This window comes from Ranitomeya variabilis, chromosome 4, assembly GCF_051348905.1.
Source record: "Ranitomeya variabilis isolate aRanVar5 chromosome 4, aRanVar5.hap1, whole genome shotgun sequence".
NCBI classification, from domain to species: domain Eukaryota; kingdom Metazoa; phylum Chordata; class Amphibia; order Anura; family Dendrobatidae; genus Ranitomeya; species Ranitomeya variabilis.
In genome coordinates, this window is record NC_135235.1 from 699,519,399 (window position 1) to 699,581,380 (window position 61,982).

Sequence of the window (61,982 nt, forward strand, 5' to 3'; positions counted from 1 at the left end):
ACCGACATATACCATCACTTATGGAGCTGCCCGCAAATTCTGGGACTATGGAGCGAGGTACACAAAGAATTACAGAAAATTTGCAAAGTAAATTTTACGCTTACTCCACAATGGGCCATTTTTAATATCCTAGACGAGACATCTCACAAATTGCCCAAACACATTAAGGCAACACTTATGATTTGGGCTTCGGCGACTAGGAAGAGCATTTTGCACCAGTGGTTGAGCCCTTTAGTCCCTTCACTTCCTTTCATCCGCACTAAAATCCAGTTCATTTTCAGAATGGAGTGGTTGTACGCACTGACTAATAGAGAGAAGCAGGTGGGTAAATTCTTTTCCACGTGGGCTACTTTTATTCCATCGCTCCCTCTAGAGACTAGGGAGAAACTGAGAGCACATTTTGAAAACACCCAATGGTATTTACTACAGAGGATAGGTGGCAACTCACCAGTTTCATGAGACACTCCTTAGGTCAAGCGCAAGCAGAGTCTGGGGGTTTCTATTTTGGGTTATGTAGGGGGGGGGAGGGATTTGAGGTTACATTATTATTTAATATTGTCATATTTTTGTATTATCATTGGAATGGTATAATTTGTACTGTTTTAGAAAATTCGAATAAACAGATTTTCAAAAAAAAAAACCCATTCATTAGGCCGGTTTCACACGTCAGTGGCTCCGGTACGTGTAGTGACAGTTTTCTCATGTATCGGAGACACTGACACACGTAGACAAATTAAAATGAATGCGTCTCTGCAGATATCAGTGATTTTTCCCGGACCGTGTGTCCGTTTGCAAAACACGGAGACATGTCAGTGTTCGTGGGAGCGCATTAAAGTCAATGGGTCCGTGTAAACACGTACCACACACGGATGCTGTCCGTGTGCGTTTTTCCTGTCATAGGGTTAAAATTGTAAAAATTGTTGCAATACACGGACACTGACACACATGCAGCACACGGACCTTAAAAACGTACTCATGGACATCACACGGATAGTCTACATGAGCACACGGATAACTCCGGTACCGTTTTCTCCGGTACCGGAATTATCTGGATGTGTGAGACTGGCCTAAGTTTGTATTCCCAAAGTTTTCTTTCCCTGTGGTCCTTAAAATTATTCTATCCTCCGTAGTACACGCCTGCGTAAGGCAAGATTGCCTTGTGCAGGCATGTACTACGGAGGACAGAGAATGAACTTCAATCCAATATTGCAGCCAGCATGCAGCCAGCGGGTAAGGAAAGGGTGAATCAAACACCCGAAAACCCCGCCCCTATGGCTGAAAATTGTTCCCTCCAAATTCAGGTGACAGAGTCCCTTTAAGTCTGTCATACTGTTTCCAGGTCCAGAGAAATGTTTTCCCACAGGTGTGTCCATTCCATTCCTGATTGTGTGCCTGTGTAGATTCATCCTAGTTTGTAGTCTTTGCTTAGTTTCCCCAATAGAGATACTTCCAGGGCACCTCGTGCGTTGTATCATGTACACCATGTTGGAGGATGTACAAGAAAAGGAACCCTTGAACCCATGACCATGACCATCAGTGACTGGCACATTCCCCTGTAACAATAAAAAATGCAAAACGTGTACCCACATATTACCAACATATATAGTCCGTGTACCAAACACAAATCAGGACTATAAGGTCATGGGTTCCTTTTCTTACAAGTGACAGTAAAGTGATAAAGTGCAAAATTGTTCAAAATCTCAATAAATAAGATGAACAGTACAAATTTGCAATAATAAAAAATGTTGAAGAAGGGGACATCATAAAGCATCATCAGGACTAGATATCCTCTACGTCTGTGGGAGAAACTGGATGAACACGAATAGTCCAAGGCAACCAAAACTATTTCCATGAGACAGAGCCCAACAGTACAACTAACGGACTGTATATACTAAAAAGTAGAGACAAGCAGTAATTAGAATAAAAATACTAAAAACAAAAATGGGGAAGACTCTCTGGGGGAGGAGAGAGACCGAAAACAAGATTTTAATAGTACCGCACACATAGAAAATAAGTGTGTAGGCGAATATATCCAATTGGAAATTAAGAATTAGTATTATTATAGAGGACGAAGAAGTGGTGGAAAAGTACATATTATATCCTAAAGCCATTCTGCACACACAGGCAAGGAACAAAACATGCCATCTCACAGAAAGGGGACGAAGCTCAGTTTTTCGTTAAGTCCCATGGGAGCCACAGTGTCAAGGGTGACAATCCACCTGCACTCACATTGTGCCAATAGTTGGTTTAGATTGCCACCCCTGATGCCCCCATGGATTTTATTAATGCCCCTTACCTTCAGGCCGCTGGGATCAGATCCGTGACACATCCAAAAATGTCTTGGTAGAGTTTTCAACATAGATATGTCGGATGCCTCCCTTGCGGCTATAATATCTAGTACATGTTCACGTGTCCTTACCTTTAATTCCCTAGAGGTAAGACCAACAAATGAGGGAGCAGGGACAGGTAGCATAATATACCACATGTGTTGTATTACACGAGATATATTCTCAGATTTTATATTCCCTGCTCCTGGTTATAGAGTCCTCGTGTTTCTGGACCCAGATCCAGCTTCGGTTGCTTCATTCTTTGCAACTGGGTTTGGAAGAGGGAATAGCTATGCTCGGATTGGCCTAGTAATTTAGTATTTCTTCTGTTGGGAACAGAAATCCCAAGTGAGCACTGCCCTTGAGTGCTAAGGGCAAGTCTCTTTCATAGTTAGCATTCAAGGGAGACATACTGTATGTCTTTTGGGTTCATCCTATAAAAGGACATACTACTGTTCTGGGAGCAGGAAATCCTTGTCACGGTGCAGCATCTCTGTGTCATGTGGCAGATGATCCCATACTCACTGCTCTTACAGCAGTCAGGGCTCCTAAGATAAAGAATCTGTATCCAGGACTCTTACAGTTGAGAACCCATAGTCCCACTGCCTCACAGTAGATAATCACCCTCTGTGATAGGAAGAAACCTACTTTTCTCTAGCTATAAAGTTGTGTTCCTGGCTCCATGGCAAGCTGGGTGTAAAATATCACAGAGAAGATTGCATTTTAGGCCTTTATTTTTTACACCGACTGAGCCCAGATTGGATAGCCTTCCTGGCTGTGTAAAAACAAAAATATTTGACACATATATAAACATATATGTCTGGACTAATGACTCGTACAGAGGCAGTTTCAAATAATCTCTCGTCAAAAGATTTTTTACCAGCAACCCCACCCACTACCACCACCACTTTCTTCAATTCCAGACTCTCTGTGTCTAACATCAGTAAAACAGGAGTGATTATCCACATTTCCCTTTCAGTGGTTCTAATGAGAAGCCTGACGTTGGTAATGGCAGGGGATGTTACCTGCCAGACTGCGTATTTCCTTAGTTTCCCTAATATTTAGCCCTTACTTGAGGCCTAGACATCTAAGGATTCGAAATAGACGTGATCTCCTGGATGAGTAATGTACATGCATCCCAATGCTCTGACTATCATCCATGTACTAACTGTTATTGGTTTGATCTTCCAGCAGTCCAGGGTCTCTGTCCTGCAGGTTTCCTTGTAATATGGTAAGCTGGTCTGTAACCAAGGTTTAGAGGGAACCTGTCACCCCCAAAATTGAAGATGAGCTAAGCCCACAGCATCAGGGGCTTATCTACAGCATTCTGTAATGCTGTAGATAAGACCCCGATGTATCCTGAAAGACAAGAAAAAGAGGTTAGATTATACTCAACTGGGGAGGACGGTCCAGTCCGATGGGCGTCACAGTCTGGTCTGGGGCCTCCTATCTTCATAGGATGACGTCCTCTTCTTGTCTTCACGCTGTGGCTCAGGCGTACTTTGTGTGCCCTGTTGAGATGATTTTCTGGTAGTAGGAAACTCGACCTCCCAATGTAGTAACTGCCTTGCTGACACAATTTCGTCTCTACAGGCGTTGGGATAGATAATTAATTTCGAGAAGTCCAGGCTGGTGCTACAGACCCTTCAGACTTTCTTGGGTCTTCATCTGGATTCCACAATTCAAAAATGTCTGCTTCCAGAGGTAAAGAAGTCAGTCATAAAGGCGAAAGTTAGGACAGCAATGGACAAACCTCGGATGTCCTTTAAGAGAGGCTATGTCCCTTCTAGGATCCCTTTCCTCCTGCATTCCGGCGGTCCTCCGCAAGGAAGAAAGTTTGCAGGGTCATCTGGGGGGCGTAATAACCTTGTCTACAGAAGTGTTAACCTCCCTGGCCTGGCAGATGGATCATACCCATCTTTCTAGAGATGTCTCATGGGTAATAAAACCATCCAGTGTAATCACCAATGATGCTAGACCTGAAGGATGGGGCGCCCATATAGGGGACAGCCTAGCCCAGGGAGAGTGAAACATAGAGGAGATCCAGGACTCATCAAACTTGAAAGAGCTGAACGAGATAAGTCATGTATTACATCATTTTCTTCCACAGTTTCGAGGTTCGCATGTACGAGTCCTGTCAGATAACACCACGGCTGTTGCATATGTGAACCGACAAGGCGGAACACGATCAAAGAAGCTGATGTCTTCCGCTGTAAAAATTTTCATTTTAGCCAAGACCCATCTACTTACTTTCTCAGCTGTCCATATCAAGGGGAAGGACAACTCAAAAGCAGACTTCCTGAGCCGTCATGTGCTACGTCAAGGAGAATGGTGTCTCAACCGCCACATATTCAGAAAGATCATAGAATTATGGGGTATTCCTCAAATAGACCTTTTTGCCACGGATGAGAACAAGCCAGTGCGGAGATTTGCCTTCCTGCATGCAGTAGATCATTCGGAGATAGTGGATGCCCTTCAAGCTCCTAAGCTCCTTGGCAGTTCAAACTAGCATATGCCTTTCCACCAATAATGCTGCTAACTCTGGTCATCAGAAAGTTCTGGCCCAAGAGTCTTTGGTTCTCCTGGCTGCGGGCCATGTCCATGACTGACCCATGGGTCCTCCCATCAATCCCAGATCTACTCTTTCAGGGTCCATGCCTTCATCCTCAAGTGGAGGGCCTCCACTTGACGGCATGGAACTTGAGAGGCAGTTATTAAAATTAAGGGGATTTTTGGAGGGCTTGACACACTCTTACAGAGTAGGAAAGAATTTACAACAAAAATTTTTTGTAAAGTATGGGGGAAATTCCTAGAATTCCATTCAGTCACCCTCTCTAGGGAGGTTCTAATCACACCTATTTTAGAATTTCTGCAGAGAGGTAGAGAACTGGGTCTGTCCGTTAGTACGCTAAAGGTCCAGGTATCTACCTTAAGAGCCCTTTATGGTTATAATGTGGCAGGAGATAGGTGGGTATCTCGATTCATCGCAGCTTGTGAACGAAGTGACCTTGTTCACATTTCTAGATTTCCTTCCTGGGATCTAAATGTAGTTCTGGAGGTTCTGACATTTTCCCCATTTGTGCAATTAGAGTCCGTTCCCCTGAAATACATATCATTAAAACAGCCCTTTTGGTAGCATTGACTTCAGCCAGAAGTGTTAGCGATACCCAGGCTCTTTCCATAGATCCTCCCTTCCTGTTAGTATCTCAAGAAAATATTATACTGAAACCAGATCTATTGTACCTACCTAAGGTGGCAGGGTACAAGGTTTTTTTTTTTTTTTTCCTAACAGATAATAGATAAAACTACATATTTATTGTTCACTTTAAAAACATTGAACACACAATCACCATACAGACAGCCGTGCTTGACTAGAGCTGTCCCTCACACTGTTGATGCTCTAAGTTCTCCCTGCCTATGCAGCGGAGGTTGGCACCCTAAAATTGATTCGAGATAGGCGCCCCCGCTCGACGGCGGCTGTCCCTCTTTCTCCTGTTTAACGGCTATAAATGGCGTGATACAGTTGTACTCCAATCTAGCACGACAGGAAAATTAAAAGGACAGTGATTGCCTTGCAAATTAATCATCTATGGCAATCATTAGACAGTGTGAGGCAGAGTGAATAACAAAGTAACTTAAAGTGCAGAAAAAGTGCATAATACACTCAGAGTACCTCTCTATAACTGTTCCCTGCTATTTATAACAGCCTACCTAACTGTGGGGGTTGGCACCCTACTGTTCAGCTGATATGGCGCCCCCACTCCTCGGAGGCTCACCCTAACGGTGACCCTATAAATAAACTACTGACTCTTAAATATATAGCCTGGTGGGCCCAAACCAAACACAGTCATTGATTACAGGTAGGCTGAATTAGCTTAACCAAAGATGGGTGCAGTATAGATAACAAACTGCACAGCCATGCTGTGATATAGAAAGATGCCAGTTATAACAATGGGGTGCTCATCGTTTGCGATGTTTTGAGGACAAACACCTCATGCCTTAACGGGTTTCACCGATCTGGATCATCAGGAGGCTTGGATAGACAGATGCTGTATGGTGACCACCCACGTCGCTACTACTTATAGATTACAAAAATGGGCCCTGCACCAATCGGGAAAAAACCTCCTTAACCAATAGAGGTAGAAAAGGAGCCTCCACAATAAGAGTCCCATGTATATACACAGTGTTGTATTCCAATGCAGTCACTTAACCCCCCACACTTTATAATCATAGCCTCACCATGATAGTGGCACCTGGTAAATGTTTTATCACCAATAGGCAGATGTCTACAGGTACTGCTATGCCGGAAATTAATCCGGCGTCCATAGCGCGTGGTGTGCCGGCCTGTGTGTGAGCAGCATTGCGCATGTCCGGAAATACCTTGGGAGCCACTTTCTTAGAGCTCGATGTGCTCAAGCCATTGCGCATGTCTGCTTGTGTTCCCGTGGCCATATTGCTGGGGATTGCATATTGCGCATGTCCGGATGTGATTTAGAAACCACCTTGCCGAAGGACAATCTACTGGCCCGTGTTGCGCATGTCCAGATATATGCTGGCAGCCATTTTGCCTGGGATAAAATCAAGCCCCCATTCAGTGGAGCGTTGATGTATGCCCCCTCTATTTTACACCTAACTGTGCTATCCTGGACAAAATTAGCTATGCCAGCCATTGTCTGATCATCTACTTAGCACCTGAGCGCACCTTATGTGTACGAATTCCCATTTGAGTATTACTATGAGTAGAAGGGGTGGGGGGGGGGAGGGAAGAAAAAACTGCACGTATCAGTATGTGACCTGCAAATTAATGCCTTATCTAAACTCATATAGAGATCTCTTTAAAGATGCAAGCAAATTGGTTATATTTCATCACACAATTTGGGGAAGAAATTAGTCATTTCATCATATTATTGCTGCGTATACCGATCAGGGATTGAAATTGACAAATGGGTGTTTGAATAGCTCTACAACTACAATAATCAGTCATCTTTGATTATAAATGGTAAACTACAATAATTTATGGATCCCAAAAGTAATTAATGGGATAAAAAAGCTGTAACATGACAAGAACAATTACCGTATATATACTATACAGGAACCCTTCAATGATAAAATGCTGGTTATTCAGAGGCAAAAATCAGGTCTTAAGCACATAACCTTGTATAGTTCTCATATTGAAATTAGGCATCCTTGATTTAAAAGTTACAATAACAATGATGTTCCCTTTAACCCCTTCACCCCGAAGCCTGTTTTCACCTAAGTGACAGGGCCAATTTTTACAATTCTGACCACTGTCACTTTATGAGGTCATAACTCTGAAACGCTTCAACGGATCCTGGTGATTCTGACTTTGTTTTCTCGTGACATATTGTACTTCATGATAGTGGTAAAACTTCTTCGATATGACTTGCATTTATTTGTGAAAAAAACAAAAATTTGTCGAAAATTATGAAAATTTAGCAATTTTTAAACTTTTAGTTTTTATGCCCTTAAATTAGAGAGTTATATCACATAATTTAGTTAATAAACAACGTTTCCCACATGTCTGCTTTACATCAGCACAATTTTGGAAACATAATTTTTTTTTGTTAGGGAGTTATAAGGGTTAAAAGTTGACCAGCGATTTCTCATTTTTGCAACAAAATTTTCAAAACCATTTTTTTTACGGACCACCTCACACTTGAAGTGACTTTGAGGGGTCTATATGACAGAAAATGCCCCAAAGTGACACCATTCTACAAACTGCACCCCTCAAGGTACTCAAAACCACATTCAAAAAGTTTATTAACCCCTCAGGTGCTTCACAGGAATTTTTGGAATGTTTAAAAAAAATTGAACATTTAACTTTTTTTTCACAAAATTTTTACATCAGATCCAATTTGTTTTAATTTTACCAAGGGTAACAGGAGAAATTGGACAACAAAAGTTGTTGTACAATTTGTCCTGAGTACGCCGATACCCCACATGTTGGGGTAAACCATTGATTGGGCACATGGCAGAGCTCGGAAGGGAAGGAGCGCCATTAGACTTTTCAATGCAAGATTTGCTGGAATTGAGATCGGAACCCATGGCTTGATTGGAGAGCCCCTGACGTGCCTAAACAGTGGAAACCCCCACAAGTGACACCATTTTGGAAAGAAGACCCTCTAAGGAACTAATCTAGATGTGTGGTGAGCACTTTGAACCTCTAAGTGCTTCACAGAAGTTTATAATGTAGAGCCGTAAAAAAAATTTCATATTAATTTTCACAAAAAATGAACTTTTTGCCCAAAATTTTTTATTTTCCCAAGGGTAAGAGGATAAATTGGACCCCAAAAGTTGTTGTGCAATTTGTCCTGAGTACGCTGATACTTGATATATGGGGATAAACCACTGTTTGAGCACATGGCAGAGCTCAGAAGGGAAGGAGCGCCGTTTGACTTTTCAATGCAAAATTGGCTGGAATTGAGATCGGAGTCCATGTCGCGTTTGGAGAGCCCCTGACATGCCTAAACAGTGGAAACCCCCCACAATGGACCCCATTTTGGAAAGAAGACCCCCTAAGGAACTTATCTAGATGTGCGGTGAGCACGTTTAACCCCCAATTGTTTCACTAAAGTTTAGAATGTAGCGCTGTGAAAATTAAAAAAATCATTTTTTCTTTCCACAAAATGATGTTTCAGCCCGCAATTTTTTTTTCCCAAGGGTAACAGGAGAAATTGGACCACAAAAGTTGTTATCCAATTTGTCCTGAGTACGCTGATACTCCATATATGGGGGGGAACCACTGTTTGGGTGCACGGCAGAGCTTGGAAGGGAAGGAGTGCCATTTGAAATGCAGACTTAGATGGATTGGTCTGCCGGTGTCATGTTGCATTTCCAGAGCCCCTGATGTACCTAAACAGTAGAAACCCCCCAAAAGTGACCCCATATTGGAAACTAGACCCCCCAAGGAACTTATCTAGATGTGTTGTGATAACTTTGAACCAACAAGTGTTTCACTACAGTTTATAACGCAGAGCCGTGAAAATAAAAAATATTTTTTTCCACAAAAATGATATTTTAGCCCCCACGTTTTTATTTTCCCAAGCGTAACAGGACAAATTGGACCCCAAAAGTTGTTGTCCAACTTGTCCTGAGAACGCTGATACCCCATATGTTGGGGGGGACCACTGTTTGGGCGCACAGGAGAACTCGGAAGGGAAGGAGCACGGTTTTAGTTTTTCAAAGCAGAATTGGCTGGAATTGAGATCGGACGCTATGTCGCGTTTGGAGAGCCCCTGATGTGCCTAAACAGTGGAAACTCCCCAATTCTAACTGAAATCCTAACCCCAACCTTAACCCCAGCCCTAACCCTAGCCCTAACCCCAACCCTAACCCTAACCCTAGCCCTAACCCTAACCCTAATGGGAAAATGGAAATACATACATTTCTTAAAATTTTATTATTTTTCCCTAACTAAGGGGGTGATGAAGGGGGGTTTGATTTACTTTTATAGCTTTTTTTGGCGGATTTTTATGGTTGGCAGCCATCACACACTAAAAGAGGCTTTTTATTGCAAAAAATAGTTTTTGCATTACCTCATTTTGAGAGCTATAATTTATCCATATTTTGGCCCACAGAGTCATGTGAGATCTTGTGTTTTGCGGGACGAGTTGACGTTTTTATTGGTACCATTTTCGGGCACATTACATTTTTTGATCGCTTTTTATTCTGATTTTTGGGAGTCTGACTGAACAAAAACCAACAATTCCTGAAATTCTTTTAGGGGGGCGTTTGTACCGTTTGACGTGTGGTAAAATTGATAAAGCAGCTTTATTCTTCAGGTCAGTACGATTACAGCGATACCTCATTTATGTAATTTTTTTATGTTTTGGCGCTTTTACACAATAAAAACTTTATTCTGAGAGCTATAACTTTTTATTTTTCTGTTGATGATGCTGTATGGTGGCTTTTTTTTGCGGGACAAGATGACGTTTTCAACGGTACCATGGTTATTTATATCCGTCTTTTTGATCGCGTGTTATTCCACTTTTTGTTCGCCTGTATGATAATAAAGCGTTTTTTGCCTTGTTTTTTATTTATTTTTTTGCGGTGTTCACTTAAGGGGTTAACTAGTGGGATAGTTTTATAGAGCGGGTCGTTACGGATGCAGCGATACCAAATATGTGTACTTTTATTGTTTTTTTTATTTACAAAAATAAATGGATTTACTGGGAAATGTTTTTTTTTTCTTTATTTTGGGATTTTTTTATTTTATTTTTTATACATTGTATTTTTTTTTTTTACCTTGTACCATTGTCCCAGGGTGGGACATCACTGTGTTTGATCAGATCGTTGATCTGACAGTGTGCATAGCACTCTGTCAGATCATCGATCTGACAGGCAAGTTCCAGAGGCTTGCTGGCGCCTGTGTCATGAATCCCAATGGCTAGGGATAGCACTGGAAAAGCAAAGTACAAATAAATAACGGACGAGCTCTAGGGTGATGGAACCTGGGCTGACCGCTGCCCTACGCCTGACAAACGCAACTAGAGATAGCCAGGGAGCGTGCCTACGTTGGTTCTAGACGCCACGCACCAGCCTAAGAGCTAACTAGCACTGCAGAGAAAATAAAGACCTCACTTGCCTCCAGAGGAATGAACCCCAAAAGGTATAGTTGCCCCCCACATGTATTGACGGTGAAATGAGAGGAAGGCACACACATAGAGATGATATATATAGGTTCAGTAAATTGAGGCCCGCTGTAACTAGAAAGCAGAAGGATACAAAAGGGGTCTGAGCGGTCAGCAAAAAACCCTAATCAAAAAACCATCCTGAGATTACAAGAACCCATGTGCCAACTCATGGCACATGGGGAGAACCTCAGTCCACTAGAGCTACCAGCTAGCATAGAGACATAATTAGCAAGCTGGACAAAAAAACCAAACAACTGAAAATCAGCACTTAGCTTATCCTGAAAGATCTGGGAGCAGGTAGTCAGGAACCAAACTGAGCACATCTGAATACATTGATAGCCGGCAAGGAAATGACACAAAGGCCAGGCTAAATAGGAAACACCCAGCCTCAGATGGACAGGTGGAAACCTGAGACCGCAACCCACCAAAGTCACCCAGTACCAGCCGTAACCACCAGAGGGAGCCCACAAACAGAATCCACAACACGCCTGCTCTCAGCAACTCTCAGCAGGCGCCGGCAAGCCAGGTCATTTCTTGACCCGGAAGGAGTCCCGCGGCCATCTTGGATCCGGGGACTCCTTCCAGATCACCGGAGCAGGGCGATCTCATCGCGTTGCTCCGGTGGGAGACCGCAGGGAGCCCCCGTCCCTGCGCGATCCACCTCTATGCCGCTGTCACTACTGACAGCGGCATCAGAGGGGTTAAATGCCCGCGATCGGCGCTAGCGCCGATCGTGGGCATTGCTGCGGGGTGTCAGCTGTCATATACAGCTGACACCCGCACCCGATCACCGCGGCGCTCAGCGCGAGACCGCGGTGATCGATGCGCCGTACTAGTACTGCGGCTGGCACAAATGCAGTGCCGGCAGCGCAGTACTAGTACGGCTCATGTCGCGAAGGGGTTAAAGAAAACATGCATATGATGTGTTTTCATTCAAGCCCCTTGGAGTAACACAATTAAAGCGGTGAATCCAGGCACATTCTTTTTACAGCAGCAACCTGTCAAAATTCCCACCTCGGGGATTTGGAGTCAATGTTTCAATAATACTAAATGAGATGTCACTCACATTGCCACCATGTGTCTCATTCATGTGTCTGGCAATAGGGGTATCACGTTTATGTCTAATTTCCCCAATATGTTCTCCCACCTTCCTCCTCATCTCTCTTCTTGTTTTTCCCACATAGTTTTTGGGGCACCCACATGTGGCTACATATACTACACCTCTGGTTTTACAATTAGAGAAGTCACGCAGATAGTATTCTCTACCATTAGATACACTGATGATCGATCTACATGGCCGCATATATTTGCAGTTGATACAGTCTCCACATCTGAAAAAAAACACAAGTTCTACGATCCAACCAAGTGCCCATCGGGGCTGATCTCTTCAAGTGACTGTGTACTAGTCTGTCTCTAAGTGAGTGACCCCTTCTGTAGGTTATAAGTGGCCGGGGGCCCACAAGATCAACTAGGTCAGGATCAGCTGTTAAAATATCCCAGTATTTGGAAAGAATTTTCATTATCCTGTTATTTTGACAGTCGTATGTTCCAATAATTCTAGTTTTAGTTAGAATTGGACTTTCCTTGTGGTTACGAGATTGTGTTTGTAGTAGAGAATTTCTACAGCCCAGGAACAGGTTTGCGTAAGAAGAGGCGCAGGGACTGCCCATAGCCGTGCCCCTGAGCTGGTGTAAGTACTTTCTGTCAAAGATGAAAAACTTTTTCGCAAGTGTATATTGTAGGAGGTCCAACACAAATTGGCTGTGATCTTTACATTGCACCGCTCTTGATTTAAAAAAATGTTCAACCGCTCTTAACCCCTTTCTGCCAGCTGACGGAATAGTACGTCAGCTGGCAGATCCCCTGCTTTAAGGTGGGCTCCGGCGCTGAGCCCACCTTAAAGCCGCGACATGTCAGCTGTTTTGTACAGCTGACATGTGCGCGCAAAGAGCGCGAGCGGAATCGCGATCCGCCCGCGCCCATTAACTAGTTAAATGCCGCCGTCAAGCGCTGACAGCTGACAGCAATGCTCGCACTGCTGACCCCCGTCACATGATTGGGGGTCAGCAGTACATCGCCATAACAACCAGAGGTCTCCTTGAGACCTCTATGGTTGTTGATGGCCGAATGCTTTGAGCACCACCCTGTGGTCGGCGCTCAAAGTACATGACCATTTCTGCTACATAGAGGTGATCTGTATTTCACCTCGATGTAGCAGAGCCGATCGAGTTGTGCATGCTTCTAGCCTCCTATGGAGGCTATTGAAGCATGCCAAAATTAAGAAAAAAAAGTGTTTAAAAATATTAAATAAAAAAAATATAAAAGTTCAAATCACCCCCCTTTCGCCCCAATCAAAATAAAATAATTTAAAAAAAATCAAACCTACACATATTTGGTATCGCCGCGTTCAGAATCGCCCGATCTATCAATAAAAACAAAGGATTAACCTGACCGCTAAATGGCGTAGCGAGAAAAAAAATCAAAACTCCAAAATTACGTTTTTTGGTCGCCGCGACATTATATTAAAATGTAATAACGGGCGATCAAAAGAACGTATCTACACCAAAATGGAATCATTAAAAACGCCAGCTCAGCACGCAAAAAATAAGCCCTCACCTGACCCCAGATCATGAAAATTGGAGACACTACGGGTATCGGAAAATCGCACTTTTTTTTTTTTTTTTTTTAGCAAACTTTGGAATTTTTTTTCACCACTTAGATAAAAAATAACCTAGACATGTTAGGTGTCTATGAACTCATAATGACCTGGAGAATCATAATGGCAGGTCAGTTTTAGCATTTGGTGAACCTAGCAAAATAGCCAATCAAAAAACAAGTGTGAGATTGCACTTTTTTTGCAATTTCATCACACTTGGAATTTTTTTCCCGTTTTCTGTTACACGGCATGGAAAAAACAATGGTATCGTTCAAAAGTACATCTCGTCCCACAAAAAATAAGCCCTCACATGGCCATATTGACGGAAAAATAAAAAAGTTATGGCTCTGGGAAGGAGGGGAGCGAAAAACGAAAGCAAAAAAAAAACGGAAAAAGCTCCGGGGGTGAAGGGGTTAAGCCCAGATTGTGTGGTATGTTACTGTATAGACCCTCTACATCTATAGAGGCAAAGAAGGAACCCTCAATGACATGGATGCCCTCCAGTTTAAGAGGAGGTCTGAAGTGTCCCTAATGTATGAGGGAAGGGCTAGTACAAAAGGCCGAAGTATCTCATCAATATAGACCCCACAGTTCTGTATTAGTGAGTCAGGCCCTGAGACTATTGGGCGACCTTTGATCGGATCTAAACCTTTATGCACCTTAGGTAGGGTGTAAAAGGTGGTGATCAGGGGATGCGGTGTTAGGGTACCGTCACACAGTGGCATTTTTATCGCTACGACGGCACGATTCGTGACGTTCTAGCGATATCGTTACGATCTCGCAGTGTCTGACACGCTACTGCGATCAGACACCCTGCTGAGAATCGTACATCGTAGCAGATCGTTTGAAACTTTCTTTCGTCGCTGGATCTCCCGCTGTCATCGCTGGATCGTTGTGTGTGACAGCGATCCAGCGATGCGTTCGCTTGTAACCAGGGTAAACATCGGGTTACTAAGCGCAGGGCCGCGCTTAGTAACCCGATGTTTACCCTGGTTACCAGCGTAAAAGTAAAAAAAAACAAACCGTACATACTCACCATCTGATGTCCGTCAGGTCCCTTGCCGTCCGCTTCCTGCTCTGACTGTCTGCCGGCCGGAAAGTGAGAGTAGATCACAGCGGTGACGTCACTGCTGTGCTGTGCTCTCACTGTACGGCGGCACTCAGTCAGAGCGGGAAGCAGACGGCAAGGGACCTGACGGACATCAGATGGTGAGTATGTACTGTTTTTTTTTTTTTACTTTTACGCTGGTAACCAGGGTAAACATCGGGTTACTAAGCGCGGCCCTGCGCTTAGTAACCCGATGTTTACCCTGGTTACCAGCGAACCTCGGCATCGTTGGTCGCTGGAGAGCGGTCTGTGTGACAGCTCCCCAGCGACCATACAACGACTTACCAACGATCACGGCCAGGTCGTATCGCAGGTCGTGATCGTTGGTAAATCGTCATGTGAGACGGTACCCTTAGAAGAAAATCAAATTCGTTTTTACAGATGAGTTTTCTTGATAATGCTGTCTCGAGGACAGATGTCAGCTCACCATTGTACGCGGCTGATGGATCCGATGACAGAGTCTCATAAGTGTCACGATCTCTTAGAATGATACCACACATTTCAATATATTTTACTTCCGTCATGATCACCAAATTTCCCCACTTGTCGGAGGACTTTATGACCAAACCATTATTTTTCGTAAGTTGAAATAAAGACTCCTGTTTAACCGCAGTTAGATTTGAATCAAAGGACCATGATGGAATTTTCCATAGGTCTCTTTCTACCAGGCTAAGAAATATACCAATGCTAGTGATATCACCTTGAGGGGGCATTTTAGTGCTCCTGTTTTTCAAATTAGTGTAGGAGGCCTGTATTTACCGACACATTTTCCTCCAACAGCCCTACCAGCGCTCTAAAACCTTCCAGATCCCCATCATTTAAGCCCAATCTCTCACATTCAAATTGGTCATTATGTTGAAAGAACTTTTCCCATCTCAGTATTCTGCAAAACAAATTTATGTCTTTCATCCAACCAAAGCTATCAAATTTATTTGTGGGGACAAAATTCAGACCTTTCCTAAGGACACTATAATCCTCCCGTGTGAGAGGTACATCAGATAGATTAATAATTTGACCACGATTCAAATTACTTTGGGTCTCAGATGATACCCCATTCTGGCATCCCTCTCTAAAAAAGATGAAGATGAGGAGGAGGGGGATGGTAGCAGATGTGAGGCATTTTTTCCACTCATAGATTCTTCTGCGGCCTGTTGATTCTGACCACCCCTGTGGAAGCCCCTGGCATAATATAATGTTTTCCTCTGCTTCTCCATCCTGATCTATATCGTCTCCCTCCTCTTGGGGGAAAAAATGATGACTGAGACCGTTCAGTGTCAGATGTTTCAATGTCTGAAGATGAGATATCAGAAACACTATTTGGGTGGAATGAGTAGGCCTGATTTTCCCCAAAGGCCTTAAAGTCCCTCTGGAACTGCAATTGTTTCCTCCCCTTAATAAAGGATTGATACTTCGTCACTGAGGTCTGCAAAAGGCCCTCCTGTCTATTAAAGTCTGGGTCCGCCTTCAATTTTAGAATTTGGTCTATAGACTTATTCAATTGTTTGGACGATGCATCAAATAGCTTTTTTTCTTCCTCAAGGAGCAACTGCATAAATCTTATTGAGGAATCTACAGATTCCTTCAACCACTTAGTCAATAAATCAGGGGAAGCAGTCCTAGTTGATGGATTCAAATTGATTCTAAGGCCTCTGGGGACTACCCTATTTTCTGTGTAATTTTCTAAGGCCTTAATTTCCCACCAGCATTTAATGTGTTCCTTGTAATAACCGTACAGATCACCAAACTGAGATTTCAATGACTGATTCGCACCACTCACACCGGACTGACCACTAGTGCAAAAAGCCTGATTTGCATCCTCCAACCAGGCCTTAGTGTTTAGACTCTGTCATCGGATCCGTCAGCCGCGTACAAAGGTGAGCTGACATCTATCCTCGAGACATCATCAAGAAAACTCATCTGAAAAAAACGAACAAACGTACAAAGTTATAGATATCGTTTACAGTAAACAAAATTATGACAGACTGGTACAGAGGGGAGAGGGCCCTGTCTGTTATGATCCGGTGACCTTGGAGCAGCATGAGACTTTCTCTGGAGTAGGTGGAACCTGTACTGACTGCAAACCCTAACCTGACACCGCAACTAGAAGTAGCCGTGGGGTGTACCTAACACATCCTAGACACCTCGACACAGCTGGAGGACTAACTACCCCTATAGATTGAAATGGGAATAATATCTTGCCTCAGAGCAGAACCCCAAAGGATAGGCAGCCCCCCACAAATATTGACTGTGAGTAGGAGAGGAAAGACACACGCAGGCAGAAAACAGGATTTAGCAATAGAGGCCACTCTAGCTAAATAGGAAAGGATAGGACAGTATACTAAGCGGTCAGTATTAAAACCCTAAAAATATCCACAGCAGATAATACGAAAATTCCACCATCTAACTAAAGACATGGAATGTATATCTGCATCTCCTGAGAATCCAACTTGACTGAAAAAATCCTTACACAGTCTAAGCTGGACAAGAAAAAACAATGAATAGCACTGAATTGTAAAGCACACAGCATGTGTGCTGCAGAAACAAAAAACAGACACTTATCTTTGCTGATTTGGCAGCAGGGCAGGAGGAACCAGACAGAGATGCAAGACGTCCAAGAACAATGGACAACTGGCAAGGACTAATGAATCCTGCACACCTAAATACCCCAGTCAGAACTGCAATCAGCAGACACCTGACCAGGATTGCAACCCAGGGACAACTGCATTACCACCAACAACCACCGGAGGGAACCCAAGAGCAGAATTCACAACAGTACCCCCCCCCTTGAGGAGGGGTCACCGAACCCTCACCAGAGCCCCCAGGCCGATCAGGACGAGCCAGATGAAAGGCACGGACCAAATCAGCAGCATGGACATCAGAGGCAAAAACCCAAGAATTATCCTCCTGGCCATAACCCTTCCATTTGACAAGGTACTGAAGCCTCCGCCTCGAAAAGCGAGAATCCAAAATCTTCTCAACCACATACTCCAACTCCCCATCAACCAACACAGGGGCCGGAGGATCAACAGAGGGAACAACGGGCACCACATATTTCCGCAATAGAGATCTATGGAAGACATTATGGATAGCAAAAGAGACCGGAAGGGCCAATCAAAAAGACACCGGATTAATAATCTCAGAAATCCTATAAGGACCAATAAACCGAGGCTTAAACTTAGGGGAAGAAACCTTCATAGGAACATGACGGGAAGACAACCAGACCAGATCCCCAACCCGAAGCCGGGAACCAACACACCGACGACGGTTAGCAAAACGTTGAGCCTCCTCCTGAGACAACACCAAATTGTCCACCACATGAGCCCAAATCTGCTGCAACCTGTCAACCACAGAATCCACACCAGGAAAGTCAGAAGGCTCAACCTGCCCCGAAGAAAAACGAGGATGAAAACCAAAATTACAAAAGAAGGGTGAAACCAAAGTAGCCGAAGTAGCCCGATTATTAAGGGCAAACTCGGCCAATGGCAATAAAGCCACCCAATCATCCTGATCAGCAGACACAAAGCATCTCAAATAAGTTTCCAAAGTCTGATTAGTTCGCTCAGTTTGGCCATTTGTCTGAGGATGAAATGCGGAAGAAAAAGACAAATCAATGCGCAGCCTAGCACAAAAGGCCCATCAAAACCTAGAAACAAACTGGGAACCTCTGTCGGACACAATATTCTGCGGAATACCATGCAGATGAACCACATGCTGAAAAAACAACGGAACCAAATCAGCAGAGGAAGGCAATTTAGGCAAAGGCACCAAATGAACCATCTTAGAGGACCGGTCACAAACAACCCAGATAACCGACATCCTCTGGGAAACTGGAAGATCAAAAATAAAATCCATAGAATATGCGTCCAGGGCTTCTCAGGGACCGGCAATGGCAAAAGCAACCCACTAGCAAGGGAACAACAAGGCTTGGCCCGCGCACAAGTCCCACAGGACTGCACAAAAGAACGCACATCACGTGACAAAGAAGGCCACCAAAAGGACCTACCAACCAAATCTATGGTACCAAAAATACCAGGATGGCCAGCCAACACAGAACAATGAACCTCAGAAATCACTCTACTAGTCCATCTATAAGGAACAAACAGTTTCCCCACTGGACAGCGGTCAGGTTTATCAACCTGAAATTCCTGAAGAACCCGTCGTAAATCAGGGGAAATGGCAGAAAGGACCACCGAGCCTGTCTAGGATTCAGCCGTCTGGCAGACTCGAGGTAAATCAGATTCTTATGATCAGTCAAGACCACAATACGGTGCTTAGCTCCCTCAAGCCAATGTCGCCACTCCTCAAACGCCCACTTCATAGCCAACAACTCACGATTGCCGACATCATAATTGCGTTCAGCAGGCAAAAACTTACGGGAAAAGAAGGCACACGGTTTCAACAAGGAACCAACAGAATCCCTCTGAGACAAAACGGCCCCTGCCCCAATCTCAGAAGCGTCAACCTCAACCTGAAACAGAAGAGAAACATCCGGTTGACGCAACACCGGGGCAGAAGTAAATCAGCGTTTAAGCTCCTGAAAGGCAGAGACAGCCGCAGAGGACCAATTCGTCACATCAGCGCCTTTCTTCGTCAAATCGGTCAAGGGTTTAACCACACTGGAGAAGTTAGCAATGAAACGGCGATAAAAATTAGCAAAGCCCAAAAATTTCTGAAGGCTCTTCACGGATGTGGGTTGAATCCAATCATGAATGGCCTGAACCTTAACCGGATCCATCTCTATAGAAGAGGGAGAAAAAATGAAGCCCAAAAAAGAAACCTTCTGCACTCCAAAGAGACACTTAGACCCCTTCACAAACAAAGCATTATCACGAAGGATCTGAAATACCATCCTGACCTGTTCCACATGAGACTCCTAATCATCGGAAAAAATTAAAATGTCATCCAAATATACAATCATGAATTTATCAAGATAAGTCCGGAAGATATCGTGCATGAAGGACTGAAAAACAGATGGAGCATTAGAGAGCCCGAATGGCATCACAAGGTATTCAAAATGACCTTCGGGCGTATTAAACGCAGTTTTCCATTCATCGCCCTGCTTAATACGAACAAGATTATATGCCCACCAAAGGTCAATCTTCGTAAACAAACTAGCCCCCTTAATCCTAGCAAACAAATCGGAAAGCAGAGGTAAAGGGTATTGAAACTTGACCGTGATCTTATTCAAGAGGCGATAATCAATACAGGGTCAAGAAACCATCCTTCTTAGCAACAAAAAAAAATCCCACTCCCAATGGTGAAGAAGATGGCCGAATATGTCCTTTCTCCAAAGACTCCTTAACATTACTCTGCATAGCGGCATGTTCAGGCACAGACAGGTTGAAGAGTCGGCCCTTAGAAAACTTACAGCCTGGAATCAAGCCAATCGCACAATCACAGTCCCTATACGGTGGAAGGGAACTGGACTTGGGCTCATCGAATACATCCTGAAAATCAGACAAAAACTCTGGAATTTCAGAAGAGGAAGAAGAGGAAATTGACATCAAAGGAATGTCATTATGAACCCCCTGACAACCCCAACTAGTCACAGACATAGACTTCCAATCTAACACAGGATTATGTACCTGCAACCACGGAAAACCCAGCACGATAGCATCATGCAAATTATGCAACACCAGAAATCGACAATCTTTCTGATGGGCTGGCGCCATGCACATGGTCACCTGTGTCCAAAACTGAGGCTTATTTATAGCCAAAGGTGTAGCATCAATGCCCCTTAAAGGAATAGGGTTCTGCAAAGACTGCAAGGGAAAACCACAAGGCCTGGCAAACTCAAAGTCCATTAAGTTCAAGGCGGCGCCTGAATCCACAAACGCCATGACAGAAAATGATGACAACGAGCAGATCAAGGACACAGATAACAGAAATTTAGGTTGTACAGTACTGATAGTAAATGAACTAGCAATCCTCTTTGCACGCTTAGGGCAGACTGAAATGACATGAGAAGCATCGCCACAATAAAAACACAACCTATTCTGACGTCTGAATCCTTGTTGTTCCGTTCTAGACAGAATCCTATCACACTGCATTGGCTCAGGCATCTGCTCTGAGGACAACGCCACAGCGCGCACAGCTCTGCGCTCCCGCAAGCGCCGATCAATCTGAATGGCCAGAGACATAGAATCACTCAGACCAAAAGGAGTGGGAAACCCCACCATAACATCTTTAACGGATTCAGAAAGACCCTTTCTGAAAATTGCCGCCAAAGCATCATCATTCCATTTAGTCAACACAGACCATTTTCTAAATTTCTGACAATACAATTCTGCCGCTTCTTGACCCTGAGACAGGACCAACAAGGTCTTCTCCGCTTGATCCACAAAATTTGGTTCATCATATAATAATCCTAAAGCCTGAAAAAAGGCGTCTACATTAAGCAAGGCCGGATTCCCAGATTCCAGGGAAAATGCCCAATCCTGAGGATCGCCACGCAGCAGGGAGATGACAATTTTAACCTGCTGAATGGAATCTCCAGAGGATCAAGGTCTCAGAGCAAAAAACAGTTTACAGTTGTTTTTAAAACTCAAAAATTTGGACCTGTCACCAAAAAACAAATCAGGAGTAGGAATCTTAGGCTCCAAAACAGGAGTCTGAACAATATAATCAGAAATACCCTGTAACCTAGCAGCAAGCTGGTCTACACGAGAAGCTAATCCCTGAACATCCATGCTAGCACAAGACTCCTCAGCCGCCCAGAGAAAAAGAGGGACGGAAAGACAAAGCAGGCTACAGAAAAAAAAATGGCTCAACACCTTTCTTCCCTTCTTCTGAGATGCATTTAACTCATTATTGGTCAGTTGTACTGTTATGATCCGGTGACCGTGGAGCAGCATGAGACTTTCTCTGGAGTAGGTGGAACCTGTACTGACTGCAAACCCTAACCTGACACCGCAACTAGAAGTAGCCGTGGGGTGTACCTAACACATCCTAGACACCTCGACACAGCCGGAGGACTAACTACCCCTATAGATTGAAATGGGAATACTATCTTGCCTCACAGCAGAACCCCAAAGGATAGGCAGCCCCCCACAAATATTGACTGTGAGTAGGAGAGGAAAGACACACGCAGGCAGAAAACAGGATTTAGCAATAGAGGCCACTCTAGCTAAATAGGAAAGGATAGGACAGTATACTAAGCGGTCAGTATTAAAACCCTAAAAATATCCACAGCAGATAATACGAAAATTCCACCATCTAACTAAAGACATGGAATGTATATCTGCATCTCCTGAGAATCCAACTTGACTGAAAAAATCCTTACACAGTCTAGGCTGGACAAGAAAAAACAATGAATAGCACTGAATTGTAAAGCACACAGCATGTGTGCTGCAGAAACAAAAACCAGACACTTATCTTTGCTGATTTGGCAGCAGGGCAGGAGGAACCAGACAGAGATGCAAGACCTCCAAGAACAATGGACAACTGGCAAAGACTAATGAATCCTGCACACCTAAATACCCCAGTCAGAACTGCAATCAGCAGAGACACCTGACCAGGATTGCAACACAGGGACAACTGCATTACCACCAACAACCACCGGAGGGAACCCAAGAGCAGAATTCACAACACCTGTCCTTGCGGACTTACATTCTACGTTTAGACTATTTCCATCCATCCTTCTATGCTACTTTTAAAAAACACTGGAGGGTGGAGAAGGGAGGGGCCTTTCAACCTCTCTGTGGTCCTGTCCCGTTCTAGATCAAGGAAGGACTACCTCCATGGTGCTGTCCTGAGGGACTTCTGGAAACAGAATTACCAGTAGGTTAAATTCCTTTTTCTTTCTTTTTTTTAAATTAGATCACTTCTATTAAAATTACACAAAGTTTTTACAAAGAGACATCAGTAGAGCAAAGATATTTTGATATTTTCAATGTTACATGGTATCACTATTGTATTTTATGTATAACAATAATGTATAAAGTTGTCATCTTCTTCCAAGGATTCGATTTTTTTTTCATTCAAACTAATATAACCCCCCTTCCCCGATAACACTCCAGAGAAATCTGTATTCATATTATTATTTTTTATGATGTGTATACTTTACAATATCTGCCGTTCAGTTATAATAATTAGTTTGCATGTGTACTGATGTGGATTGATCATACCACAAGTGTTCCTGAAGCCAGAAATTGCCATATGTTATTTCTCAGGAGTACTCCAGATGGTAGGCCAGGAACTTTCAACCAGGATCCCCTGATGTCAAAAGTCCAACCAAATAATATTGTTTAGCTTATTTATTAACTCATTAACTGTTGGTGGTTGAGCATCTGGCCAATGTTGTGCAATAAGTTTGCGAGCTTGAGACGATGTTCACGAAAGAGACTTCCATAAGTCTCACATCTGCTTCCTATTTTAATATAGCTGTCAGGGGATGGTCTCCCGTGCGAGACTATGAGAGTTAAACAGGTTGTGTATTTTGCCTCCGTTATTGAGTCTAGTAAATATTTTTTCTGTAAATCCAGTGCTGCAGCGCTAAGCTGAGTCAGATATGCATGCTAAGTTGTAGGTATCGAAAGAAGAGGCCGTGAGGCAATCCAAACTCTTGTTATAGTTTGTTAAAGCTTTTAAATGTTCCATTTTCTACTAACTGATCTGAAGTCTGAATTCCCCTTTATTCCCAACTTCTCAAACCAGTAAATTTGTCTAACTCCACAAGTCGCTGATTTTTCCATAATGGGGTAACATTAGAGTATTCCCTAATCTCGAACAGTCTCTTTCCCTGTCCCACCTTGTACATCATTGCTAAGGTCGGTCTCTCCATCTGTACTTGGTGCCCACCTCCAGCACGTATATGGGTGACACACACATTTTTTGGCTTGAAGGACATGACAACCATTCTTGCGTAGACTCTTTTTTTTTACCCATGAAAATGTTATATCTGCGAAGCCATGAAATAGATCCATGGATCTGGATTCTTCAAACCTCCCTCAGTTTTGTCCCTTTGAAGTGACGGCAGTTTTATCCTTGTATTTCGTTTGCACCATCTCAGTTCTCTGAACACTGACTGCACCTTTTGAAATACGGGAAGAGGGATCCAACATAGGGAATTGTGAAGAAAATACAACAATTGTGGCATCAAAATCACTTTAATGAGATTCCCCCAACCTATTACAGAGGAAATTTGCACCACACATTTATTTTAGATCCAAATCTCTCTAGTAAGGGGTTAATGTTTAACGCTATATAGTCTGTAATATTAGACCCGACCACCACACCGAGATACTTTTTTCTGTTCCACCACTTGTGTCCGAGCTGCTGCAATTGTTTCCATATGTGGGAGGGTCAGTGGGAATATAGATGACTTATCCTAATTGATGTTTGTCTGATGTCGGACCAAACTCCTTTTATATCTGTCATTATTGGCCCACAGATGACTCTATATCGACAACATACAGTAGCGTCATCGGCACACAGACTCACGTTCTCTATGATGTTATTACACATAAAACCAATGAAGTTCTCGGAATCTCTCAGTTTACATGTTGCTAATTTAAATGGGAGAGGTGAGAGTGGGCGCCCCTGTTGTTCATCTTTTGCTTCCCAGACTCTTTACAGCGGCTGAGGAATAATGATGGGGACAGAACAATCACTAATAGATCAATCTGTCCCCATACATTATCATATTATCAGCAGCACTTCTGCAGCTTACACCGGGCAATGTGCTGCTGAGAACAAGAATTTCTGTTCTGGCATAAACCATCTAATCACTCGATGAATAGGCAGCATTTTGCTTGTTTAGTATAATACACCCCATAGTCCTCCACGTAGTGTAATGCACCTCATAGTTCTTGATATAGTACAATGCAGCCCCCATAGGAGTATGATGCAGCCCCCCATAGGAGTAGTGGAGGAGTACTCCATGGGGGTATAATACATCCCCCCATGGGAGTCCTCCAGTATTATGGCCACCACGTATTCACTGACTGACTGATTTGAAAAATAAATAACTGCAATTCTCTCCTCGTTCCCCGATGCACTGCGGTTCCTCACCTTAGCAGCTCCATGGCTGCATCAGATGCAGAGCAGAATTGATGGGAGAGGGAGTGTCATGTGACACTCTCTACTTCATCATTACCTTCAACTGTATTGGCATCGTAGATCTATCCTCTGTGTAAACCCTGCAGTACGATGCATTCAGCCTGAGGATCCAGTGAGCGTCACAGTTCACTAATGCCGGTCTGCGATCTCTCCTTCTGGATGAACAATTTACCCTTTCAATGCCACAAAACTGAAAGTCCTTTAAGTCGCCATTGTGTTCTCTTAGGAAATGTTTGGACACATTGGAGGGGTTAATGGCCTCAGGATTAGTGGGGTCTCCTATGTGTTATATTTTGGCCATTGTGTGAACAGCGCCACATCCAAGTCTTTTATGTGCAGCAATATGCCCTTCCATTAGTTTGGTAGGTTGTGAGTGGTTGCCTCTTCGGTAATTCTGCACTTGTGTTGCCGCCATCTTAACCACATGGGTCCACTGCATCCTGATAGAGCATTTGTTTAGAGGCCTAGGCAGGTGAACATCTCTGTTCAGGCTATAGCACTACAGAGTGCTGCTTATTTGTTCGATTGTATAAGAGTTGGTGACTGTAGGTAAGCACCTGCTCAGACCTAATTTTTGTTTGGATGTGACCCTCGGTCTCCGTAATGCACTGGCAGTTTTTCAAGAGTTCGTCAATGATATCTTCTGGGACCTGCTTTATTCCTGTGTTGTTTTGTATTGGGACGTTATTTTGATATTTTCCATGGATCTGTCCTCCCACAAACGAGCAGTTTGGCAAGTTCTTCAGCATTTTAAGGAGAATCGACTTTATGCCAAGTATGAGAATTGCGTTTTTGAACAGTCCTCCCTTCCCTTCTTGGGTTACATTATCTCAGATACTGGACTCAGGGTGGATCCTGAGAAAATCTTATCCATCCTTAAATGGGTGCTGCCCGAGTCAAAGCAATACTGAGATTCCTTGGCTTTGCTAACTATTATCAACAATTCCTTCCTCACTTCTCCACTTACCGCTCCCATCTCTGCTATGACCCGAAAAGGAGTCGATCCAAAGAACTGGTCCTCCGGGGCTGAGGAGGCCTTCCATTCTCTTAAACAGTCCTGCATCATCCGGATTTGAACAAACAGTCCTTCCTAGAGGTGGATGCATCCTTGTTAGGGGCTGGAGCTGTACTCACTCAGAAATCTTCCTTGGGTCACTGCGTATCCTGTGGTTTCTTCTCTAAGGCCTTCTCCGCTCCAAAGCTGTAACTACTCCATTGGTGACTGGGAGTTTCTAGCCATTAAGATGGCTTTGGAGCAGTGGCGATACCTGCTGGAGGATGCAGTCTATCCAGTGGTCATCTACATGGACCATAAGAAAATGGCGTACCTCCAGTCCGCTTAGATACTTAATCCACGCCAAGCCAGGTGGTCTTTGTTTTTTGCCTGCTTTAACTTTTTATTGCATTTCAGGTCCGGTGACAAGAATGTCAGAGCTGATGCCTTCTCTCGCTCATTTCTGTCCGGGGAACAAGAGGAGGATCCTGATTGTTAAGGAATCCCCTCATGTGTTCAGGCTGTCTAGCAGCTGCAAATAATGCAGCCGCGGGTACTCAGACATAATTTAAGAGCACGCCCAAGATACTCGGAGACCACCCAAGCATGCTCGGAAAATTCAAGTAACGAGCACATTCGCTCATCACTAATCGCTACCAGATAGCTCTATGCAGCATTATTCATCTTGGTCTTATCAACATATTTACATCCTGGACCTCCTGCTGCACTGGGGATGCTGAATGCTCGCTTGGGGTGATGCGTTCATCCAGCATCGTTCTGGTCACACCCCCTCGGCGACACCGTCCAATCGGAGGTGCCGGGAGTCGAAGTTACCTGGGATGGCGTGTGACGCTGTTTTCTATATCACACATGAGACACACCACCTGGGGGTATTGCAGATGCATTTACCCACGTGGGGTATACTCGTTCCCTGTGAGCTCTGATTGGCTTGCCCCAGGTCGTTCAGTTTACACCAATAAGTCATCAGAGATATGTCCCAACCACTATTTTGTGTCACACCAATAACATAAACCTGGATAGGAAAAGGATGGTATAAACAATAACCACCAATGTGATTGGTTTACAATGGTAGAATCAAATGTGTTCCACAGATATGACCGGGGAACAGCCCCAATTCCTTTAGAAACACTCCCATTTTATCCCAGAGTTGCTCTCATTGCCTTGATTAATGCAGGACCTTGGTTTGTTGGAAACCCATATCAATACTCCTTTGGAAACACATCCATTCCCTCTCTGAGGTAGCTGACGTGGCGAAACGTGCGTGAGAGGGAGTTATGTTAAATATTTCATCTTTATCTGTATACTACATAGGATCTATAGGATCTATAGGATTTGTAATCTCCATCTCTTGTTAGGATGTTTTCAACTTTATACTATATGGGCTGTAATATATTCATGGAATATTCCATAGAGCACTTGCTGCACTTAATATCTCCTATTTTTATTCCAGGAATGTAATGCACTGATAGCGTTTTATTTTCTTACTATTTATACGCTTTGCTCTGTGTCCTCTTATTATACAGTATAAGCTATTCATTTATAAGTGCACAGTAACTATAGACCTTATAAACTGATGTCAAGTGATATATCTACTATTCATTTGTATATACACTACAGTTCCAAAGTTTAGGGTCACCCAGACAATTTTGTGTTTTCCATGAAAACTCCTTTTATTAATCAAATAAGTTGCCAAATGAGTTGAAAATCTAGTCCAGACATTGACAAGGTTCGAAAAAGAGATTTTTATTTGAAATAATAATTTTCTCCTTCAAACTGTGTTTTTGTTAAAGAATGCTCCCTTTGCAGCAATTCCAGCATTGCAGACCTTTGGAATTCTAACAGTTAATTTGCTGAGGTAATCTGGAGAAATTTCACTCCATGCTTCCAGAAGCCCCTCCCACAAGTTGGTTTGGCTTGATGAGCACTTTTTGTGTACGATACAGTCAAGCTGCTCCTACAACAGCTCAATGGGGTGGAGATCTGGTGACTACGCAGGTCACTCCATTACAGATAGAATACCAGCTACCTGCTTCTTCCCTAAATAGTTCTTGCATAATTTGGAGGTGAGCTTTGGCTCATTGTCCTGTTGTAGGATGAAAGTGGCTCCAATCAAGCGCTTTCCACAGGGTATGGCATGGCGTTGCAAAATGGGGTGATAGCCTTCCTTATTCAAAATCCCTTTTACCTTGTACAAATCTCTCTCTTTACCAGCACCAAAGCAACCCCAGACCATCACATTACCTCCACCATGCTGGACAGATGGCATAAGACACTCTTCCAGCATCTTTTCCGTTGTTCTACGTCTAACAACTGTTCTTCTGTGTGATCCAAACACCTCAACCTTGGATTCGTCTGTCCATAACACCTTTTTCCAATCTTCCTCTATCCAATGTCTGTGTCCTTTTGCCCATATTAATCTTTTCCTTTTATTAGCCAGTCTCAGATATGGCTTTTTCTTTGCCACTCTGCCCTGAAGGCCAGCATCCCGGAGTCGCCTCTTCACTGTAGACGTTGACACTGGCATTTTGCGTGTACTATTTAATGAAGCTTCCAGTGGAGGACTTATGAGGTGTCGATTTCTCAAACTATAGACTCTAACACGATACGATACGATGCGATACGATACACTATTAATCCCGAGGGAAATTTTGGTATTAAAGCAGCGTTACAAACAGCATTTCAAACATTACAAAAAGCATTACATAAAGTAATTACTAGACACAGATTTTGCACATGAATAACCACACTATGTAACAAACATATTTGGGTAAATGCTGGTACTTAAATCTCTGATCATTGCCATTAGTGCACCAGCCATAGGTCATTGTCATCTTTCACCCATAGGAAAATGTTATATATCCCCATAGAGGAAGGCACAAACGATTTCCTGAATTTCTCCTTCCTACACCTAAGTAGGATTAGACGACTGCTGAATGTGCTCTTTTGCTTCAAGATCAGCTCGTATAGTGGGTGTGTATTATTGTTCATTATAGCCCTACACTTCTTCTGAATCCTATCTTCCACTACCTCCTCAAAAGGGTCAAGATGGAGGCCAACAGCCGTGCTTGCCTTCTTGATAAGTTTGTTGAGCTTGTTAGCGTCAGCTACCTGCACACTACTGCCCCAGCAGATGATAGCAAAAAAGATGGCGCTTACCACAACAAACTAGTATAACATTTTGAGCATTTTACTGCACACATTGAATGACCTGAGCTTCTGTAGAAAGTACAGTCTGCTCATTCCCTTCTTGTAAACCTCCGTATGACACCTCCAATCTAGTTTGCTGTCAAGGTGAACCCCCAAATATTTGTAGCTCTCACCCATCTCAACCTTCTGGCCAGCAATAGTGATCGGTAAGGCTACGTTCACATTTGCGTTGCGTCGGGCGCAGTTGCGGCGACGCATGCGTCATGCGCCCCTATATTTAACATGGGGAGCACATGGACATGCGTTGCCTCGCGTTTTGTGATGCATGCGGCATTTTTGGGGGGCAGAGAACGCTGCCTGTAGCAAATTTTTTGCGTTAAAAAAATGTGCGTGCGTTGTGCGTTGCGTTGCCGACGCGGCACACAACAACGCAAATGTGAACGTAGCCTAAGTAATCCTCCTTTTTCCTTCTATAACTCACCACCATCTCCTTGGTTTTCTTCACATTTTGTTCTACAGTTAGTCTGGCACCAATCCACAAAGTCTGAAACCACCCTTCTATATTCTTCCTCCCCCCGATCCCCCACAATGCCCCCTACAATCACTGAGTCATCTGAGAATTTTTGGAGGTGACAGAGATCTGAGTTAGGCCGGAGTCACACTAGAGCATAACACAGACAGCTCGCATCAGGCATAATTTTCTCAGCCATATTATACATGCGTACAAAATTGCAGCATGCTGCAATTGTCACCGTATTATGCCCGAAATATGCCAATGCAAGTCTATGGGTGCGAGAAAAACTCGCACACCACACGGACCATCAGTGTGACTTGCGAGAAATACGCACCGGTGTCCTATAGAAAAGCCGGCAATTCAGTGCGGTGTACAGTAAAATCACACTGACAGGTTAGAATAGAATAGATCAAATAAATGTCAACACATAGTATAGATAGATATATACAGTATATACACTGCTCAAAAAAAAAAGGGAACACTAAAATACCACATCCTAGCTATTTCTGAATGAAATATTTCAGATGCAAATCTTTAAAGGGGGTGTCCACTACTTTCAATTAACCCCCCCAAAGTATCCCCACTGGGCGCCTGATGAATTGTGTAATTACCTTCCGTTGCCGTTTTCATCTGTGAAGCCTCTTCATCTGTGTGGGCCTCTTTTGCTGAATCTGATTTCATCCCTATGTATGTGCCTTCCTCTTACTTCACCGTTAATATTTGTTGGGGGCTTCTATATCTTTGGGGATTATTTCTCTGGAGGCAAGCGAGGTCTTTCTTTCTCTTTAGGGGTAGCTAGTTTCTCAGGCTGGCTCGAGACGTCTAGGAATTTTTTAGGCACGTTCACCGGCTACCTCTAGTTGTGTTGGATAGGTTCAGATTTGCGATCAGTCCAGTTACCATCTCCCTAGAGCTTGTCCTAAGTTTTATCACTTGCTGGTCTATTTGTGATCCTCAGCCACTAAGGATCATAACAGTACAGCCGGCCAACAAAGTGTTAATTGCATGGCAGAAGCAGGAGAAAAGAAGCCTTGAGAATTTTTTTTTTTTTTGCTGCCGTGTGTCTAGCTGCAGTGTGGCTCGCTTCTCTCCTCCTCTTAATCTTGGTGTGGCTCTGAGTTCAGCTGCTGACATGGATGTCCAGAGTTTGGCTTCCAGTCTGGATCATCTTGCTGCTAGGGTTCAAAGTATTCAGGATTTTGTTGTTCGCAGTCCTATGTCAGAGCCTAGAATACCTATTCCGGAGTTGTTTTCTGGAGATAGATCTAGGTTCCTGAATTTTAAGAACAATTGCAAGTTGTTTCTTTCTTTGAAATCTCGTTCCTCAGGTGATTCCGTTCAGCAAGTTAAAATTATCATTTCTTTTTTGCGTGGTGACCCTCAAGATTGGGCCTTCGCATTGGCGCCAGGGGATCCTACATTGCTCAGTGTGGATGCGTTTTTTCTGGCCCTTGGATTGCTCTATGAGGAACCTAATCTTGAGAACCAGGCTGAAAACCTTGGCCCTCTCGCAGGGGCAAGATGAAGCAGAGGTGTACTGCCAGAAATTTCGGAAATGGTCGGTGCTTACTCAGTGGAATGAGTGTGCCCTGGCTGCAAATTTCAGAGAAGGTCTTTCTGAAGCCATTAAGAATGTCATGGTGGGGTTCCCTACGCCTGCAGGTCTGAATGAGTCAATGACTCTGGCCATTCAGATTGATCGGCGTTTGCGGGAGCGCAAACCTGTGCACCATTTGGCGGTGTCTTCTGAACAGACACCTGAGTCTATGCAATGTGATAGAATTCTGACCAGAAGTGAACGGCAAAATTAAAGACGGCAAAATGGTTTGTGCTTTTACTGTGGTGACTCAGCTCATGTTATCTCAGCATGCTCTAAGCACAAAAAAAAGTTGATAAATCTGTCCCCATTGGTACTTTACAGCCTAAGTTCATTTTGTCTGTTACCCTGATTTGTTCCCTGTCATCTTACCCGGTTAATGCTTTTGTAGATTCAGGTGCTGCCCTGAGTCTGATGGATTTGTCATTTGCCAGGCACTGTGGTTTTGATTTGGAGCCTTTGGAATTCCCTATTCCACTGAGGGGAATTGATTCTACACCATTGGCTACGAATAAACCTCAGTACTGGACACAGGTGACCATGTGCATGACTCCTGTTCATCAGGAGGTGATTCGCTTTCTAGTACAGCATAATTTGCATGATGTTGTCGTGTTGGGTCTACCATGGTTGCAGACTCATAATCCAGTCCTGGATTGGAAAACAATGTCTGTGTCAAGTTGGGGTTGTCAGGGAATTCATGGTGACGCTCCTGTGGTGTCAATTGCTTCATCCACTCCTTCTGAAGTCCCTGCGTTTTTGTCAGACTACCAGGATGTATTTGAGGAGCCCAAACTCAATTCTCTACCTCCTCATAGGGATTGTGATTGTGCTATAAATTTGATTCCTGGTAGTAAGTTTCCTAAGGGACGACTTTTCAATTTATCAGTGCCAGAGCATGCTGCCATGCGGAGTTATATAAAGGAGTCTTTGGAGAAGGGACATATTCGCCCGTCCTCATCCCCTCTTGGTGCAGGATTCTTTTTTGTGGCTAAGAAGGATGGTTCCCTGAGACCTTGTATTGATTATCGCCTTCTGAATAAAATCACGGTCAAATTTCAGTATCCTTTACCATTGTTAACTGATTTGTTTGCTCGCATTAGGGGGTCTAGTTGGTTCACCTTCCTCTTACTTCACCGTTAATATTTGTTGGGGGCTTCTATATCTTTGGGAATTATTTCTCTGGAGGCAAGCGAGGTCTTTCTTTCTCTTTAGGGGTAGCTAGTTTCTCAGGCTGGCTCGAGACGTCTAGGAATTTTTTAGGCACGTTCACCGGCTACCTCTAGTTGTGTTGGATAGGTTCAGATTTGCGATCAGTCCAGTTACCATCTCCCAAGAGCTTGTCCTAAGTTTTATCACTTGCTGGTCTATTTGTGATCCTCAGCCACTAAGGATCATAACAGACGACATGCACCATGCGACGACATGCACCATGCGGCAACATGCGACGACATGCAACATGTGACATGCAACATGCCACATATAGTACATACATACAACATACATGCAGTACATATAACATAGAGTACATACTCACCATCACCATCACTTGTCACCTTGATCCCCGAAGCCAGTGTCATCTGTAAAAAATATTAAAATAATAAACAACCAATATACTCCCTGATCCACAGAAATCCAATTAAAACGAGTGTCCCTCGACGATCTCCTGTGGGGAGCAGGAGCATCTGCTGATGCGACTGCTCTCCAGGGGCTCCAGGAATACAATGATGGGAGGTATCCTTCCACAATGTATTCCTCACAATGTATTCCTACGCCCTGTGAGTAAATAGTCCCTAGTCTCACTTTATGGCATTGCTGTATGAGAAATTTTCCTACGCAGCTTTTTGCCATAAAGTAAGACTTTGAACTTTAGTAACCTCAGTGATGCACTGCAGGAGCCATTGTCTCCTGTCAGTGTGTCACTGAGGGTCCTATAGAGCAGTGACATCACCCGATGTCACTGTTCTATAAGGGAGATCGTCGTTGGACACTCGTTATTAATTGGACTACGGCGGACAGGTAGTATACGGTTTATTATTTTACATTTTTTGCAGGCGCTGAAGTATGGTAAGTATGGTGAAATGAAGAATATTAACCCCTTCATGACCGTGGGATTTTTCGTTTTTCACTCTCCTCCTTCCCAGAGCCATAACTTTTTTATTTTTCCATCAATTTGGCCATGTGAGGGCTTATTTTTTGCGGGACGAGTTGTACTTTTGAACGACATCATTGGTTTTACCATGTCATGTACTAGAAAATGGGAAAAAATTCCAAATGCGGTGAAATTTCAAAAAAAGTGCAATCATACACTTGTTTTTTGCTTGGCTTTTTCTGCTAGGTTCACTAAATGCTAAAACTGACCTGCCAATTATGATTCTCCAGGTCAGTACGAGTTCATAGACATCTAACATGACTAGGTTATTTTTTACCTAAGTGGTGAAAAAAAATTCCAAACTTTGCTAAAAAAAAAAAAAAAAATTGCGCCATTTTCCGATACTCGTAGCGTCTCCATTTTTCATGATCTGGGGTTGGTTGAGGGCTAATTTTTTGCATGCCGAGCTGGCGTTTTTAATGATTCCAATTCGGTTCAGATACGTTATTTTGATCGCCCGTTATTGCATTTTAATGCAATGTCGCGGCGACCAAAAAAAGTAATTCTGGCGTTTCAATTTTTTTCTCGTTACGCCGTTTAGCGATCAGGTTAATGCTTTTTTTATTTATAGATCGAGCGATTCTGAACGCGGCGATACCAAAAATGTGTAGATTTGATTTTTTTTTATTGATTTATTTTGATTGGGGCGAAAGGGGGGTGATTTAAACTTTTATATTTTTTTATTTTTTTCACTTTTTTTAAACTTTTTTTTTAACTTTTGCCATGCTTCAATAGCCTCCATGGGAGGCTAGAAGCAGGCACAGCACGATCGCCTTTGCTACATAGCAGCGATCTGCTGTTCGCTGCTATGCAGCAGAAATGCAGGTGTGTTGTGAGCGCCGACCACAGGGTGGTGCTCACAGCTACCGGCGATAAGTAACCATAGAGGTCTCAAGGACCTCTATGGTTACTTTCCTGACACATCGCCGACCCCCGATTATGTGACGGGGGTCGGCGATGACGTCATTTCCGGCTGCCCGGCCGGATGCGGTAGATAAATGCCGCTGTCTGCGCTTGACAACGGCATTTAACTAGTTAATAGCAGCAGGTGAATCGCGATTTCACCCGCCGCTATTGCGGGCACATGTCAGCTGTTCAAAACAGTTGACATGTCCCGGCTTTGATGCGGGCTCACCGCGGAGCCCTGCATCAAAGCAGGGGAGCCGACATCGGACGTACTATACCGTAAGGGGTTAAAATACTTTTTCCTAATGTGTGTGTGTGTATTTTATTAACCCTTTATTACTATTGGATTAATAACGGATAGGCGTCTTATTGACGCCTCTCCGTTATTAACCCGGCTTAATGTCACCTTACAATAGCAAGGTGACATTAACCCATTATTACCCCATATCCCACCGCTACACGGGAGTGGGAAGAGAGGGGCTAAATGCCGGAATTGGCGCACCTTACAGATGCGCCATTTATGGGGCGGCTGCGGACTGTATTGTAGCCAGGGGGGACCAATATCCATGGCCCCTCTCTAGGCTATGAATATCAGCCCGCAGCTGTCTGCATAGCCTTTCTGGCTATAAAATATAGGGGGACCCCACGTCATTTTTTTTGGGGGTACCCCTATTTTAATAGCCAGTAAAGGCTACGCAGACAGCTGCGGGCTGATATTCATAGCAGGCTACAAATATTGGCCCCCGGCTGTCGGCTTTCCCCCTCTGGCGCAGAAAATTGCACGGGAGCCCACGCCGTTTTTTTCATTAAATTAAACGCTAATTAAGGCCTCTTTCACACTTGCGTCGGTCAGGGGCCATTGCTATGCGTCGGGCCTACGTACTGACGCATGTTGTGAAATTTGTGCACGTCGTGGGCAGCGGATGCAGTTTTTCAAGCATCCACTGCCCATTCTGAAGTCCGGGGAGGAGGGGGCGGAGTTTTGGCCGCGCACGTGCGGTAGAAAATGGTGGACGCGTCGGACAAAAAAAGGTTCACTTGAACGTTTTTTCGTGTCAATGGTCCGCCAAAACACAATGCATCCGTTGCACGACGGACGCGACGTGTGGCCATCCGTCATGATCCGTCACTAATACAAGTCTATGGGTAAAAAACGCATCCTGCGAGCACATTTGCAGGATCCATTTTTTTCCCAAAAAGACGGATTGCTAAAAACGCAAGTGTGAAAGTAGCCTTAGGCTGCTTTCACACTAGCATCGGTAAGGGGCCGTCGCGCTGCTTCACTCATAAAAGTCTATGGAGAAAAAAACGCATCCTGCAGACAACTTTGCAGGACGAGTTTTTTCTCCACAACGACGCATTGCGATGTGCAGTGCACGGCGCTAGTGTGAAAGAGGCCTTAGAAACATTGGCCTTTCTATTATATATCTATGGATATATCTATCCATAGATATATTTATAGATAGATATATCTATAGATACATAGATGTATCTATCCATATATTTGACTGCTTTCACACATCAGGTTTTTGCCGTGAGGCACAATCCGGCGAGTTTTGAAAAAAACTGATCCATTTTTTTCCGCCGGATCCGTTTTTTCTCATAGAGTTGTATTAGCGCCGGATTGCGCCTGATGGCCACACGTTTCATCCGTTTTTTGCCGGATCTGTCAAAAAAGCTGTTTCCGCCAGATGGAAAACACAGACAGAGGAACGTTTTTTCTGTCCGGTGAAAAAACGCACAGCGACGGATCCGGCAAAAAAACTTATGAAACTGAGCTGTGAAATGATGAATCCGGCCTTGGAATCCGTTTTTTATGCATGTTTCCATTCAAATCATGCACATTTTCCATTTATTTACTTATTTCCAAAAACGGCATTAAAACCGCGCATAAACCGCACCAAAAAAAGCATCAAAACTGCACCAAAAACTGCATCAAAACTGCACCAAAAAATGCATCAAAACCTGGTGCAGTTTTGCAGTTATCCATTCATATATCTATCTGTAGATGTGTCTGGATAGATATATCTATTGATAGATGTATGGATAGCGTAGGGTGTGTGTCCACTGTCCGGATTACATCCGAATGAGCTGCAGATTGGATGCTGTGTACTTGTAGTCCCATCGGATGATGCATGCACACACATCCCAAAAGACCCCCTGCACAGCCCCGCACACACACGAACAGTCCCACACAGGGCTGTACAAACCTGAACAGACCCAAACACATCCGAACAGCCCGCAAACCCCGCACACACCTGAACAGTCCCGCACAGCGCCGCACACATCCGAACAGCTCGCAGACCCGGCCCGCGCACACATACACACACACCGTCACCGCCCACACACTTCCATCCTCCCGAGCTGCAGCGTTTCTCGGACCCACATCCGCATCTAAACTGCAGATCTTTTTTACATCTGCGGTTTTGCTGCGGATGTGCCCAACTCAATTAAAGTCTAAAGGTGCAGAAACGCTGCAGTTCCGCACAAAAGAAGTGACATGCTGCGAGAAAAAAAAGCTGCGTTTTGGTGTGGCTTTTTCCGCAGCATGTGCACAAGTCTGCGACTCCCATAGACTTACATTGGTTGTGCACCACACTGCGGATTTGATGCAATTCAGGGCGGCAAAAAACGCTGCGGATCTGCAATCAGATCTGCAACGTTTGCACACAGCCTTAGCATTTAGTGAACCTAGCAAAATAGCCAAGCAAAAAACAAGTGTGAGATTGCACTTTTTTTGCCATTTCATTGCACTTTGAATTTTTTTCACATTTTCTGCTACACGACATGGAAAAACCAATGGTGTCGTTCAAAAGTAAAACTTGTCCCGCAAAAGATAAGCCCCCACATGGCCATATTGACAGAAAAATTATGGCTCTGGAAAGAAGGGGAGCGATAAACGAAAAAAGCTCCAGGGGTGAAGGGGTTTAGAAACATGGATATGGACATATCTATGGAAATAGACATCTATCTATCTATCTATCTATCTATCTATCTATCTATCTATCTATCTATCTGTTATTTATCTGTCTTTCCCTCTATCTGTGTGTAATGGAGTTGTTGAGGGAGGATCTAAAGTGATCCTTCACGGTTAACCCAGTGATTTCCAAATTAATATACAAGGTGTTGCCGGCAACTGAAAATGACCAGACGGAGACGTGTGTCTCTGTATGGGGGATCGAGCAGATCTCTGGCCCCCGTTTATTTTGTATACGAGTTTTCATTGTCATAGAAATTATACTTCAACCAATCAGCATAAGAACACGCTCACAGTTCTTAACCTATAAGAATGCAGGAAAAACTTAACCCATGAGGATACAGGAAAAATAAATGGAAACTACAGATATGGTCATGTCTTTTTGGCACAGTATGTGTTTTTCTAACAGATGCCTCAGTCTTGTATAGTGATACACCCCCGAATCTCTTATCTGGCTGGAGTCAGAAGACTCAAGGTCTTTATACCAATTATGAACAATAGCCTAGTTGAATAACAGGCTTGTGAACAACAAGATAAAGTTACTTCATGGCAGCTGTAACCTTTTACCTAATTAAACAACAGAATTTATCTTTAAGCAACAAGAAAATGGAGTCAAAAACACAAAATGGAGAATCTAGCACAAAATGGAGAACCTTTCATAATTTGTTCCTTCACATTCCCCCCTAGATAAATTTTGTTAATTAATGTCCAGCATCAGATATACTATCCCAAGCTCTAAGCTCGAGGGGTACTGGTCTTCACATGACTGGTGCCATGTTACCAGCCATTTTAAATACAGTTTCATTAATATCTACAAGCGAGGGAAAAATCTTATTATTTCACAGTATACGATATAGCAGTACAAAAAGTATATAAGAAAATATATTTTCACCTTGACAATCCCCCCTAAACACTAAGTTTTTCCCTTAAAGAAAGATCTTTCGAGACTGTCCATGTGATGGGAAAAGGGGAGGTGGATTTCTTCATCCAGACACCTCAGAAACTCTCCCCTAGCGAGAGGCCTCCAGGCAGCTGAACCCTTCACTAACGTCACATGGAGTTCTCCCACTGTCCCTAAACTAAATCTCTTAGCATCATCTGAAAATGGGGGGTTCTGTCTACTCTCTTGAGGGGGACATATTTAGGGATCTCCCCTGGATCAGTACCATCGTACTCTGGTGGGTCTACTTCTTGATTGAGGAAGGTGCCAGTCGGGATTGCTTTCACTAACTACCTAGGCCTGCCCAGGTGTACTTATACATCTATCATATTGTCATTATTTGTTTGTAAAATGAGAAAGGTTGGTTCTCAGAGTCAGCCAATTGCTTTGCGTAGTTAGCTAGTCAGAGGGCCTCCAGGGATAATACTCCTGTATCTGTCTTACCCTACCTGATGTGGTTGGTTCTCTGGTGGTGGGGGCGACATGACATGCTGGTCTACAGCTCCTTCCCAAAAGGATTACTGTCAGCCTACTCCCAAAAGTTAATGTCTCCACTATCCACCAACCACAATCCTGTGTCAGCTTCTTATATCACTACGTGTGATCTTGTCTGGACAGGATTCAGTGTAATTCTCTTAGGTCGGGTTGCAGCACGGGTCATACAAGTGTTAGGGCCCAAATCCTCAACTATACCCTGGAAGGCATCACAGCTATAATTGACAAATCTTTGTTCACTGTAATATATATATTTGATCCATTCAACATTTTTATTAATCTGCACTTGTGGGATTGTAGAAGCAAAGCCAGCATAAATCTGGTTCTGGGCTTTAAACTGGTCAGGCACCCCCTTGGCACTCCAATGGTATCAATATATACTAGTGGATCTTCTTCATAACTCATGTGGAGCTGATCAAAACTTCTCCTCTTTCTGGTAGGTTCATCAGGTATCTTTGGTGTACATATATTGTGTATGTTTAATTAGCAAATCAGTATCTAAGGAACTGTTCTCTTTGCAGAAACTTGTCTCGAAGATCCCTACTGGTGTACCTGTGGTGTCGTGGGAATTATAGCAGGTGTAATTGTCAGCTAATACGGTTACTTCTCCTGGGACCTTTAGTCTAGGTTCCTTATGAATTAGTGGGACATAATCTGGGCAATCAGTGGGCTTCAAACCTTTCAACAAATTCATGACACAGGCGGTGGTGTTGTTATCAGGAAAAAGCAATGCATGTGTGTATAGGTGTGTATTCGCAGCAGCACAAGCAATACATCCTACAGAGATATTCTGGACTCTTACATTGTATCTCACCCATTCTAACCACAGGTTTTTCCTTGGGGCTGTTTGTGTTTCTATGGAGAAAACCTCTTGCCAACTGAGACCTGGAATGGGGATCACTTCATTAACTACATTTTGCAAACGCTCACCCGGACCTGTTTTAGGTGTACTGGTAACAGGGGCCTTGGTTGGTCTGAAGCTAATATCCTGGAGCTGTATATGGCCTAAATTCCCATGGTATCCACTACTAAATACATAATTATAATGCCTTCCCAGTACAAATGTCTGCAGGTCAGCAGATTGGGGGCTTTCAAGATTTAGGAGGAGGAGGTGACAACTTTTACCCCATTTACAGCCCCTAAGTGGTTGCAGAAGGGCTGTTAGATGCATTCTCTCACGAAGACTCCTACCCGTCCCATCCTTGGGAAACATGGCTTCGCTAGGTTTATATCCCCAATCATCTCCCGTATTCCAGGCAGCATCTGTCCAATAATAACAGTTATTGTTGTCATTTCTGGTAACACATATATAAAACTGGATGATCCCCTCTACCACCCGTTCAGTCTCGAGGCACTTGACTACATCACAGAAATCAAATCGCCAGATATTCACCGGGGCTGTCAGGTTTACCCAGAGAATAGTGGGGCCAGAATTCTTATTTTTGCAATAGGGGCCGAAAAGGTAGGGGCGAGGATAGCCCTCAGTTCCAGGATCAAAAACAACAGCAACATTTCCCTTCAGTCACTACTGTGACTAAACACTGGTTCGGTCTCTTTTACAGTGCGATACGTGGATCCAGGTGCTCTTTCCTTCAAGTTTTACTGCAGTGGGGGGTGACCAGGATCACCGTGTGGGGTCCTTCAAATCTCGGCTGGAGACAATCTCTGCGCACAAACTTTTTCACATACACCGGGTCTCCTGGCACAAAGGGATGGTGTCCAGGAACCTTGTCTGGGTCTGGAAGAGAACTGAAGACAGTTAAATGCACTTTGGCAAGGTGTCCATGTAAGGCCTGCACATAGCTAGTCAAGTTCTGATACTTGAGCTGCAACTGTTGTGGAAACATTCAAGATTGGGGCTCCTGCCAAACAGAATCTCAAACGTGACAGTCCTGTCTTCCTGTTTGGGGTATATCTTACTGAAAACAATGCTAGAGGAAGGCATTCTGTCCATGGTTTACCAGTCTCTGCCATTGCCTTCTGGATTTTAGGCTTAAGAGTTCCATTTAGTCTCTCCACTCTTCCACTACTCTGTGGATGGAGTATGCAATGCTTGACTTACCCCCAGTGCTGCCATTACCTCTGACATGATCTCTCCAGTAAATTGGGAACCCCAATCGCTTTCAATGACTTCAGGAACTCCATACCTGCATATGATCTCAGCCATCAGTTTCTTCGCCGTTGTCTTAGCCGTAGCTTTGGCAACTGGGTAGGCTTCTGGCCAACCTGAAAATAAATCAATGCAGACCAACACATACTCATACGTCCCTACCCTGGGTAACTGAATATAATCAATCTACAGTCTCTGGAATGGGTAAAGGGGCCGGGGAGTGTGTTTGGATGGAGTTTTCACTGTCCTACCCTGATTATGTGTGGCACATATCATGCAGCTCTGTACCTGCCTTTCTACGCAGGTGGAAAACTCGGGGGCAATCCATTGTTTCTGTAGGGTGTCACACATGGCCGTCTTCGAGTGGTGCACATTCCCGTGCAGAACCTGTGCCATCATTGGGTACAGTACCTGTGGTAGGCAGACCTTTTCACCCCTCCCCCATAGTCCAGTGACAGTATCAGAGCAAGCCCCTATCCTTTGCCACCTATCTTTCTCCTCCTTACTTGCCTGTTCTTGTAACCGGGCTAAGATGCCTTTTGACACAAGTGGAGATGGTGGGGTGTCTAGGTGATGTACTTTAGAGGCTACAGGAGTGCTTGCTGCTTTCTTGGCAGCCTGGTCTGCCAGTGCGTTACCCTTTGTCCGTCCATCAGTGCCTTTGGTATGTGCCTTTACCTTTATGATGCCTGCTTGGGTGGGAAACTGTAGTGCATTCATAAGTTGCTGGACTGCCTCAGCACGTTTAATGGGGTGGCCATTTGCTGTCAGGAAAGCCCTGGCTCTCCAGATAGGCCCATAATCATGTGCAATGCCAAAGGCATACCTGGACTCAGTGTAGATATTTACAGTCTTACCTTCTGCTAGTTTGCACGCTTCTATGAGCGCCTTGAGCTCTGCTTCTTGTGCAGACATATGAGCTGGCATTGACTCTGCCTTGATTACCTCATGTTCTGAGACCACAGCATATCTGGTACAGAAGCGTCCTTGGTCATCTTGGTGACGGGATCCATCTACAAAAAGCTCAAAATCAGCATTAGAATAGGCACACTAGAGACCAGCCGTTTCCTGAGACATCAATTCTTGACAATCATATAGTTTGGAAACCTAATCTTGTTCCTCTGGATCCATTCTAGAAAGAAAAAAAGTGTCCTTTTTCATGTCACCTACTCCTCCCCCCTTTGGATCCATAGGAACTAGGAGAAGAGTAGCGGGGTTCAGGACAGTGCACCTTTTCAAAATCACATTAGTAGGCATGAGAATAGCACACCGAAGTCGCAGCTGTCCAGCCATGGACATGTGGCCAGGTTGTACTTGATTAAGGATACTATGTACATCGTGTGGGGTGGCCATAGCCTCTCCTGGTTGCAAGGGGCCATAAGCGGCAAGGTAGGCCTGACACTCTTGGACTATGACTGGGCTTCCCTGTTGGCTATCTGTTGGGCCAAACCACCTCTATGTGACAGGGTAGAATTAGCTGGGTTCACTATGGCTCCCACCTGGTGGGTAATTATGTCCCCATACCCCACTGAGAAAAGAACCTGGGAGCCCTGAGGTGTAATGTAGTAGCGTGAATGACAGGGAAACCAAACTTCAGGTTCTTGGAGAGTCTGGCCTTGTAAGTGTGAAGGTTTCACGGGAAGAGGAGATGTAGGGGCCTTTCCGGGCTGGGGGGGTCTGCCATTTACACCCATTAAAACAAGCTCTTGGTCTGAAAATTGACATGACGAGGCTGGGGACTGAGATTCCCAGACATAGGGTTAAAAGAAATATTTGAGTAGGGAACTGAATTCATATAAGGTGGGAGGACTGGAGTTGGAGTCTGTTACATGAACCGCTGATAAGGGGAGCTGCTTCATTGCAGCTGTGAGGGGGGGCTGGAATTGGAGCGGGGAATTGCTGTGGCTGGTTCTGGCAGTGGCCGATAATAGATACTGTCAGCGTTTAGCAAGGGAAAGGTGGGGGCTACGACCCTGGATCTCCTCGCTCCACAATTGTAACAGACCTCTCTACACTGAGAATTAGTAACTCCGCATACATCACAAATCCACCCGTCAAGATCATAGGGTGGACGCGCACTAAGTTTTGGCAACCCAGTATATATTGATGCTTTGGGATTGAGGGGCACAGAGCTTACAGTCGGGAGAAGAGGCTTGATTTCCTGGGGAGGGACCTTATCATCAAGCAGGGAGACCCCCTGTTCCAGATCATCATTTTTAATTGTTTGTCTTTCTGACACATTATTCATCAGAATTCACTTCCTCTGTTGATCCTCAATTTGCTATATATCAACCACTCAACTTGCTTTTACCAATCTTTCAATCACTTACAAATTTCCTTCTAAAACTAGACACTAGATTTCACTTTCAATTTTCCAGATTATATTTCTTTGTACTTCAAACAATATTGTCGCCTTAAACAAAACACAAATCTACCAGCGTGTACTACGCAAAGAAAATAGAGAGAAATTGAAGAGCGCAGGCATATGCCCCCTCCTCACCAGAAAAAGGAGATAAGGAAAATCACAGCATTCCTCAGCGCAGAGAAAGGAGTCTACGAAACCTTCATCACACAATTCACATACCAGAACATCTTAGAAAAACCTATAATTGAGAATATTTTCCCCATTTTTGGGCTAACAATATCAGATTCATAATACAACTTCAAAGACTTCTTTTCCTTCCACAAAAACGGATTCTCCTTTAGAGCTAAATATCCTTCTTAGTTGTGCATAATACCGACGGCCTTATGGTTTTATTCCACTGGGTCTCTCTCTGTCCCCCACTGGGACAACCCAAAAACGCGGTACTCAGTGAAAGGAGGAGGGCGTCTTAGACTTAACCCTCCGGACACCCCTGGACATATATAAATATATGATTCCTGAGTTACGCATCCTACCCAATCTTGGATCACCTCACCGTGCCTGATTCTAACAGTAATCAGGAATTCAGGATATTTTGACTGTAAAGACAATTACATCACTGGTCAATCCGGGGTGTCCGTCCCTTATGAGGTACGGTTCGAGCACTGGGCTTCCAACGGAACTACACCTCTATATGATTCCACCCAAGAATCATCCCACCTCCGGGGACAAACCTCAGATCCTCTTTGCAGCAACAAACACAGGAAAACCACACCAAACGGTCAGTCTGGACAGTATAACTGCCAACTTACCGTGGTTGTTGTGGGGGATGATCAGTCCCAATTTTCCAGTGCCTGCGTCCGGTCCGAGGGTCCTTTGTCTTGTTGTCCTCCGGGGGGCAGAAGCGTTGTTCCTGTTTGGAGCCCCACGTTAACGGGCGCCAACTGTTGAGGGAGGATCTAAAGTGATCCTTCACGGTTAACCCAGTGATTTCCAAATTAATATACAAGATGTTGCCGGCAACTGAAAATGACCAGACGGAGACGTGTGTCTCTGTATGGGGGATCGAGCAGATCTCTGGCCCCCGTTTATTTTGTATATGAGTTTTCATTGTCATAGAAATTATACTTCAACCAATCAGCATAAGAACACGCTCACAGTTCTTAACCTATAAGAATGCAGGAAAAACTTAACCCATGAGGATACAGGAAAAATAAATGGAAACTACAGATATGGTCATGTCTTTTTGGCACAGTATGTGTTTTTCTAACAGATGCCTCAGTCTTGTATAGTGATACACCCCCCGAATCTCTTATCTGGCTGGAGTCAGAAGACTCAAGGTCTTTATACCAATTATGAACAATAGCCTAGTTGAATAACAGGCTTGTGAACAATAAGATAAATTTACTTCATGGCAGCTATAACCTTTTACCTAATTAAACAACAGAATTTATCTTTAAGCAACAAGAAAATGGAGTCAAAAACACAAAATGGAGAATCTAGCACAAAATGGAGAACCTTTCATAATTTGTTCCTTCACAGAGTGTGGGTTGGACAAATGTAAAAGAGGAGGTTGGACAGAAATGACATCACAAATCTTTTGGAAGATAGAGGGGGAGAGGAGGGAGGGGTTGGGGTGTGTTTTGGAGTGGGTGTCGTAGGTTCGGGCTTAGTGGCCAGTGCAATGCATCATGGAACTTGTAGTATTAGAGCACAATAACTCAGGAGAAAGGAAGTTGTCGATTAACCCCATGAGAGCTGAATCCAGCACTAAAGATGTGCTGCTACAGCATGATAAAAGGTAATATTGCTAAAATAAACACAGTAGATGTTTTCAGTGGCACATAATAGCAAGATTTATGAAAAAAAAAGGTTATAGTAGTGGACAACTTCTTTAAGACAAAATTTATCTGTGTTTAATAAAAAATGTCCGCATTATAAAAGGCATCCATCTTGTCATTGAAGTTTGGAATGTCTTTTGCAATTTTCATTAACTGATCGTGTATTTTCAGATTAATTCATGCTGCTCTGTCATGGAATTTTTTCCGTTGTAGTTCATCTGTCTGTAAATTTTCTATTGAAACATCTGGATCTTGTGTGTCTGGTACAAATGATGTGGCGGAATTGTCTTTATGTTGGTTTGATCTTCTAACAACAGAAGCCTTTTTTATGTCTTGGCGCAATTTGGACAATAATTCTGCTCGAGTATCAATTTGATCTTCCAATTGTTCAATATGTTCTGACAAATACAAAACAATTTGGACAATCCAAGTAATCCCCGTCAGACTCTTGTGTGTCACCTTGTGTGTCAGTATGACCAATGTCTTGTGTGATGGTACATGTGCAGCGCCCCAGAGTCCTGGTCGTTGCAGTACTATGGCTCAGCCGCTAAGGGGAGCTATGGTACGTCTGATGGCACTGGAGGAGTTCATCTGACCAGGTATCACAGACACCAATACATTTCATAGCCGGGCCACCAGGGGGAGCTAAGGGTGCTATTCATTAGGCCACTCCTCACATACTGGTAAAACTGGGGGTCAGGCAGGAAGTTAGAGGAGAAAGCTGACTGGATATGAACCAGGCAACACCTTGTGGCAGAGGGTGTTGCAGGAGAGGATTCGGTAGGGCCTCTGTCAGGTTTGGGACCCTGATGGAGACCTGGCTACAGGGAAGGAAGTAATGGGACCGTGCCTGCACTGAGAAGCGGCGGTGCCCTAAGGAAGGACTAGAAGAGAGATATATTGTGCTGAGTGAGAAACGAGATCGAAGCAATAGGAGAATACCAGTAGGAGTCGTGCTGTGAGAACGAGGCAACGTCCTACTGAGGCGCACAACCGGTGGCCAGAACGCCGAGGGAGTATTATAACTTTTCGCTTCAAGCAATACTCTAAACAGCGGCAGGACAGTCAGTTACAGGCGGGCTGTCTCACCTTAATCACCTATGAAGTCTTGGGGGGCAACTTGTGGACAGGGGCATCTCTAGGGTCCCGGAAGAGCTCCGAGCCTACCCGTCAAACGGGTGCCGTTCCAACCCGATCAATAGGGAGGGACGGAAGATTAGCAGGACATCCTCTAATCGAGTTGTGAGGGAACTTAAGAAACAGACACAACAGTTGTGGGGTACTTTCCGTAAGCACAGCAGGGAAGGACTACAACACATAGCGCTAAGAAGGAAGGCACTGATTTCCACCTGTGAAGAGAACTCTGGAAGTGCCATTGGACCAGGCCGGACTTGCGCAGCCTGGTGAACCATATTCTGGACTGAGGACTCAGAGATCTCCAGTAAAGAGGTAAAGAGACTGCAACCTGGTGTCCTCGTTATTTACCGCGACTTGCACCCCACAACTGCACCGTTACACCACTACTTATTGCACCGGACGTCCCCCACTGACAGGCAGGGCCACGGACCGGGTCTAGCCACCGTGACAACCCCAGGACTGAGACTCTAGAGGCCCGGTGCCGGGTACCCCTAGGCCCTGCGGCGGTGTGGGGGCGCTCCAACTTGGCGTCACGAACAGGATCTACTTAAGCCTGAAGAATCAGGTCATGTGTGCCTTGGAACTGTGATTTGTTGTGCTTGGACTGTACTTTATTGAATGGACTGTGCTGTGCTGTTAACCGCCAAAACTGCCGCCATTGCAGCGCTGAAGAGAGGCGCCAGAGAAGAAGAGGGGCGTGGAGTAGGCGTAGACCGGCTAGAGAGCACGAAGGACAATGGCCGCCCAGTCTAAACATTTCCTGGTCCTGAGGACGTGTCCGTCAATGGCCGAGGTCCGCCTCCTGATCCTGTTTGGAGGGTGGAGACCATGGAGACGGGGCCGCCCACGAAAGAGACCGCGGGAAGAAGGCACCGAAGGAGAAAAGATGGCGACACCGAGAATCCCGCGGGGGACTGACCTGATCCAGCCGGAGGCTGCACCGCCCGACACAGCCCCAGATGCGCCAGCGTTGCGGGGACTGACCCTTACGGAGCTCCCAATGGGCCGATCCCCCTTGCCACCATCAGAGGAGTGTGTGGCTGCCGCCGAGGCCCGCCAGATAGCGCGCCGCGTGGAGGCCGAGACCCGCGTGCTCGCTCGGCTGGGCCAACCCACGGAAGTCCGATTGACTCCGGTGTCCCCTGCTTCTCCTGACCCAGCCGTGGCTGAAGCTGCGCTGCAGACACCAGGCCTGAAGATGGTACCGGAGGCCGAGCACCTGCGGCGCTTGATGACAGCATGGCGAAACCGACCACAACCGGCGGCCCAGGTTGATTTGACCACCGTCGTGGAAGTCCCATCGTCTCACTGGGGTGTAGTGGTCTCCTTCAACCCCCGATATGGACGAGGGGTTATACAGGAGATCGGGGAGCCGCTACAAGTTCACGTGGACCGGAAGGAGGTCGAGCACTGCGGAGGAAGGTTTGCTCGCGACTTGGAGCCCGGTGATGCCGTGACTTACACCCGGTCACCGGTGAAGCTGGCTGGATGGTGCGGGGCGTCCAGCGATGCGTTGCGCTCCAGGCCGCCGCTGAAACATCCGATGATGAACCTCCTGCCGAAAAGGCAAAAGAACCTGACCCGGCAGAGCAGCAGGGAACCCGGACCCACCATGTGCCTTGGGAGCGTGCAGGATCCTCGGTGAGAAGAGCATCACGGCGAGGGATCTTGTCGTTGCTGGGACCAGAACCACTTCCTGGTGAGGCAGCGCGGCCCGTTGGCCTGGTGAGGCCCGGTAGGAAACCACCTGCTGCGCCCAAATGAGTAAGCATGAATGCTTTAAAAATGTAAATAGTTCTTTGTTTTCCTGACTGTTTGCTGCTAAACCCGTCCAGGGTTAATTCTTCAACGGATCCCTTTGTTGACCCGGGATCCCTACTGTTCTTTGTTTGTTTGTTTTTGCTATTTTTCTACGATGATATAAAAAAACTGCCGCAATCATGAACAGTGCATGATACAAACTTCTTGTATATAGTTCGCACCTTCTTAAAGGCGCTTCCTACTGGTTTTACTTGGAAAGAGACTCTTTACGAAGATACCGTACCGGAGCCTTTGCTGGGTATGGACTGGTAGCTAGAGAAGAAATGCTACCTCCTAAAGACTTGGTCCCTTCTTAAAGGGGACATCCACGTTTACGTTTGAAGAACCATATTGCTTTAAGACTGATGGATAGCAATAACGTTTTGACGAGCAAAAGTGATGATGATTCTTACATGTAAAAGTTGTATGTATTTGATTGGTTAATTGTAAGGAAATGCAGATGATGTTTTCGGAAAGAAGGGTAGAAGAAAGATGCAGCAGACCCGTAGGGGTAGAAATAGTGTCCTGCATACCTGCCAGTAAGAAAAGTAATGATGGAAGTTTGATATTTGATAATGTTGATAGGAAATGGGGATAGAAGGTAGACCCTGAGTCCTCCGTAGAAAGCCAGTTCATTGTAAGGAAAGAGTTGAAAATGCGTCGCAGGGGACAGAAAGTGAACCCGTAGGGGTTAGTGTTGTGAATTCTGTTTTTGGGCTCCCTCTGGTGGTTACTGGTGGTACTGGTTGACTGGTGTCTTGTTTTTCCAGTGCACCTGTTTCCATTAGGAAATTGGGAGTCTCCTATTTAGTCTGGCTTCTCAGTCATTGTAGTGCCGGCAATCAATGTTATCAGAGTACCTTGTTGCTTGCTTCCTGCTCCAAGTCTGCAATTCAGCTAAGTTGAACCTTTTGCTTTTTGTGTTTGTTTTGTCCAGCATGCATTAACATTTCTCGTGCTGCTGGAAGCTCTAGTGATCTGGAATTGCTACTCCGGTGTCATGAGTTGACAACGGAGTTAAGGTAATTCCAGGATGGCTGTTTAGGATTTTTGAGGTGACCGCGAAGTCCTCTTTTGTATATTCCGCTATCTAGTCAGAGGGCCTCGCTTTGCTGAATCTATATTCATACTGCGTTTGTGTTTTCCTCTTACCTAACCGTTATTATATGTGGGGGGCTACTATAACCTTTGGGGTTTCCCTGGAGGCAAGTCAGGTCTGTGTATTCCTCTACTAGGGGCAGCTAGTTCTCCGGCTGGCGCGAGGTGTCTAGAGACAACGTAGGCACACCCCCTGGCTACTTTTAGTTGCGTGTTAGGTTCAGTGTCGCGGTTACCTATAGATACCATCCTTCCTAGAGCTTGTCCGTTTTTTGCCTATGTCCCTGCCATTGGGAATCATGACAGTATTGCCGGCCTAATGTATTAAGAGTATTGGCTGAAGAAAGAGAGAAAAAATAAGTTTCTGACACTTTTTTTTTTTTTATTCAGTTCTGTCTAGCCATAATTGCAGTCTGCTGTTTTTTTTTTTTTCTCTCCTCTTAACCCCTGAATGGCTCATATCTCTGCTGTTGAGAGATGGATGTCCAGAGTTTAGCTTCAAACCTGAATACTCTCGCTTCTAAGGTTCAAAATATCCAAGACTATGTTATACATGCTCCTATGTCTGAACCCAAGATCCCTATACCCAAGTTCTTTTCTGGAGATAGATCTCGTTTTTTGAATTTTAAGCACAATTGTAAATTGTATCTTTCTCTGAGATCTCGCTCCGCTGGAGATTCTGCTCAGCAGGTTAAAATTGTTATTTCCTTGTTGCGGGGTGACCCCCAGAATTGGGCATTTGCATTGGCACCAGGGGATCCTGCGCTGCTCAGTGTGGATGCGTTTTTTCTGGCACTGGGGTTGCTCTATGAGGAACCTAATTTGGAGATTCAGGCTGAAAAGGCCTTGATAGCCCTCTCTCAAGGGCATGATGAAGCTGAAATATATTGTCAAAAATTTCGAAAATGGTCTGTGCTTACTCAGTGGAATGAGTGTGCCCTGGCGGCGAATTTCAGAGAAGGTCTCTCTGACGCCGTTAAAGATGTCATGGTGGGGTTTCCTACACCCACAGGTCTGAATGAATCCATGACTATGGCTATTCAGATTGATCGGCGTTTGCGGGAGCGCAAACCTGTGCACCATTTGGCAGTGTCTTCTGAGCAGGCACCAGAGATTATGCAATGTGATAGAATTCTGTCCAGAGGTGAACGGCAGAACTATAGGCGCAAAAATGGGTTGTGCTTCTACTGTGGTGATTCTGCTCATGTTATATCAGCATGCTCTAAACGCACAAAAAAGGTTGATAAGTCTTTTTCAATTGGCACCTTACAATCTAAGTTTATTTTGTCTGTAACTTTGATCTGTTCATTATCATCTATCACTGTGGATGCCTATGTGGATTCTGGCGCTTCCTTGAGTCTTATGGATTGGTCCTTTGCCAGACGCTGTGGGTTTAGCCTAGAGCCTTTGGAAGTTCCTATCCCTCTGAAGGGTATCGACTCCACACCTTTGGCTAGGAATAAACCACAATTCTGGACACAAGTGACTATGTGTATGACTCCTGACCATCGGGAGGTGATTCGCTTCCTTGTGTTGCATAACTTGCATGATGTCTTAGTGCTTGGATTGCCATGGTTGCAAACTCATAATCCAGTCCTTGACTGGAAAACAATGTCTGTGTTAAGCTGGGGATGTCGGGGGGCTCATGGGGAAGTACCTTTGGTTGCCATTGCTTCATCTACTCCCTCTGAAATTCCAGCATTTTTGTCTGATTTTTGTGATGTTTTTGAGGAGCCTAAACTTGTTCTCTTCCCCCTCATCGGGATTGTGATTGCGCTATAGAATTGATTCCTGGCAGCAAGTTTCCCAAGGGTCGTTTGTTCAATCTGTCTGTGCCTGAGCATGCTGCTATGCGAGAGTATATTAAGGAGTCCTTGGAAAAGGGACATATCCGTCCATCCTCATCCCCTTTAGGAGCAGGTTTTTTTTTCGTGGGTAAAAAGGATGGCTCCCTGAGGCCCTGTATTGATTATCGCTTGTTGAATAAGATTACAGTCAAATATCAGTATCCTTTGCCACTATTGACTGATTTATTTGCTCGTATTAAAGGGGCAAAGTGGTTCTCTAAGGTTGATCTTCGGGGTGCGTATAATTTGGTGCGGATTAAGCAGGGAGATGAGTGGAAAACTGCATTTAATACGCCCGAGGGCCATTTTGAGTATTTGGTAATGCCTTTTGGTCTTTCTAATGCTCCTTCAGTCTTTCAGTCCTTTATGCACGATATTTTCCGTAAATACCTGGATAAATTTATGATTGTGTATTTGGATGATATTTTGATTTTTTCGGATGACTGGGAGTCGCATGTTCAACAGGTTAGGAACGTTTTTCAGGTTTTGCGGTCCAATTCTTTGTTTGTAAAGGGTTCAAAGTGCATTTTTGGGGTTCAGAAGATCTCCTTTTTGGGGTATATTTTTTCCCCTTCTTCTGTTGAGATGGATCCTGTAAAGGTTCGGGCTATTTGTGATTGGACGCAGCCTACTTCCCTGAAGAGTCTTCAGAAGTTCTTGGGCTTTGCTAATTTCTATCGTCGATTTATAACTGGGTTTTCAAGTGTGGCTAGACCCCTGACTGATTTGACTAAGAAGGGTGCTGATGTTGCCAATTGGTCCTCTGCGGCTGTGGAGGCCTTTCGGGAGCTTAAGCGCCGCTTTTCTTCTGCCCCTGTGTTGCGCCAGCCTGATGTTTCGCTCCCATTTCAGGTTGAGGTTGATGCTTCCGAGATTGGAGCAGGGGCGGTTTTGTCGCAGAAAGGTCCCGATTGCTCAGTGATGAGACCATGTGCATTCTTCTCTCGAAAGTTTTCGCCCGCCGAGCGAAATTATGATGTCGGTAATCGGGAGCTCTTGGCTATCAAGTGGGCATTTGAGGAGTGGCGTCATTGGCTTGAGGGTGCTAGACATCAGGTGGTGGTCTTGACTGATCACAAGAATCTGATTTACCTTGAGTCTGCCAGGCGTCTGAATCCTAGACAGGCGCGCTGGTCTTTGTTTTTCTCCCGGTTTAATTTTGTGGTTTCATACTTGCCGGGCTCGAAAAATGTGAAGGCAGATGCTCTTTCTAGGAGTTTTGAGCCTGACTCCTCTGGGGATTCTGAGCCTACGGGTATCCTTAAGGATGGAGTGATTTTGTCTGCTGTCTCCCCAGACTTGCGACGTGCTTTGCAGGAGTTTCAGACTGATAAGCCTGATCGTTGTCCGCCTGGGAGATTGTTTGTTCCAGATGAGTGGACCAGTAGAGTCATCTCAGAGGTTCATTCTTCTGTGTTGGCAGGTCACCCTGGAATTTTTGGTACCAGAGATTTGGTGGCCAGATCCTTCTGGTGTCCTTCCCTGTCTCGGGATGTGCGTACCTTTGTGCAGTCTTGTGATGTTTGTGCTCGGGCCAAGCCTTGCTGTTCTCGGGCTAGTGGATTGTTGTTGTTCTTGCCTATTCCGAAGAGGCCGTGGACGCACATCTCTATGGACTTTATCTCGGATCTCCCGGTTTCTCAGAAAATGTCTGTCATTTGGGTGGTGTGTGACCATTTTTCTAAGATGGTTCATTTGGTACCCTTGCCCAAATTGCCTTCTTCATCGGAGTTGGTTCCTTTATTTTTTCAGAATGTGGTTCGTTTACATGGTATCCCGGAAAACATTGTTTCTGACAGGGGATCTCAATTTGTGTCTAGGTTCTGGCGAGCGTTCTGTGCCAGGATGGGCATTGATTTATCTTTTTCGTCTGCGTTCCATCCCCAGACTAATGGCCAGACGGAGCGAACTAATCAGACCTTGGAGACTTATTTGAGGTGTTTTGTGTCTGCTGATCAGGATGATTGGGTCGCCTTTTTGCCGTTGGCAGAGTTTGCCCTCAATAATCGGGCCAGTTCTGCCACTCTGGTTTCTCCTTTCTCTTGCAATTCGGGGTTTCACCCTCGTTTTTCATCTGGCCAGGTGGAGTCTTCGGATTGTCCTGGAGTGGACACCATGGTGGATAGACTACACCAGATTTGGAGTCATGTGGTGGACAATTTGGAGTTGTCTCAGGAGAAGACTCAGCAGTTTGCTAATCGTCATCGTCGTGTGGGTCATCGTCTCCGTGTTGGGGACTTGGTGTGGTTGTCTTCTCGTTTTGTCCCTATGAAGGTCTCCTCTCCTAAGTTTAAACCTCGGTTTATAGGTCCTTATAAGATTTTGGAGATTCTTAATCCTGTATCTTTTCGGTTGGATCTACCAGCATCTTTCACCATTCATAATGTCTTCCATCGGTCGTTGTTGCGGAGGTACGAGGTACCGGTTGTTCCTTCTGTTGAGCCTCCTGCTCCTGTGCTGGTGGAGGGTGAATTGGAGTATGTTGTGGAGAAGATTTTGGACTCTCGCATTTCCAGACGGAGACTTCAATATTTGGTTAAATGGAAGGGATACGGTCAGGAGGATAATTCTTGGGTGACTGCTTCTGATGTTCATGCCTCTGATTTGGTTCGCGCCTTTCATAGGGCACATCCAGATCGCCCTGGTGGTTCTCATGAGGGTTCGGTGCCCCCTCCTTAAGGGGGGGGTACTGTTGTGAATTCTGTTTTTGGGCTCCCTCTGGTGGTTACTGGTGGTACTGGTTGACTGGTGTCTTGTTTTTCCAGTGCACCTGTTTCCATTAGGAAATTGGGAGTCTCCTATTTAGTCTGGCTTCTCAGTCATTGTAGTGCCGGCAATCAATGTTATCAGAGTACCTTGTTGCTTGCTTCCTGCTCCAAGTCTGCAATTCAGCTAAGTTGAACCTTTTGCTTTTTGTGTTTGTTTTGTCCAGCATGCATTAACATTTCTCGTGCTGCTGGAAGCTCTAGTGATCTGGAATTGCTACTCCGGTGTCATGAGTTGACAACGGAGTTAAGGTAATTTCAGGATGGCTGTTTAGGGTTTTTGAGGTGACCGCGAAGTCCTCTTTTGTATATTCCGCTATCTAGTCAGAGGGCCTCACTTTGCTGAATCTATATTCATACTGCGTTTGTGTTTTCCTCTTACCTAACCGTTATTATATGTGGGGGGCTACTATAACCTTTGGGGTTTCCCTGGAGGCAAGTCAGGTCTGTGTATTCCTCTACTAGGGGCAGCTAGTTCTCCGGCTGGCGTGAGGTGTCTAGAGACAACGTAGGCACACCCCCTGGCTACTTTTAGTTGCGTGTTAGGTTCAGTGTCGCGGTTACCTATAGATACCATCCTTCCTAGAGCTTGTCCGTTTTTTGCCTATGTCCCTGCCATTGGGAATCATGACAGGTTAGGTAGTGAGTCCTCTTAGGAGCCATATGTAGATGGCTCAGTGTTTCTAAAACTGAAAGAATGTTATGTCCTATACTGTGTATAGTTGAGGAAAAGACAGAAGGCTCGGGCTGAAAGGAGCGGTCCTGTAAGAAAGGAGAGGCAGTAGGTCTGGCGCCGTTAGGACAGGCGGTCCTGCAGATTTAAAGAAGGAGAATGTAGCACAGTTGCTTAAGCCTTATAATGTGTATAAGAAGGTCTTTAATGGATTTAGAGTGTGCATCCTTAAAGGCAGAGTTAAATTATTGTTCCAGAATTTATACTCAGTAGAATACCCGGTTGGGTAAGAAAAGTTATTTATAGCATGTTGCTATGTTATTTAACCATGTTTTGTAACGTTCAAGTGTCCTAACCTCCCATAAAGGGAAGCCTGTTCAAGTATACTTATTGTTATTTGCACTCACAAAAATTGTATGTCTTTTTGCTAACCTGTATTGTTGTTTTCTTCCCAGTCCCGGAGTACTGTGTTTAACCAGGGGGGAGTGCAGCGCCCCAGAGTCCTGGTCGTTGCAGTACTATGGCTCAGCCGCTAAGGGGAGCTATGGTACGTCTGATGGCACTGAAGGAGTTCATCTGACCAGGTATCACAGACACCAATACATTTCACAGCCGGGCCACCAGGGGGAGCTAAGGGTGCTATTCATTAGGCCACTCCTCACATACTGGTAAAACTGGGGGTCAGGCAGGAAGTTAGAGGAGAAAGCTGACTGGATATGAACCAGGCAACACCTTGTGGCAGAGGGTGTTGCAGAAGAGGATTCGGTAGGGCCTCTGTCAGGTTTGGGACCCTGATGGAGACCTGGCTACAGGGAAGGAAGTAATGGGACCGTGCCTGCACTGAGAAGCGGCGGTGCCCTAAGGAAGGACTAGAAGAGAGATATATTGTGCTGAGTGAGAAACGAGATCGAAGCAATAGGAGAATACCAGTAGGAGTCGTGCTGTGAGAACGAGGCAACGTCCTACTGAGGCGCACAACCGGTGGCCGGAACGCCGAGGGAGTATTATAACTTTTCGCTTTAAGCAATACTCTAAACAGCGGCAGGACAGTCAGTTACAGGCGGGCTGTCTCACCTTAATCACCTATGAAGTCTTGGGGGGCAACTTGTGGAGAGGGGCATCTCTAGGGTCCCGGAAGAGCTCCGAGCCTACCCGTCAAACGGGTGCCGTTCCAACCCGATCAATAGGGAGGGACGGAAGATTAGCAGGACATCATCTAATCGAGTTGTGAGGGAACTTAAGAAACAGACACAACAGTTGTGGGGTACTTTCCGTAAGCACAGCAGGGAAGGACTACAACACATAGCGCTAAGAAGGAAGGCACTGATTTCCACCTGTGAAGAGAACTCTGGAAGTGCCATTGGACCAGGCCAGACTTGCGCAGCCTGGTGAACCATATTCTGGACTGAGGACTCAGAGATCTCCAGTAAAGAGGTAAAGAGACTGCAACCTGGTGTCCTCGTTATTTACCGCGACTTGCACCCCACAACTGCACCGTTACACCACTACTTATTGCACCGGACGTCCCCCACTGACAGGCAGGGCCACGGACAGGGTCTAGCCACCGTGACAACCCCAGGACTGAGACTCTAGAGGCCCGGTGCCGGGTACCCCTAGGCCCTGCGGCGGTGTGGGGGCGCTCCACATGCTTTATGTGTTTGTGTTTCAGTTTTCTTAAAGACTAAATTATTGTACACTCGGACCATGTGCATGACATTTTGAAGCTTCCTTTGTAACTTTTTTACTGAAAAAAACCTCTTATCAATTTTAAGATTCTCTGCTTCACATTGGCTATACAAACTAGACCATAATTGTGAATCTGTATGGCTATAAACAAACTTATACTCTATATTACTTTTCTTAGAATAATCATGAATAAAATCTATTTTGTCACCTATGGAATATCTTTTCCTCTCCTGGACTGATCCAACCATCAATGGACGGTCCCCTGTGTCTTTTTACTGATTCCTCGGACCTCCGTCTGGATGGGACACGCAGCTCTTTGAAGACACGAATCCTCACTCGTCTTTAGGTTCTGTCTGACTCTTGTGACGTGATACAGTGGAATTCCTGCGTCTTGAACAACAGGTGTTTAGCGGAGCTCTCCTCCCCCCCATGTGCAAGGAAAAGGAATCCACACAATAAAAGTACACAAATCAGATTCAGCTGAAGCTCGCCATATTGTTAGAAAAAATAAGACTTCCTTACTTATTCAAGTAAGAGCATGATGAGGATAGAAGGGAAAGCAATATTCAATTGTGTGGATAAAACAAATCTTGTTTAATGTCCATTCAAAAAGTGATTACAAAAAAAAAATGAAGAAAAGTACCTTATTTTTCTGACTATAAGACGCACTTTTTTTCCTCCAAATTTGGGAGGAAAGTGTGGGTGCGTCTTATAGTACGGATGTAGCATGTGGGGAGGGGGGCAGCAGCGAGTGGGATCGCACTGTTATCCCACTTCAGGATGTCCCCACTGCCCGGAATCAGCTGCTGTGGAAACCACATGGCCCCGCTGATTAAGTGCAGTGAATATTTATTAGCTGCTCCCCGCCCACCGATCAGCTGAGCGGTGAGCCGGGAGCAGCAAATGAATACTGCACTTAAGCAGCGACACACAGTTTCCCCAGCACTGATTCCGGGGAGAATCTGTGTGTCCGGGGGAGGAGGAGGCAGCAGCAGGGGCCAGGAGATCGCTGCCTACCTGCCTGTGCTGGACGCTGAGCTGTCTGTGGTGCACAGGGAGGACCTGTGTGATGTCAGAAGTGGGTAGGCTGGAGCATCACATGGCAGCTCAGAGCCCTCCCTCTTCTGACATCATCACAGGTCCTTCAGACTCCCACCTAGAATCATATAACCTAAAAGAATTTTCCGTGGCCAAACCGGAATTTATCCCCCTAGGCCAATCATTTTAACCGACAAATGCTCAAAAGAGCAACAAATGGATCCTCATGTAAATAGTATTAAACAGGAGCTTTACCCTGTTTGTAAAACATATATATGGTGGATCTCAGAATAATTAGAGAGGGATTTATGCAATAAATATACATTTTTATTCAAATATAAATCATACAAAGACTAGACAAAAAATTTCCAGACAGAAAGTAATCGATGAAATACAGCTAAAAGATAGCCAGTACCAATAGGATACTAGCAGTAAGAGAAATAGGCATGTCCCAGTAGAGACAGCGGCACATAATATCAGAAGTAGTAAGCTGGAAGACCCGGTTGTAAGCTTGTCATATGTACTAGAACGATCTTGCTATAGACTTTAATAAATAGAACCGTCCACTATTATATTAGTTAGAAATCATTGCCCAGTGTGACCCAGCAACGGCTGTGGCATTATACTAACAATAGATTGAATACCAAATAAAATAGTCTCAGCTGAATAGAAAAGAGCCTTGCTGTTAACTGGGTAAGGGGAGCTATAATCCACCATAATAATAAATTACTGGTGCTCACTAGGGTTGAGCGACTTTCATTTTTTTAAGATCGAGTCGGGTTTTGTGAAACCCGACTTTGTCCAGAGTCGAGTCGAGTGCAGTCGGCCGATTATCGCTAAAAGTCGGGGATCGACCGAAACACGAAACCCAATGCAAGTCAATTGGGAAGCATAGTCGGCAGTGAGTGGAGGCCAGGAAAACACCTTCAGTGGCCATTATAATGCCAAAAACATCCATTCTTGTTTCTGAAGCTTGTCAATCTTAATTAACTTTATAATAATAGTTGTTCATTGGAACTTGGGGGTCATTTGTCAAAAGTTGTGGGGGGTAGGGCTGGTTCAAGGTTTTAGTGGGCCCAGGAATCATGGACTACGTACGGCGGTGGAGCAGGGAGAGGTAAGTATTTCAACGTTGCAAGTGCTGTGATCCTGAGCAAGCAGGGGTGGCCCACTCGTTCGCATTGGCACTGGCACAGGGCCCCTCAAAGTACAGCGGTGTGTTTGCATGGCGGGGGCGCCTCCCACCAGCAGCGACACTTTTGCGTACTCTGAGGGGCCCTGTGCCAGTGACGTCGCCAACGAGTATGCCCCCCCACCTGATGAAGGAACCTGCACTTTCGTCTGCACCTTCCTCTTTGTCCAAAGGGGAATGTAGTGGTCTAGGTCAATGTACCAGCAGACTCATCTAGCAGTGGCTGGGCAATGGGCAGGATGAGGAGGAAACAGATATAAAGCCAAAGAATAAATTAGGCTAAATGCAGTTCAAAATTGGTTACAGGACTAAACAGGCGGCATTGCTTTGTTCAGTGGAGTAGCAAACCCAAGAGCAGCAGACACTGTTTTAAGGGCCCAACCACACTAGTAGGCCAAATGCAGTTTAATATCTGCTACTGTAGGCCAAAAGCCAGAAGGTTGAAGCTCAGCTGTATTCAGTTGAGTCAACACCAGGGAAGGGCAGACACCGTTAGTAGGCCCGTAACCACCAATTTTTAAAAACACAGCACTTAATGAGAGTCAGAAGGTTGAAGCTCAGCTGTATTCAGTTGAGGTCAACACCAGGGAGGGGCAGACACCGTTAGTAGGCCGTAACCACCAATTTTTAAAAACACAGCACTTAATGAGAGCCAGAAGGTTGAAGCTCAGCTGTATTCAGTTGAGGTCAACACCAGGGAGGGGCAGACATCGTTAGTAGGCCGTAACCACCAATTTTTAAAAACACAGCACTTAATGAGAGCCAGAAGGTTGAAGCTCAGCTGTATTCAGTTGAGGTCAACACCAGGGAGGGGCAGACATCGTTAGTAGGCCCGTAACCACCAATTTTTAAAAACACAGCACTTAGTAACATAGTAACATAGTTAGTAAGGCCGAAAAAAGACATTTGTCCATCCAGTTCAGCCTATATTCCATCATAATAAATCCCCAGATCTACGTCCTTCTACAGAACCTAATAATTGTATGATACAATATTGTTCTGCTCCAGGAAGACATCCAGGCCTCTCTTGAACCCCTCGACTGAGTTCGCCATCACCACCTCCTCAGGCAAGCAATTCCAGATTCTCACTGCCCTAACAGTAAAGAATCCTCTTCTATGTTGGTGGAAAAACCTTCTCTCCTCCAGACGCAAAGAATGCCCCCTTGTGCCCGTCACCTTCCTTGGTATAAACAGATCCTCGGCAAGATATTTGTATTGTCCCCTTATATACTTATACATGGTTATTAGATCGCCCCTCAGTCGTCTTTTTCTAGACTAAATAATCCTAATTTCGCTAATCTATCTGGGTATTGTAGTTCTCCCATCCCCTTTATTAATTTTGTTGCCCTCCTTTGTACTCTCTCTAGTTCCATTATATCCTTCCTGAGCACCGGTGCCCAAAACTGGACACAGTACTCCATGTGCGGTCTAACTAGGGATTTGTACAGAGGCAGTATAATGCTCTCATCATGTGTATCCAGACCTCTTTTAATGCACCCCATGATCCTGTTTGCCTTGGCAGCTGCTGCCTGGCACTGGCTGCTCCAGGTAAGTTTATCATTAACTAGGATCCCCAAGTCCTTCTCCATGTCAGATTTACCCAGTGGTTTCCCGTTCAGTGTGTAATGGTGATATTGATTCCTTCTTCCCATGTGTATAACCTTACATTTATCATTGTTAAACCTCATCTGCCACCTTTCAGCCCAAGTTTCCAACTTATCCAGATCCATCTGTAGCAGAATACTATCTTCTCTTGTATTAACTGCTTTACATAGTTTTGTATCATCTGCAAATATCGATATTTTACTGTGTAAACCTTCTACCAGATCATTAATGAATATGTTGAAGAGAACAGGTCCCAATACCGACCCCTGCGGTACCCCACTGGTCACAGCAACCCAGTTAGAGACTATACCATTTATAACCACCCTCTGCTTTCTATCACTAAGCCAGTTACTAACCCATTTACACACATTTTCCCCCAGACCAAGCATTCTCATTTTGTGTACCAACCTCTTGTGCGGCACGGTATCAAACGCTTTGGAAAAATCGAGATATATCACGTCCAATGACTCACCGTGGTCCAGCCTATAGCTTACCTCTTCATAAAAACTGATTAGATTGGTTTGACAGGAGCGATTTCTCATAAACCCATGCTGATATGGAGTTAAAGTTATTCTCATTGAGATAATCCAGAATAACATCCTTCAGAAACCCTTCAAATATTTTACCAACAGTAGAGGTTAGACTTACTGGCCTATAATTTCCAGGTTCACTTTTAGAGCCCTTTTTGAATATTGGCACCACATTTGCTATGCGCCAGTCCTGCGGAACAGACCCCGTCGCTATAGAGTCCCTAAAAATAAGAAATAATGGTTTATCTATTACATTACTTAGTTCTCTTAGTACTCGTGGGTGTATGCCATCCGGACCCGGAGATTTATCTATTTTAATCTTATTTAGCCGGTTTCGCACCTCTTCTTGGGTTAGATTGGTGACCCTTAATATAGGGTTTTCATTGTTTCTTGGGATTTCACCTAGCATTTCATTTTCCACCGTGAATACCGTGGAGAAGAAGGTGTTTAATATGTTAGCTTTTTCCTCGTCATCTACAACCATTCTTTCCTCACTATTTTTTAAGGGGCCTACATTTTCAGTTTTTATTCTTTTACTATTGATATAGTTGAAGAACAGTTTGGGATTAGTTTTACTCTCCTTAGCAATGTGCTTCTCTGTTTCCTTTTTGGCAGCTTTAATTAGTTTTTTAGATAAAGTATTTTTCTCCCTATAGTTTTTTAGAGCTTCAGTGGTGCCATCCTGCTTTAGTAGTGCAAATGCTTTCTTTTTACTGTTAATTGCCTGTCTTACTTCTTTGTTTAGCCACATTGGGTTTTTCCTATTTCTAGTCCTTTTATTCCCACAAGGTATAAACCACTTACAGTGCCTATTTAGGATGTTCTTAAACATTTTCCATTTATTATCTGTGTTCTTATTTCTGAGGATATTGTCCCAGTCTACCAGATTAAGGGTATCTCTAAGCTGGTCAAACTTTGCCTTCCTAAAGTTCAGTGTTTTTGTGACTCCCTGACAAGTCCCTCTAGTGAAAGACAGGTGAAACTGTACAATATTGTGGTCACTATTTCCTAGATGCCCGACCACATGCAGATTTGTTATTCTGTCAAGTCTATTAGATAGTATTAGGTCTAAAAAAGCTGCTCCTCTGGTTGGATTCTGCACCAATTGTGAAAGATAATTTTTCTTGGTTATTAGCAGAAACCTGTTGCCTTTATGGGTTTCACAGATTTCTGTTTCCCAGTTAATATCCGGGTAGTTAAAGTCCCCCATAACCAGGACCTCATTATGGGTTGCAGCTTCATCTATCTGCTTTAGAAGTAGACTTTCCATGATTTCTGTTATATTTGGGGGTTTGTAACAGACCCCAATGAGAATTTTGTTACCATTTTTCCCTCCATGAATTTCGACCCATATGGACTCGACATCCTCATTCCCTTCGCTAATATCCTCCCTTAAAGTGGACTTAAGACAAGACTTTACATAGAGACAAACCCCTCCTCCTCTCCGATTTTTACGATCCTTTCTAAACAGACTGTAACCCTGTAAGTTAACTGCCCAGTCATAGCTTTCATCTAACCATGTCTCGGTTATTCCCACTATGTCAAAGTTACCTGTAGATATTTCTGCTTCTAGTTCTTCCATCTTGTTTGTCAGGCTTCTGTCGTTTGCGAGCATGCAGTTTAGAGGATTTTGTTTTGTTCCAATCTTCTCGCTGTGGATTGTTTTAGAAATGTTCTTACCTCCCTTCTGAGTATGTTTTCCTGGGTCTTCTTTGTTCGAGTCTAATGTTTTTCTTCCCTTCCCCTCTTCTTCT

At 44.6% G+C, this 61,982-nt stretch overlaps 1 long non-coding RNA gene across 1 annotated transcript; it reads right to left on the bottom strand.

Annotated features, from left to right (window-relative positions):
• Positions 1-38,189: 38,189 nt before the first annotated feature.
• Positions 38,190-56,366, bottom strand: LOC143766421 (uncharacterized). Its single transcript, XR_013213566.1, has 2 exons — positions 56,072-56,366; positions 38,190-40,282 (listed from the first exon to the last, which is right to left on the bottom strand). It is a non-coding gene; the product is annotated as an uncharacterized LOC143766421 (long non-coding RNA).
• Positions 56,367-61,982: the final 5,616 nt, after the last annotated feature.